Source organism: Vidua chalybeata, chromosome 3, assembly GCF_026979565.1.
Source record: "Vidua chalybeata isolate OUT-0048 chromosome 3, bVidCha1 merged haplotype, whole genome shotgun sequence".
Classification (NCBI taxonomy): domain Eukaryota; kingdom Metazoa; phylum Chordata; class Aves; order Passeriformes; family Viduidae; genus Vidua; species Vidua chalybeata.
Window position 1 is genome coordinate 63525830 of NC_071532.1, and position 72089 is coordinate 63597918.

At 37.7% G+C, this 72089-nt stretch overlaps 1 long non-coding RNA gene across 2 annotated transcripts; it reads right to left on the minus strand.

Annotated features, from left to right (window-relative positions):
- Positions 1-47964: 47964 nt before the first annotated feature.
- LOC128785709 (uncharacterized) lies at positions 47965-53568 on the minus strand. Of its 2 annotated transcripts, XR_008429998.1 has the most exons (5): positions 53446-53568; positions 53224-53297; positions 52861-53081; positions 51442-51678; positions 47965-48181 (listed from the first exon to the last, which is right to left on the minus strand). It is a non-coding gene; the product is annotated as an uncharacterized LOC128785709 (long non-coding RNA). The 2 variants fall into 2 exon arrangements; XR_008429997.1 differs by having other exon boundaries at positions 53224-53568.
- Positions 53569-72089: the final 18521 nt, after the last annotated feature.

Below are 72089 nucleotides of genomic sequence, written 5' to 3' on the forward strand. Positions count from 1 at the left end.
CAACAGCTCAGAAGAAAACAGAGCCTTATTTGGACTTTGTGGCATTACTGAATGCTCTTAGAAAATCCCCCAAGGTGAATAATATAACTAGCCCATAAATTCAGAATTACTGGAATATCCAAAATTCCTTCATGCCAAGATTCTCTGAAGCATGCAAATACCACCACAGATACTACTCTGTGCCTAAGAGGATTTTAAAAATTCAGCCTATACAGCTGATTTTTTTGCATTAGCTTTTACTTGTGAATTCTACATTAAATATACATTAAATATTCTATTAAATGTAAGCAAGAATTACAGATTTGGCTGTTATAAATAACCTCTTTAAAATTTGCAAAAAACCAATCACTCTGCACTACACATATTTATCCATTCTCTGCTTTCTCTAGCAAACCAGACCTTTTATTTTTTTTAAAGAAGATGGCTTTCAGTTTTAAAAACCTCAAATAAGCATCTGGCAATCAGCAACCAGTAAGCTAGAAAGTCATTGTAGCAAAGTTAATTCAGAAATATCTGTTAGGAAAAATATACCTTTCATCACTTTTATCACCTGCAATTGATTCTAATTCTCAGTTTGGTCAAAAATGTATTAGTAGGAGGGTCAAAGATTGCAAACTGCTTCCAAGATAATGGGACACAGAGTAGAGCCAGAGGTGAAAAGAGAAACAAACCAACCCTAGATTTAGTATTTACAGAATAAAGAAAAGAAGAATTTATTTTTAGATCAGCTCAAATTTCACAGTAATTTTTTTTTGTGAAAATATTTACTGTAAACCTTATTTTCACAGTTCAGCAGATTATGGTGAAATAACTGCACATTTTTATACTCCTAGCTGATAGTATATATCTAATAGTTGATAACTGTAAATTAAAAATGAAAGCAATATGCTGATCACTGAGTATATGAAAGGAGTTTGTTTCAAGGCAGAGCAAACATTCCTGTATGGGCCTAGTGACAGTAAAAGTTCTGGGCTTCTTCTATTAACTGGTAGAGATGATGATGTGCAGCCTGGGCCCTTCTCAAACTCACTCTATTCAGACATACAGGCAGCACTGACTCTCTTATCTGCCTGACAGTTCAATTTCTTCTAAGGAGCCTGGACCAGGAGGGCTGGGATGTGAGGGCTGAACCTATAGAGTACCTGAATATAGGTTTTTTTTCTCCTCTTTGGTAGGATAAGCTGAACATAGAGGGTTTCTCAATCCAAACTCAATGTTATCCATCTCTTTCAGTGTCATATTTGTTTTACAAAAAATGCAATTAAGGACTCACAGAGATGAACAGAGATAGCTTTGTGGTGGGCTGGCTAGGGTTTATTCCTTTTCCAATGCACACAAAGTCAGCTAGAAAGACATCTGAACTCCTGGCACATCACATCCTGAACCATCACCGTTTCCAGAGGGCATTTTAAGTGAATTGGTGACTGCTCAGTTTAAATATCTCTGCAAATGCTTGAGGAGCAATAGCCAGCTGTTTCTGCCAATAAAACTGGTTTCGTCCATCATACCACAGGGACTGGAAGGGAAGGGAAGGGAAGGGAAGGGAAGGGAAGGGAAGGGAAGGGAAGGGAAGGGAAGGGAAGGGAAGGGAAGGGAAGGGAAGGGAAGGGAAGGGAAGGGAAGGGAAGGGAAGGGAAGGGAAGGGAAGGGAAGGGAAGGGAAGGGAAGGGAAGGGAAGGGAAGGGAAGGGAAGGGAAGGGAAGGGAAGGGAAGGGAAGGGAAGGGAAGAAATTTTTCTATACACTTAATTTTTTTATCATGTCTGAAACCTAGAAATTAGAACAGTTTATATGTTTATATATTAAATGAGAAATGTAGATTAAATTGGCAGAAGAATTGCTAAACCCTATCTTATGACTGCTGGTATATTGACAGCTAATGCTATATTTTACTAAAACGTGGCTTGTTATTAAAAATAAAGAGACAAGAGACAATTAACATAATTTAACATAGAATCAAAATGTTTAAATGAGGCATGACATTTTTCAGCTCAGTCTATGATAGTGGATCCTTAGATTACAGTTGATTTTTCTTTCATGTGGTAAATCAAAATGGTAAGCTGTTACATGTTCTTTTATTTCAAGAATCTGCACATTATCTTTGCACATTAATAAGCTATCCAGTATAGATAAGGGGCAGGGAAAAAGAGCAGCCTTTTCCACACAGAAAATATACTTTACAAAAATAACATAATTTTTGCACAAAATATGATTTTTATATATATATATATATATTTATCTTCTTTTATGGTAGATTACTTAGCTTATATAAAGAAACAGCCAAATTCATTGCTCCTGTAAATCAGAAGTGTAACTAATAAATAGGTCCTGAAATGATCCTTTAAGGAAATTATGCTGTGGATGAGAAGGAAAATAAAAAGATACAAAAAACTAATACAAATAAACAGACTGCAGAATCAGCTCTTGCTCCTCAGCAGCCTCTGAAAGTTAGATGGACAAAAGCACCAATCAGCAGGAAACATGGTTACATAGAATTTCTTTTTTTTTCCTATCCATTGCTTGTAGAAAAGAACACTTTAGCAATTTAGAGCTTTATGTAATATGTGGTAGAAGTATCTCCAAGAATGACAGTGGTTTAGGCCTATGATCTGATAGATGCTAAAGAACAGAGGACAAAAAAGGAATATTTGGAAGGGGTTCAAGAAGTCTGGCTCTGTGCAGAAGGTGTGAGAGAGAACACATTCATGAAACATGAGAAAACCCAATCATCTCAAATTTTTGCTGACATCCTACATATTTCACTTTTAAATGTGTCACTGTAAATGGCATATTAGATAATAGGTTATTTTGTTTTCAAGGTATCTATGTGTTAAAAGACTAAGAAGCAAATATTTGTTTTACTCAGTTATAAATTTCCAATAAGATATTGGATTAATATCCAAGTATTATTAATTTTATAAATTAGAGGTTAAATTTTCCCTCCTTTGCAAAGGATAACACCTCTGTTCCATGAATAACCCTAAATGCAGAGCAATGGATTATTGGAGGATGAAGGCAGAAATTGACACAAATAACAAAGATAATTTCTAGACCAAAGATTCAAGATGTTTCCCAGCACAAAGCAAACAATTCCTGACATTCTTGTCCTCTCAATTACATAAAACTTGCTCTTGTATTCCAGGAACAAATGCAGAAGACAAAAACCACCTTGGAAGTACAAGAACAGTTCCCATCTGTGTTCTCTCATGGAACAGTGAAATTTATCAGTATACGACTATCTGAGAAACTTGTTTTGAGGAAGAGGGGAATGACACAGGATGTTTAAATTAGAGTTTATTAGTTTGTCTAAGAGATATTTTGACAAATGAAAACAAATCTGATGGACAGTCATGATCTCTGCTCATACCAAAGCAGCCCTAAATTTTTTTGGGTCAAAAGCATATAAAAAATCATGACTGTAATTCCTGTAAATCATAATGGTTGGCTTTGCAGACAATAAAGCTTCACCCTAGCAGTCCTAAGTGCAGTCAACAGCATACTGTCTCTATTTTCAAACTGTCTAAACAACAAATTATAGGGCAAAGAAGGAGAAAATAAAGTTGAGTTTGTAATGAGAAAAACCTTCATCAGCCCCAAATGGAGATGTTACATTTCTACTTGATGAAAGCTGTTTTCATGCTAACTGCACTACAGTTGTGAGTGGAAGTGTTATAGGAAGCACTGAAATGACAAAAAGTAGAGACAGCTGTAAAACCTTAGCCTGTACATTTCTGTTGAATTGAGATTCAGAAATTGTTTTGGAATATTGGAGAAAGGCAGGGCTTTGGTTTGATATAGCATGGTACAGATGAGCAGCTGGGAAAGAGGGAGCAGCTTTTGTTTCTAATATCTCTTGTGGTTTTTTTTCAGCAAATTATCTTGTTTTACACTCCAGTCTGCAGGGTTTGTTTTGGCCACAAAGTGCAGTGTAAGTGGTTGGGAATTGAAAATTCTCACTAGACCATGCTGAGCACTCATTAGAAAAATCCACATTTTCTTGCAGGAGTGAAGCTGGTACAGCATAACCTTTATTTAACCCTCTAGTCACACACACCCTTTTCCCTCCACAAAGATACATAGGATTCAATTACGTTTTTGCCTCCAGTTATGTCAAGTATAAGAAGGAAACTAATATCTTAACAAGACAAGCTATTTAACTTTAAAATAGCCACAGGTTATAACTTTTAAATGCTGGAAATTACTGTGCAATGTTCCAGACATTTTAAGTGAATAGTCCAAATGACTCAATACTAGGAATACTTCCAAAATAAACCTTCATTGTATGCTAGGTGAGATGATTTGCAATTAAACCCCAAAGGATTCTCTTCAAATTTTAAAGGAATTCCCTATTTCCTTCTGGAATAAGACTGATATAATTGTTTAATGGTTTTCAAGGCTTCAGTGATTGAATTGCCTCCTCTGCATTTTTAAAGTCTCAATCCATTATTCTAACATCTTAATTTTAAAAATCCTTTGTATTTTCTTGTTTAGAAGATTTGGCAAAAGAGTAGTCTTGAGAGTCTATTGTGCCTTACTTCACTGTAAATCCCTACCAGTTTTTGGTTGCTTGGTTAGATTTTGTTTGTTTGTTTGTTTGTTGGTTGGTTGGTTGTGTTTTTTCTGTCGTTTTGTTTCGGTTTTTAGATTTGGTTTGGTTTTCTTTCCCCATTTGTTTAGAAGTAGATGGTTACATCCTGAAAATACAAGATAAATTCAAGGCTAAGAATCATAAAATGACTCCTTTTCACCATAACTCATACCGAACACACAGCATGTTTTGTAGGCTCTCTATTGTCAGAAAGAATGTTTCTTCTACACTGAATCTTAATTTCCTTTTTTCCCCTGATTTTAAGTGAAACATCCCATGGATAAAAGAATTAAATTTTTTAAGAAAAGCTCCCATATCTTAAAAAAACACTCTGTCCTGGTTCAACACTTCCAACATTTATTTGTTAACACCTAATTTATATGCTATTACTTACTTGTCACAATTATGGAACCTTGGGTACTTATACTGTCCACCTACAGGAGTTCATAATACATGAGCAAGGGAAGAAAAGGACATAGAGATTTCTCAAAGGCAGTTTTTCGTCCTGAAGCAGAAGACAAGGGTACCCTTAGACTCTTGAAAATGGGAAATGTAAGGATTGCTGTACTCTTACAACTTTACTTTGATTTGATCTCCGACACGTAGCAGTAGCACTCTGTGATGAGGAAAGATGCAGTGAGCCACACATATCCCCCAGTACCATGTACTCAAGCATGAGCTTACAAGCTCACTGAGGTTCCCCTGCTTGGCTTAGCTGGGAGGAACTGGCTAATAAGAGGAACGGGAACAATGGAACTAGCCAGAAAATAAAAAGCTTTAATAACGAAAATAATGAACGTTGTGCACATACAGAGACCAAGTTCCAAAGGCTCTGGGGGCGGGGCAAGCAAGGCCAGGTGTAAGGATTCAGGCCCAATCAGAAAGGTGAACTTAGAACATGACCTTATAAGAAAAAGGTCTTGACCAATGGTGAAGGAAAACTGGGAACATGACCAAATATAGGAAGGTTCTGTTAGCATACTGGCTCCCAAGAGCCCATGGTTCCCACTGTGGCTTGGTCAGGTGTCCCCTCCCCTCAATGCCCTAGCAGCCATGGTTTATGGCCCAATCCCTCTGTAAAAGCATTTGAGGTAAAAATCTTAGCAGGCTGAGATCCCACACTCAAGGGACCTTGTACAACTACTGACTCAATCTGATACACTCATAGTCCCTGGTAAAATGCTGTAGAGAGCAACAGCAAAACTCTTTTCTCTGTCTGATAAGTCTCACTTTATATGTTTAGGACTCCATAATATTAAGGTATGTTTCTGGTTTTAGGATCAGACCCATAACTTAATGACATAAATATATCAATTTTAATTATTGCTACCTTCAACATTACTGAAAAACATAGTCTTCTGTAAAATAATCTTTCTAATTTGATAAGGTGCTGTACAGACCTTTATATCTGAAATGCAGCACTGTTGCTTAATTGCAGCTCACGCTTCAGCAGTTTTGTGGACTCTACTTTGGATTATGCAGACAGGTTTGAAAATTCCAAAGCAAAACGTAGAACAAGTTCAGTCCATTTCTATTGCTAGAACACCGTTTAAATGAGGGTTGATTGTGTCCATCACACCTAAATAGGAAAAGAGGGGAACTGATTTCCAAGGAGATTCTATCAAACACAACAGCTAGTCATTGACAAGGAAAAATTAGTTACAGTCATTATCTTTAAGTCTAAACTGACAATTTTTTTATACTGATACAACAGAATACAACTAGAAATGTAGTCCTTTTTTCTGAGTTCTGCAATCAAAGATGAAAACAGGATAAAATCTCATTATCCCTGTTCTCTTCCCTATCATATACACAGCAAAGTCATAACAAAGCTAAAGCTAAATCCAGCCTTATGATCCAATTCCCATTCATTAGATTTACTGTCAAGCATGGCTGTCAAGACTGGCTTTTTTGTACATTGTGCATGAACATTTTTCTGAAGTCCACTGAAAAAAATCACATTTCATCACTGTAGACTTGCTATGTTTTCTAATTACTGTAAAATTCTACTTGTTCTGCTCTGTTGATGCCTTGCCTAAAATATAGCCCTTGTGCAAATTAATATTTACTTTGCTATCACTGAGTAATGTAATCCTTCATGCACTTAGCAGTGGCTCAAAGCATAAACTAGGCTCCTGATCTAGAAATGTGCATTTTATTTTAAAGACGCAAGGCGAAGTAAACCTTAGACAACATCCAGGTCCCTGTTTGAAATTCTTTCTTTCAGCTTCCACTTGCCTTTCCCCAAAATGAAAGTACATTTCTCACGGTTAATTCTGCTCAGTATATCCTTGGGTTCTTTGCATGATCTTTCTTCTTGTTTCCTCACTAGCCTGATAAATTTTGCTGTCATTTTTATAGAGATTACTGGAATACTGTGCAGAAGCTCCTCCATGAGGCTCACAAGTAGGAAACATTATCAGAGAATGAGTGCTTGAAAGCTTGAAAATTAGCTTTGTAGCATTAATGTCTAAGTTATGCAAAATCATTAAGAAATAATGCTTTATATTATGAATAATCATTGTGTAATATACATCAAAGAACTCCTCTGATAAAGACAACAGTTTAAGGATTAACCACACATCACTGGTTTTCAAAGAAGTGTGATCACTGTGATCTCTCAGAAGATGATACATTCTACTAAAATAATCCATATACTAACATAAAACTGCTTAAAAAATTACACCGAATACACATAACTGGATTAAATTCAAGAAATGATTTATTACTACCATAATTAGAGTGGAAAATGGAACTGGACAAAAAACCATCCTTAACCTGACAGGTAATAAATACAGCGGTGCAGTCTGTCAAACCACCAATGAAACCCCACGATTAGCAAGCATGGAGGAAGCTCAGGGGGTAAGGAAGAAATTCATTGTTGTTAACAAAAAGTGTTATCACTTTGTTATTGCTTCTGGAAAGAACAGAAGTCATTTGTCTTTGCAAACACAATCTCTATAAATAATGAAGGATGTTCTGTAACAGGGATAATAAAACGACAGTTGCATTTTTACAGCAGCAAGACATACCAAGATTTGCCTTGTGGAAATATAACTATGTAGAACAGCAATAAATATTGTTCCACAAGTTTTTGTGATATATTGCTGTTAGTTTTAATTGTTACAAACAACTACAACACAGAACAGAAGGAGAATTTTGACATTCAAAGTGCTTCAAAGAACTCTGTATTTTCCAAGCAATAGGTTGCAGGATTTTTGCAACCTTCTTCAAAAGCACTTTAGTTCTTTCTCAGGGACTGGTCCCTTCATTTTCCTGATTTTTTGTCCCCCTGTCTATACAAGTACTACCCTGTAGCCTTTGTCAGGCACTACTGCATTTCTTACTGTAGCGCCACATGAAGGCACTCATTCCCTGATATATAGTTTTGCAATGAAAGATTTTGCTTTCTCCACACAGGGATAAAACTTTCAAAAACCTTTCAAGTATTCAAAACTTTCAAGTTCAAAAAACTTTCTAAGTAGACTCTGAGACATGATGTAGACTTTCTGAGCAGTTGGTCCTTTATCTTGGTCATAATTAAAATCTCCACAATCCAAAAAGAGCAATTGTCAATTCCATTGCACTTTCAATGTGGATACGTATTTATATATATATATATGGTATAAATATAATTTTTCCCTCTCTGTCTTCCAAGTACACCTTCTGTAGGCTCATCAGGCAAACACAGACTATAGACTGGAAGTAGGCATTTAAATGACACCCAAAGCTCTGTAAGGTGAACAAGAGAACCATTTATCAGATATGTTAATCTGATGGGAAGAAGCACTAGTAAACAGCTGAAAATATCCCTTATATTAATATATCCCTTATGTCTACACTCTTGTAGTTTAAAAATGTGGCTCCTTGCCAATCACAACAGGTCCTGATAAGATGCTTGTTCCCATCATTTTACTAAGCCACCTTAACTACTGAAAGATTCCATAGAATCTCCCCAGAGCTTTCTCTTCTCCAGGCTGAAAACCCCAACTCTTTCAGCCTGTCATCATAGGAGAGGTGTTCCTGCCCTCTGATCACTCCAGCAGATCCATGTTTTTCTTGCATGGTAGATGCCAGAGCTGGATGCAGAACTTCTTATGGGCTCTCACCATCAGAAGATGAGATGAGAGAGCTTCTCTCTCACCATCAGAGAGAAGCAGGGGAGCTAAATACAGACCTCCATAAAACTGAAAATTAAATAGTTTTATATTAATGGAAGATTCTACCCATTATCTGTGTGGGATAATTTAAACCAGACTCTTCTGAACATGTATTTTGAGAAATAATCAGCAAAAGTGCCATTTTTAAATATTTTATATTAGCATGAGTATATAATACACAGGGCAAATGTATCTCATCTAACAACTGTAGCAAACAATTCCTAAGGAATCAGTGAATTATTTTCTTCTGTATCTATTTCCTATCTCTCAAATAAGACCTCTCTATTCCCTAAGTCAATTGCTGATGCTGTAACTTAACTCTAATAAATTTACTTCTCTCAGCCCAAAAAACCTCCATTATACCCTATACAATCAAGTTTTGCACATAGACATTGGGAAGAACATATATTCAGGCCACATCCCTGGGATGAAGTTATGTTAAGCAGAGTGAAAAGGACACAGCAGTAGGGAAACATAGTTTTTTCTGATCTATCAGTTATATTTAAACCTTACTGTGGTGCCAGGACATGATCCTGAGCTTGTGATTCAGGTTCTGCTGTACAAGTGTCTTGAATCAGAACTGCAGGGGTCCCCATTAAGAAATTGAAATTTTTCCGCTGTGTGTTTTTTTTTTCTTCTGTTTTGCATCAACAGACTTGCCTTGTTAGAGTCTGTAATTAAAATGAAGGACAGCCTGCTTATAGAAGAGAAACACACTCTTATTTTAATGTGAGTTAAGATATATTGTTCTCAAAGACTGGGAGAGAAGGGTGTCTCTTAACAGAGCAGACATCTTCAATGACGTCCAGCCCATCTCTCCACCCATCCAGCTTTTCCTACCAGGTAGAAAATACTCTAATTTCAAATGCTTCTCTGTGCTGCATTCAGACCTTTCACATTAAGAGGAATGCATGCTGTTTGCCTGTGGATGTTCCACCAAGGCTGTATCAATTGCTGGGTTTCAGTGACATATCATTATATTGATTGACTGGCAGGGGGATCATGCTGCACTCAAGGGGCTATTGCAGTTTGGTAACTGAAATTTCCACCTCTGTGAAGAAAAAAACCCAGGTTTTTGAGAGCTATGAAGAAATAAATTTTTGCAAAAACAAGATCATGTGAAAACAGACTCTGGAGAAGGCTCCTTTTTTTTAGAGAGTTCCATCAAGTCAGTGCTGCCACAAAGAATAGTGATGCAGGAGAAGTAGCTGGACTCTGCTGAAATACCAAATTAAATCTCATTTCTTACTTCCCTACTGCTAAATCTGAGAAGGCAATATGGGGAAAGGCTGGGAAAGACACTGTATGTTCATCAGGACATTTATTAATGTGCCTCTGGAGACACATCTTATCTGATGAACAGTGTGTATATTATTTGTTAAAACCTGACCTGCTTTGTTTAATGACTTTTCTAGGCCATCTTTTACTTCTGATGCTAATCAGTTTTTATTTCTAATAATGTTATAAACTTCATCACAAATTTTCATTAATTTTGAATCGTGGCACAAAGTCTATATGGTAAAGGTCCTTTTTCCATGCACATTTAGTGAAAAAAAAAAAAAAAAAGGTAGAGGAGTGGAACAAATTTTAAGGTTGCAAAACCAAGTGCTCAGATATTAAGAAATGACAGAATTAAAGCTGCCTGAGCAGGATTACCTACAGTCCCTTGTATTTCTGCATCATTAAACAATCTGTAATTGCTTCATCATTTAACACATGTGATGCAACACTCACTTTGTTAACAGAGATTAATTATTGCTGTTTATCAACATTTTTCAATGAGAGGCTTTTTACATCTTTGTACATATCATTTAAATCATGAGTCAGGGGCACATGATTAATTTCTTTAGGGTTTTTCCTCAGGTAATGTCTTTAAAACATTTGTATACTTTCTGCATATTAAAAAAATGAAGCTTCAGAACACTTACAGAGGGTGAGGTAAGACGTGTTTCTCTTAATAGATACTTGTTGGCCTAGCCAGAACTATCCCTGAAACTTATTTGTCCTATGCAAATATGGCTTTTTTCCAGTATAGAAAAAAAAAAAAATCCCATGATTCTATAATTAATGTCAGGAGAATTAATTAGATGTACATTGGCTATAGTCAGAATGCTCACATATCCTAAGTTTTTAGATTGTGATTTAATGAGACTAACACTTTTGGAAGTAATTTCTTCCTTTCTTTTAATTAAAAAATCTCAGAACTAATATCTTGTAGAGTTTTATTTACTCATATATGAGTCATCTTCAGGAATGGGATCTTTAGATCTATAGAACAACCCTCTAGTCATTTGAAAGTTAAATGATTAAAAAATGGAAAAGGATTCAATTGCTGACAGCATTTTTCTTTTGAACTATTTTTAAATTATGAGGACTTGTCGCTAAAGACGGTAGAGATACTTGCTTTTTCAGAACTTTAGCAATTTGTAAATAAAAATGTTGAGACTCTAGATTCACAGTTTTCTCTGTAAAAGGTTACAGAGACATAGTTAAACAATTCTGTCCACATCTGCTAGATGATTTTGCTTTTACCCCTCTCCTAATGGTTCTCTGTGTATCTGTGTGTGTGTACAAATAAATTTGTGATTTTCCACAGAAAAGATCTTATAAACAAAATAGTTTTGAAAATGGGAGAAGTCAAAGGCCTGAGATCCTGAGTTCTATGACAATGGAGGAAGAGCTCTAACAAGGTGAGCTGAGACAAAAGGACTGACAGCATCTTGAGTGAGTGGAAAAAATTAGTAAGTAGAATGACTTTTAACTATTTTTTACTTTTGTTTTCTTTGCCCCTACCTTGTCTTCCTAAACTTTTCCTTTTGCTGTTCTTCTGATCCTGTCACTGCCTGTTCTTTTAGAACTACAACATGATTTCTGTCTTTGACAACTGCTGTCTATTGCCTCAAAAAAAGTTAAAGAATTTTACCTAGATTATGAGGAAACCACCAACCATATCAACAAAAGAGTCAAAAGGAGATGCTCAGCTTCTGTCACGGACATACACACCAGGCAACTGTTGGAATCAGTGAGCTAGGAGGTCTTTAGTTTTACTTGATACAGCACCTTTATGTTCTAATGAAATTTCAGCTTGCCTGTTTTAAGAACAGCTAAACAGATCCTCGCCCTCTGATCTCAGAACTCGTTTTGAACCCTTGACCCTTGATAATGCTTTAAAATACTGTGCCTTTGTAATAGAGTCAAATAATCCCTTCATTACAGCTTTTCTGTGTCTGGTAGAGTCTACCACCTCTGACATTAGTTTGCCATTATAAATTAAAATCTTTCCACTCCTAAAAACTTCTATTATTATTTCAAAGCTATCACTACCAGAGTAGCAGATGGCAAGCCTCAAGACTTCCCAACCATGTCAACACTGAAATCTCTCTCCCTGTCTGAACTCAACAGCATATTTCATTACAGAAAGCCAAGGAGCAAACATCAATAGGAAATGTCTGTGTGGAATGCTTAGAAGAGTGTGCAAATCCCACGGGTGCTCTGCAGGGTGGAGAGCAATCAAGCTAGAACATTACAAGATGTCAGGAGTCCTCTCAGGAGCTGGATCCTGAAAAGAATTGTCTATGTCTTTTACTTGATGCACTCTGAGTAGTTCCATCTGCTTAAAACAAAACATGCACAAGCCCTCAGTAGCATACAGAGCTCAGGCCTCAAGCTGCAAACAGTGCAAAAAGCTAAAGGATGTTATATAGCTTATGCCCCTTATTAGAAAAACTCTTTAAACTCGAGACTCAAACAGTTTTATGCTATTCAACAGGAAGATGACAGTTCTTCTGCCACATCTCCACTGGGAGAACAACCACTCGTGGAATGGCAGTTTGTACAGAAGAAATATTATATAACACATTAATGGAAAGACCAAATTTCCTAGCTGTAGGAGGTATGAGGATGTGCAAACAATCTAATCTACTGGACATTAAGTTGTTTCAAAGCTTCAAGGCTGCAGGAGTGTGAGGAAGAGGCTTTCTAGTAAGCAAAAGAACAGTTTTCTGGACAAAAAAAATAGGAAAAGGATGGTTGCTTTTCACACTTATTTCTTTATTAAATAGGCAAATAATGCAAATGAGCAATTATAGGCCCAGGCTCAAAACTGATTTCAATGCAGTGTGTGACCACACAATAATCTCAGTTAACCTTGTATAAGTTTATGAAACAAATAGGTAGACCTGCTAGAGGCAAATACTGAAGGAAACCCAGCCTGTGTGCTGAGAACTCCAGAAATATCCCTCTGGGTTAAAAGCCTGTTAATGCTCATTTTTAGTGACATGTGTGTTTCAGGCAGGCCTAAAATTCAGGTTAGGCATGTTGCTGATTAAGAGATGTAGCTGCACAAGTGCAGGCTGGGTAGAAAAAAAATTGAGAGCAGCCCTGAGGAGAAGGACTTGGGGCTGTTGGTGGATGAGAAGCTCAACGTGACAATGTGTGCACTCACAGCCCAGAAAGACAATTGTACCCTGGGCTGCATCAAAAGCAGCGTGGTCAGCAGGGCAAGGGAGGGGATTCTGCCCCCCTACTCTGCTCTTGCTGAGTCCAGCTCTGGGTCCCTAACACAAGGACATGGACCTATTGGAAAGAGTCCAGAGGAGGCCCCAAAGAAGATCAGAGGGCTGGATCACCTCTCCTATACAGACAGGCTGAGAGAATTGGATTTATTCAGCGTGGAGAAGAGAAGGCTACAGGGAGAACCTTAAAGAACCTTCTAGTACCTAAAGGGGGCCTACAAGAGAGCTGGAGAGGGACTTTTGTTGAGGGCATGGAGTGATGGAATAAGTGGGAATATTTTTAAACTGAAAAGTTTAGATAAGATATTTAGAAGATATTTCTTTCCTGTGAGAGTGGTCAGGCACTGGAATAGGTTGCCCAGAGAAGTTGTGGGTGTCCAACACCCAGAAGTGCTCAAGGGGAAGTTGGATGGGGCTCTAAGCAATTAGATCTACTAAAAGGTGTCCCTGTCCATAGCAGGGGGTTCGAACTAGGTGATCTTCAAGATCCTTCTCAACTCAAATCATTCTATGATTCTATGGTTTTATAAATTTATTTCTGAAGGTGCAGAAGATGGTACTGTTTTCTGCCACAGAATAAGCTGGATAAGTCTCAAATTGGTGTAATGAAACCATTCAAACCAAAAAGCACTCTTAGGCCCCAGTGGGAATAAACAAATACAGCCAAATTATATCTCATATTCCATTTCACATTGCTAGACTTTGTATTAGTCATTTACTCAAACAACTCGAGTTATAATGGAAGTATTTTACTTCACATCTAAAATTTTGACCTTTCCATATCATCACTAAGAAAATAATATCTAATCTTATTCTGTGACTACAGGAATATGATCACAGTCATCCATTGACATCGGAGTTTTTCTACACCAAATAGTTCAGCTCAGGAAAAATAAACTGAAGGGAAAATGAAGAATTCCACCTATATGGGAGAGAGAATATCAAGAACACAGATGGCTTAGAGATATTGTTAGAGAAGCAGCAGTGTTTAAAAAAAAATAATTCTTTCAATATAAATATTTGATTAACAAAGAGATACTGTACCTGAGTCGTGATAAAAGTAAGTGATTTATCATGTTGCCAAAGCACTATTCAGGATTTAATTTTACCCATAGAAGAATTATAGGTTCAGATGTGAAACAGTGCAAATTTAGAATGTCTCCAAATATGAGATTTCAGTCAATATCGAAAAATGCATTGCTGTCACATAGTATGCATTTCATACAGTCTTAAATAGCAACTAAAATAAAAGAATTTCCATCACTTACTGTATTTTTATGATCTGAGTCCAAATGAATTCTTCTGAACAAAAAGAGTCAAAATGTTTTCCATTGCAAATGTCCATAGCTCAGACTAGATTTCTGTGAAACTTGACATTACAAAAAAATCTACTGAAGACATTTCCTTATATATTAAGTCACAAAATGTGACTGCCATTTCAGTTTCAGTCTCTGTTGATTGTGATTCCAGTATAAATGCAAAGATGCCACACACATTAGTCTTGTGGAATTCTCATTTGTAATTATTCTCTGAAAAAGTAAAAACCTTTCTTCCCAATAATGACTTTATAGATTTCTTTTGCAATTGTTTCTGGAGGTCAATGGAAATTTTAATTACATGATAAGCATATTTGGTCTAAAACCATGCTTGTCTAGTATCAGAAAATAAATCAGTCTGATTGATGTGAGAATATAACAAGTGTGAGCTGATCAAGTCCTTTGAAATTTGAAGGATAAAAAAAAGGTGAGCTCAAAAAATATTGGCAAGGATTCTCTCTAAGCTAAGTTAGAGCCACTTTGGTACTGAACACACCAAGGCCATCAATCCCCCAAGGAAATGTGAGCCCATGTATTTATGGAAAAAAATGATGACATAAAAGGGTTGGTGCAATTGGAAATGCAAAAGCTGGTAAAGGTACTTACAACATGAGTTTTAAGTGCTACAGCACAATATGGTTTTGGTTTTGTTTGTTTTATTGAGACTTTTTTATTTTTATTTCTTTATTTTTCATTATTATTGCTACTGAAAGGATATTATAATTATGGGGAAATTATATTTCAGCTTCTTAAAAATAAGAAGATTTTGTATGGTTAGTTTTTAGATTATTATTCCTGTACACAAATGTTGATATTTTCTGTTCTGTGGAAATTTGGAGCCCTGTGATGAAAAACATAACTAGGAGGCCTTTCTATTATTTATAAGAATGCTTGAGGAGCACTACTTTGGTGATTGATCAGTAGAACATTGAAAGGTATCTCAGTTGTAGAGACATGGGGGGATATTAGCAGGCAGAAAATGGCAGCTGAAATAATAGATTTATACTGTTCAGTGCTCACTCTGACTATAAAATAATGACAATATTATAAATAAAATATTATTAAATAAAATAATTTATTCTTAATCTCTGGATGTCATAAATTATTTTCACTAAGTCACCCTTCTTTAGCTCACTTATTTTTTTTTTTCTTTTACCATTGATCTAGCCCCTCTAGCTGTTAAAAATGGGTGGTTTTTCAACCAGTTTCATCGCTTCTATTTTTTTTCTCCCCTAGACTAAAGAACCCTTTCCTGATGAGAAAATAGCTAGAGAGGAGAATCTAGCAGAGCTGAACACTGTAAAGCACTTCCTCTATTATATTCAGAGCATAGAAAAAACACATTTCAGAAAGAAAATTGTGTGAGCTTGCACAGTCAGGCAGCAAGAACACGCACAAAAATGATAAATGAAGGGTAATTTTATTTTTGTTACGTTGTCATGAGGGATCCCCAGAGTAGCACCTGGACAGTGGCACACAAGGGAATGCTGACACTGTGGACCTCAGTCCATGCTGAGGATCACTGAACTTGCTGGTTTTGCCTGTATATCAGGCAAACCTCAAGCACAGGGTTACTGCTGTGCTTTGATCTTCCCCACAGCAGCACAGGAACCTTAAGCATATTCTGCAGAATGTCTCTAAGTCTATCATGGGCCTATATTATTTAATCACAGATGTTCTACTTTTCCAACACACAAGGCTAAAGAACAGTTAAAATTATATATGGGGGTTTCTATACCTCAGCTTCATGTCACTTGACTATGTTTGCAAACAGCATTGTCCATCTTCTATTATCTTTCCACAGCAATAACATTTTTACATCAGCAGGGCAATTTCTGGGTGGACACAGTGCTCAAAACCAGCGCCTTTTTTATTGTATTCATATCTGTCTTTGGTACTTAACAACAGTAATGAAAAGATGAGAAGTATCTCAAGGAAGTATTTAAGCTTAAATTTTAAGTTTTAAGTTTATTTAAGTATTTACTTCTTTCATGTTCTCCATTTCTTTAATAAATTCCACATCTGTAGTATTTACTTTCCCTTTGAACACTCTGGACCCCTACATTTTATAAAAAAATTCTAATAATTTCATAATGTCTCATACTGAATGGAATCAACTTGGACTCCCAGCTCCATTTTGATATAGTAATTTGTATCTTACTTGTGTTTCCCTAATAATATATTCAAGGTTCATGCTGCTTCTTTACCTATTTTTAAGCTATTCTTCTTTTCAAAGTCACTGATACTGAGACAAAATACCTTTTTTTTTTTTTTTTTTTTTTTTTTTGTGGAATTAATATATTTTTTCTAGGTATATATATTTTCTTTAAACTGCAGCAAGAGTTTTAATATTAAAAAGGACCTAAACTAGCAAGTGATCAGGAGGACTATATGACCCTTCCACTACATTTGCCATTGTAGCAATGTCAGCATCATCTTGAAAATTCATTTTGGTTTCATGATTCTTCTAGACCATTGATGAAAATGTTGATTAGCATCAGATCTGATACTACACACAGTAATCAAACATCTCCATTGCATGAAAATGCTGTGTGAATTTTTGTGACATATCAACTTTCTCTATTAACTCCCACTTAATAATAATTATTATTCTGAATGGTAGTGCTAATTTCACAAACTCAGCGTTGTGTAGAACTCTGTCAGGTGCTTAAGAAAAAAGTCTACGAATGACTGTATGGATATAGTTGGGGTTTTTTCAAGGTAATAAATGACACAAAGCTTGTTGTGATCACAGAAATGCTTCCTGCTGCTTCATTTTGAATTTGGCACCCATTATCCATCCAGGTCCTTTGACAAGAGTGGTCTTCAACTAGTTCCTGAGCAGCACTGGTAAATGGCAACGTTCCTCTCACTTTGCATTTCTCCCTGCTGAAATTCATGACATTTCTCTTAGACCAGATTTTTTCCTCTGGATGAGGTCTCTAGCACTCAGTATGCCAACTGCTCCAACTAAGTTTGTTTAAATCTGTCAGACTCCCACTTCTCTGAAGCTGAATTTATTCAGTAGTCTTTTTATCCTTTACAAGAAATACATTGTTAAAAAGTCAAGGTTTGGGAATTAATTTTTTTATCCTATTTTCTAAGCTTAACTCTAATCCTGAGATAAAGCCTTAAGGAAAAACAAGAAATTTTGGGAGGACCACAATAGCTGAAGAGAGAGTTTTTTGGGAAAAAAAAAAAAAAATTAAAATATAATGTGATGAAATGTGTTTAAAGTTTAACTTTTTAGGTAACAATGCTTGAATACATTTTGAGAAGATATTATCAGTGGGTCCAAAGTGAATAATATAGGTTTTTTATTAGATAATACAAAGATTATACATATTATACATTTATAATACATATTATGTATATTATATAATATACAATACAAACAATACCTTTTTGTGTATCTGTGCCCAGGTCTGAAAGAGTCAGTTTGGATTAGATGTTAGGAAGAAGTTCTTTACTTTGAGCGTGGTGTAGCACAGGAACAGGTTGCCCAGTGAAGATGTGGATGCTCCATCTCTGGAAGTGTTAAATGCCAAGTTGGATGGGACTCTGAGGATCTTGTTCTGGTGAAAGGTCTCCCTGCTCACACCAGGCAGGTTGGAACTAGGAGATCTTTAGGATCCCTTCCAAACCAAACCAAACCAAACCAAACCAAACCAAACCCTACCCAAACAATTATTTGGTTCTATGATTCTATGTTATGAAAATTTATACGGAAATTACTGATTCAGGTATTATTGAACTTTTCCAGTGAAAACGGGACTGAAGTTTCTTTATTTCATACTTTCTTGATGAAAACCATAGTCTTTCTTTACTGCTTAAGGTACAAGTGAATTTCTTGTGTTATCACTTTATATCATATTATTCAGACTTTGCTGACTGTCCAAGATAAAGATTCTATTCTTTCATCTACAGAGACTGTGGTTTACCACACCCTCCAAAATTCACCCCAGCAATGGAATTTCCTGCCTTTAAATATTTCTTAACTTGAGAAAGTTGATAGGTTGGAGCAATCCTATTAAACTCGGTCTGAACTAAGCTATCCCATTCTAACACACATCAGCATATTTGAAGGAACACTAGTACAATGAAATAAAATAGCTTTAGTCCTTTCCAATTTTAGAGTTCCCATCCAGCAAAGCATAGTAGCATGCACTGAACGTTAAGCACATGTTTCAATCCCTCCACAGCCATACAAGCATTTAAGAATGTGCTTGGTTTAAGTGCTACTTAAATCAGACTGGCAGCAATTTGACTTAAGCATATGCTTAACTGCTCTGCTGGATTGGGAAAGGATGGAACAACTAATGTGTTTAAGACTGGAAATGGGCTGCATGTGGAGTGAAGGCAATGTGATATTATCGCAGAAGGTTTTGTATCTGCCTAGGACTCCACCACGTGCGTCCATTTCTTCACTGGCACTGTCAGCCCACCACAGCATCTCAGAAAAATGCATTGCTATAAAACAGATGGTCCTTGAGGGAACAGGCTATATGCCTGCCTTATTGCTTCAAAAGCAGAGTAATGGTGAACCCAGGTCTTAACTCAGTCTCAAAATCTGGGTCTTGAAAGGAGATCTCCATAAAGAAGTGTTCTTTGGGAATGTAGAGGAAACAGCTACCATGGTGCAACTGGTAAAAAACTTGGCATCACAGAGGTTATTAAATCAGCTTTTTGGTGGAAATGCTTATTCCTGCAGTAACATAACTGAGAAAATTTATTATCATTTTGATCAATTACAACTTCATTTATTTTCTTTAATTTTTAATAAAACTTAAAGGAATTACTTGGCTGCCCCATCTTTTGAAGATTTGAGTCCTTTGTAGAAAAACAGGGGGCAGAAGAAGACTTTGAAGCTCTATACCCCATAAATAGAAAATGGCTTCAAGAACAGCTCTTCTGATGTTTCCTTAGATCAGCTGGGAACCCAGAAGGAAACTCTCAGGTACAAAAAAGAATATTGCTGCAGAACATATTGCTTTCTGACAAACCAACATGTTTCATAGAAAAAGAAATTGTTGTAAGGCTTCCAGTAAGCTCTAATCCTCAGAAGAAAACCTTTGTTACTCTTAACATAGGCAGCTGTCCAAGAGAAGAATAAGATCACACGTTAGCACTGGGTTAAGATACAGTCATGTAAGTATAGCAATAATTCAGGGAACAAAACACTGGCAATAGGAAGCTCTAAATGATATCATCTTTAACCTAAACCAAAAGTGTTTGCACTGAGTGAAGGAGAAGTGCTGCCATTTCTTATTCCTGAAGGAAGAGTCACCATGGCCCTATTTGTCACCCCAAACACTTGAACTCCTCTGCCTTCTCTAGAGAGAATTATGGTTACAGCCCAGCTGCCTGTGCCAGCACCATAAATTCTGACAAGGTCATGCACATCAGTAAATACTGTTTCTCATGGGGTAGGGAGACAGAGAGTGACTGAACTCATTTACTTCAAAAGGCACTCTGCACAATAAAGAACACAAGATAAAACACTTTCATGAAAAACAATGAAATAGTAGAAACTCTTTTTAACAAGGCAAGTTTGATGGGTAATGGGGATTTGATAATTTAATTTTAGCCTTCTGGTTTTTGCTACCTTGTACAGAAGGTATTTTCTGCTGCATTCACCCCACCATTTGCTCAGCAGCAGTGGCACTTCTTCTGCCCTGGAAATATACTTTGAAATATACTGTTGTTTTAAAGCCAACTTTCACCATATCTCCTGCAGGGATTAATATGAGAATGTCATAGAAAGATCATCAACAACCTTTGCTCCCGTGCTGGAAGCAAACACCTATATCGACTGTTGCTGCTAAGTGGACAAATACATCGCAAGGTCTACATGGCTTCAGGGTTAATAAAAGTTTATAGAGCCACGAGTTGCAAGCAAATGTTTTACTACCATCATATGGTAGTAAATCAGATGGAAACATTTACTTTTTGTTAGCTCCTGCAGAATTAGTCTAGAGCCTTGACTGCGCTTACACAAAGTTATCTTATGCTCCTACCCCAGATACTCCATTGTCCCTTTCAGCAATAAAAACAGCTAGGCATCTGCCCAGGGCTGAGGTAGCCCTGCCAAAGGACCCAGCCATATAGCTGGGCAGTGAGGTAGGAGAGCCATCAGTGCACCACAATCCCTGCAGAAGTGCACACATGGGGACTGACACAGGGAGATGTACCAGCTCTGCAGGCAGAGCATTGCAGCACAGGACTCAGGAGCTCACTGGGACCACGTTCAGTCAAATACAAAGGATGCAATAAACCTCCTGTGCCCACTGTGGTTTCAAGTCAGGTCAGATAGAAACTGCAGCGGCTACCTGCCACAACCTCAAGCAGTCGAGAAGCGCCGGCGAGCACTGCCCGTGTGAGGCCGGGTGGCCGCCACGTGTGCGGGCACTCCAGGGAAACGGCGTCTGCCTCCCTGGTAGTGCTGAGCGCTGCGGCGTGGGTTACACAGCTTTGGTAGCTTCGCACGCTGAGAGGAGACGAAGAGACAAGAGAAGGACACTTTGTTTGCGAGCCCAAAGAGTCTTTATTCCCCCAGGCGTGGCAGGAACAAAGGTGCTCTCAGGGTGGGTGCAGTGACAAAATGCCAAAGAAACAAAAGATGGCAGCAGGTTAAATAGGGGGTGGGCGGACAGGGGTGGAAACCTGCTTCGCCCAATGGGGACAAACGATAGAGGGATGACATAATTATAACAACCAATGGTAACATAACAGAGGTGGGTACAGAGTCCGGGAACAAATAGAAAGGCTGAGGTGGGGTGATTGATACAGGGCTTTCTTGCAGAAGCTGGGGGTGATTACAGGATTGACACCTGACAGGGAGTGAACAAACCTTGACTGATGGGACCAAATAAGGAGAAAACAGGGAGAGGTGAGGAGATTGACAGGTAACTGTGGATCCAGGTGGTGGGAATTCCCGGGGTAAACAACTTGGAACAAACCACTGTGAGGGGAAAAATGGGGGAGTACAAGGAACAAACCTAACATTATTAAAACACGTAACTAAATAAAACCAACCCACAACAGAAACTGCCTCTTAGTGGCTGCTGCAGCTGCCTCTGCCATCCCCATGCTCTGGGCTGTCCCTCCACGACCCTGGCAGATTTGCAGCTTCTTGAAGGCAAAGACAGCTCCTGCTTGGGCAGCCTCAGCAATTCCACCAGCAGTCAGCATGAGCAGCACCCCAAAACCACTGCACTCTTCAGCAGCTCACGGTTTTGTATCACTCAAAGTGGAGTGCCTTTTTCCTCTGCTTGCCACTATTAGCACTGAAAAGTGCTCACCATTTCCTATTCAGCTCATACACCCTGCATCACCTTTCTCTGTTGATTGCCACTGGCAGGAGTGTGAAGATTAGGCAGCCTTTTAATCTTTTACTAGCCATGATTGCCATCAGTGGAGTAAAAGAGCAATTGCCTGGTAGTGCAAGAACTTACTGCAAGAAACTGCAGAACTTACTGATAGTTTCCTGGAGGATTTTGCATGACCCTTTATGACAAAGGCTCATATTTCTCATTAATATCTGTCCTTAAAAAAAAGAGAGGAAAGGGGAGATTTTCACACCTGAACACAATTCTTTTTGCCTTAAATATTTTAGCATTTTTACTTCTCTGTAAGACTTTAATTTGTATTTGAACAGATTATGATACAATCTGAACAAAGAACAACTAATTTCCAGAAAACTGGAACATCTCGCTGGAATTCAGCAGCTACCTCAAACACTTTCAGCACTGGGAAAGCTCCCGTGGAGACAATTGTACAGCCGTGCCAGTATATAAGCTGAGACTATTTTGATTTAAGAATAAGAAAGTAATTAATTTCTCTATTACATAGGCATGGGGAATACTGAGAATACAAATAGCACTGATGTTACAGCTCTGTTCAGACTGAAATCAGGCATATAATTCCAGAACATGGAATTTTTGATTAGTACCAATTCCTACACCTATTGCAAGGGTAAGGTTTCTGTGTAGGTAAGTCCTTGCAGCTGTCCCCCACAGCTCTGTAAAGTCTTCATCAAAAAATTATCTGTCATGTAGTCTTCAGTGCTCTTGATATACACAATTACTGAACTAAAACATCCTGACTGTGTTTCCACATTCCCTCCAATCTATCTGACACAGCATGGGCATCACTCTCAGGATTGAAACAGAAAACTGTTTTGAACAGATGTTTATAGATATTAAAATTGATTTATAAAGCTAGCTTAACCCATTAACAAAAGGTAACCACTAAGTAACAATGACATAACTTTTAGTGGTAATATTCAAGTAGATGAAGTCTAGATTAAAATTCTAGTTATCTCATTGATGTGCTCTGAGTCACCCACTTCATTCTCATCCTCATGGGAGACATTATGTGAGTTAAAGTCAAAATGCCTTTTGAAGCAAACAGACCTGAAGTGATGTGGTTTTGCAGTTTGAGGGATTTTTTTTGAAAAATTGATTTTGTTTAAGTGTTCATTAGAAGTATCTTGTTCATTTAGATAGGCACTTGTCATATTATAAAACTAATTAAAGACCACAATCTCTAGTATAGAAAGAAAAATGGAGGTATTAATCTCAAAAGTAAATGTGACTACAGCATTTTCACTCCAGCAGTCAAGAAATATGGGTAATAAATAAATATTTGAGCCACAGACTTCGTCAGAGATTAAGGAACAAATTGACCTTAGATGTGGAAATGTGACAGATCATACTGTAGGAAAGTCTTAAAATTAAATTCACTTACAAATTCTCTCCTATTAATTTGGAATGATCCTTCACACAGATCTAAGTGGGGGGAGATCACATCAGATCACATTGGTTACATAATTTCTCTGGTGTCTGAAATTTGAAATAAAGGAACCTGAAAAGAAAAAGCAAATATACAAAAATAGCTAAATCATACACAATACAGAAAAGGAACAGGAAGGGAACAGGAACGATGAGGCAAGATAACTTACAAGAGCATATAGTGACAGGACAAAAGAGAATGGGTTCAAAATTGAAAGACAGTAGGTTTAGATCAGATCTTAGGATAAATTGCTGACAAATCAAAATATTCTTATCAAATAAAAACACAATAGAAGTGAAAGAACTTATTTCTTTTTGAAATCTGGTTTTGGCACTAGGTTATTTAATTCACACCTTTCTAAAGTTGTCAAAAAATTCTAGGAGACATAAATGTATGAGTAAGTGTAGAGTGCACTTTTCAGTATGCAGATATTGCATACTGATTTGATACTTCTTCCCAGCTCCTACAAACAGCTACAAAGCTGAACCTTCGTTGGCAATAACTATGCTCATGTTTCACAACAAGAAAGAAAAAACTTCATGCTTTTCCTGCTTATGTGAGCACCAGTTTCTTTCTCTTTCACCTACAAATTACTTTTGAAGAGCATCTTGAAGTGTTCATCAAAGAAAGAGATTAGCTGTTGTTTTTTACAGAGTTCATCTGGATAAACTTTATGATTAGTGTATTTGAAAACCACAGCTTCATTTGCATAATATAAGCTGCATGCACCATAAAAATGGAACTTGCAGCACTTTGTGAATTCTCCAATGTTATGAAAGATTAAGCACAGTGACAGCACATTCTTTGTATAAGCACCAGTCAGTTTTTCTTCTGTTTGTACACAGGACTGAAGGACAACAGCAACCACATCAGATACCATATTAAAAAATCACTAACTAAAAAAGATGCCTTTTTGACTTTCAGGATATATAATGATGCACACACCCAAAAGCAGTGTAACCACATATAAAGACTCTTTGAACACATGCATATGCTTCCTTATGATCTCATCACCTTGGAACTAGGAGAAGCACAAAAGCTTTTGCTGTTGCTGGAATGTTTCCTTCTTCTATGCTACTTCACATCTCCAAAATTGTTATAACAGTACACACTTAGGAAGGACATCTACTCAATCTAATGGCATTGTCAATCAGACTGGATGAATTAGGCAGCTGAGGACAGGCTGCCACATGCTTTCCCCAGTCAATTTTACAGTCCAACAGACAGGTTACATCTTTTTCAGAGTTTTCTCATGGTGTGATTTTCAGTGTATCCCTCTGGCTTCTAATTTCCATCTGCTCACATCAGCTGCTGCTATAAAAGCAGGTCCACAGGGGAAGTCTCCAATGCAAATGCCTATATAATTGCCATTCCTGGCAGTTACATAAAGCCTATCTATCCATCTGATAAATCCACAGCCATAAAGATAACAGTCAAAATACAGGAAAAAACAATCCAATCAGGAAAAACAAAAACAAAAACAAAACAAAACAAAACAAAACAAAAAAAAAAAAAACACCAAAGAAAACCAAACAAACAAAAAGCAAAAAGCAAAAAAAAAAAAAACAAATCAAATTTATAATAATTTCTGCTTTATTCATTTTTATTTTGTATGGCATGCCTGCCATGAAACTCACTTAACAGAGTCACAATCCATCTCTTTTCTGGGTGAAATTTTACAGACCTAAAGATATCTAGTTTAGACCCATAGTAACAAATCAAATCTGAGGCAAAAACTTCTTTTTTCAGCAATGGTGGTGTAAGAAAGCACCCTGTCAATGATTTCAAGCTTAAAGGATTATTAGTTGAGTGACAACCAAACAATATTTCAGGTAAACTATTTCTTATGTCAAGATAGCAATGCAGAACATATTGTACCAAAATATTTTAGGAAACCTAGCTAGAAGCAAATCTTTAAGCCGTGTATCTGACTATTTTTCCTGTACCACTAAATTTTTTGTGCAGACATATATTAATATAAATATGAGATACTGCAAGCATGAAATAAAATATGCAAAGCACCACTGAACAAAGCATTTGCAACTAGAACAGGAGAGGGAAGACTAAGAAAACCAGCAATTAGATATTGTGGACATTTTCCTGAAATAGATAGTCAGGTCAAACACTTTCAATAATGTGGGCATTTGTGAATCCAAATGCACAGATTTCACTGCTGGAATTTCAGCATTCAAATCAACCTGACTGCATGAGGTGTTTAGACATGTAAGAGGTGTAGGTCAAAAAAGAAATTAATATCCTTGAGATCTCTGGACAATAATCAAAAAGACTCCTTTGCTCAGGAAGCTTATTCATGCATATCCAGGAACAGTCAATGTGATCTATAGCTGAAAGGGTGAATTCAATGTTATTTTATATCAAACCATTATCTGAAGGCTCTGTAGGTTTCCTGAAATGGATATTTCAGGAGAAATACTGACCATGTTCTGCCTCTATCAGTAGGGTATGTATATTTAATTGTATTTTGCAGCAATTGCTGGAAGATACAATGGCCATAGAGTGTCTCTACACTTACTTGCCAGGTTTTTTTTTCCCAGGACCCACTCCAGTGCCTTTTGAAACTACTCAGAAAGATCCTTGTGCAACCCATAGGATGGTGAATCAGACCCTTGAATTGAAGCTAACTATATTGCCATTAGGCTTTCACCATAAAAGAAAATAAATTTTCCAGGCAGTTCTGCTTCTGAACTCTAGCAGAGTATTCAACATCAACAGCTTGGAATTGTCACCATCCATCAGGTGGAAAGATAGTCCTTGAAGTGACTTTCCAGCTACCTGTCTTACATGTATATTTGAGAAAAATACATAGTGAAGTAATGCTCTTCTGTCCTGGAATCTCATTTCAAATTTCAAGGAAACTCAACACAGCATTTAATAAAGCAAACAGTTGCTAGTATGGACTAGTATGTGCAATGAATATAAAAATGTGGGCAAAATCACTTTCATTAAAGCCTCTCCATTTACTACATCAAAAATTTACACCAGGAATACTTGAATCTTACTAATCTCCATGTTCTTGTTGTGAATAGAAACTTTGGACCTTGCATGCAGATTGTACATTTGGTACTGAGAGTAATCAATGGCAGGTGTAGTGTCCCTTTGAGAGTAATATCTTGCCTTTCACTGGGAGTTCTGAAAATAAGAAAAGAATATTTGCAGCATGAACTGTATTTAAAGGGCTCTGTGCAAAGATCCCTCTGTGAAATCTAAGGCCCATGTTACAGAGAAAGTAAAGTTGCCTCTTTCTGACCTTAAAATGTACAAAACTCCAGAAAGTTACACTGGAGTGTAACAGTCATTGGGTTTTAACCTGATTAAAACTCCAGTTCTCCAGGAAAAAAATTTCTGGACTTTCTGTTGAAAAGTTCATCTTTGTGATAACTGACATTTAAATATTCTGACTGATGGTGTCAGTTGTCAGACCATCTTTCCTGATATGTCTGCATTGAAAAGGAAAGATAAGTTCAAAAGCAGCTTTTAGTAGAGCAAGACCATGATCCACGCACTTAATATCTCTATTGTGTGCATGTACACTAGCAGTTTAATTTGAATCAGAAGTGTGCTTTTAAAGTGACACTCTGAACCAATCCCATTTTACTCACTTGGCTCACATCTCAGAGCAGTCTTTGACTGCATGCAGTAGATATCTGCTGGGTGAAATTAAACTGAAATACACGCCAGGAGTGCCACAAATAACCAAGGACTTGACTAGACTAAATGTAAAACCTGATGAATGACCATGTATGTCAACTGGACTCCACAGATCCACCCCAAGGAGATGAAATTTTTATTGTGTAGATAGGATAATTCTGGGTACAAATTCTGTGATGTGCAATCTGTAGGCCAGGATCTTAGGAAGGCTGCCTCTCTGACACAAGGTGATTCCTCTTCTCCCTTGGAGTTCTCCATAGCTGATACAGGATCAAATTTCCAGGACCTGTCCTACCTACTACCTACCATTCCTGCATCAAATATATTCTTGCTTTCATCTTCAATTACTTCCAAAGCTCAGATCATGGCCTTCCAAACCTCAGATCTGAAGTCTCTTGGGCAGACTGTGTAGATGGTATAGTTAGCTGATTTAGTGCATAGTGCAGAGTTCTACTTTGACATATTTTGGTACAACCCTCAGACCATGCACTGAATAGCAGCTTTCTAGAGCCTGCTCATCTAAGCTAGCTGTACTTTTAAAGGGTCAAAGACAATGGAGAAAAGGCAGGTGTATACCCTATACAGTAAAGAGCAAAGCAGAGGCTGGCTGAAGAAAACTGTGATTTTTTTTTTTTTTTAATGAATGTTTGTTTTCAACTGCAATTAAACATTTATCATAACTTTACTTAGTTATCTGGATTGGACTCACACATCTCTAAGTGGGCAGTAGTAGCCAAGCAGAATCACTTAGAAGTTTAGTCTTTCAATAAAATGACTCCTTTTAGATTAATTTGTAATTGTACAGAGATATCCCAAAACCTTACAATTTTTATTTTACTACTGGACAGGGGACAATCAATTTTTTTTTCTTTCTGTCTTTCCAAGTAGGTAAGAGACAAATAGATGTCTTAACATGTATGAAACACAGCTGTGGTCTTACTCCCCATGCTCAATCATGTGAAATAGCTACTGATCTAATGCTAATCTCTCCATCAGATATTTAATAACAAAACTACAGAGCACTTCCAGTGCTTCTCTGGAAGATTAAGTTATTCTTTGCTTTGCCTGTGATTTCACCTCCTTTTATACATACAGTTCAGGCATGAGGAAATAACAATTTTCTCCTTGAATGTCTAAAAGTGCACTCAGCTTACCAGATAAATAAATCCTTTCCCCGTTTACCCTTCACTTCCCAAATTACTGTGCATACATACAGCTCCATGACTAGGAAGTGGAAACCTTGGACCTACCAATGCCTCATAGCAAGAGAAGAAAGGAGAGGAGAATGCTTCAAACAGAAAATACTGTGGTCTGATAGAAGTCTAATATTTTCTAAACTCCAGTCCCAAGGGCTCACAGTTAATGCATATCGTGTAGCATTATTTAGCTCTTATTTTACATATGACCTGCTGATACCCTTGTTCCCTGGTGACACCAGACACATACTGGCTCTGACCTTCCTCCTCCCCATAAAAATTTTCAAATATCTTCTCTACTGCTGAAGTCTTTATAAAAAATATTATTTTTGTTTGTTTGTTTTACATCAGGACACAATCTTGGGGAAGGTCATGCGCTTCCCTCACATGCAAGCAGCTTCTTAAACATCTTTATACCCTTGAAATGGACACATCATTTTTTTAAATTTTCGTATTAGAGAAGCCTCTGCACATTTATTTTTTCATGCTAGGTGAAAAATGTCCCTAGGCATCTGAAGGTGAAGTAAAAGAATTAATTCTTACCCACTCTGATTAACTTGTTTTGAAAAGCAGTTTTAGCAGATATCCCCTCTGGAAAAAAATGCTTAATTGCTTCCTGAAGGCAGAATGCCTGTGACTAGTTCTTGACATTATTAGGGAAATATTTTACTGTGATTTTTGGTGTTGTGCACCTACTCTATTGCTTAGAGAGAAACTAATCTCCATGCTCTTATTAATAATTTCCTGAAGTTTAATAATTAATATGGAAAGAAGCAGTTAATTGTCAATTAGCTGTATTTTCATGAGGTTCTTAAGTAATAAAAACTGCGTTCTGGCACGTATGTCTAAAAATCCCCCAATTATGCAGGCCTTCTATCTCCAGAAGATAAGAGATACTATACTCATGAAGAATGTCACATAGTGTGTAATTCAAATTTAGGGGAAAAAAGCCCCATCAACTGATAGGAACTGAACAATGTCGAGAGATTTCTAGGCACAGAGAGCAAGCAAAAAGGGGACCATCAATAACAAGATTTCACTTTCTAAAGTCCCGAACTCTCACACACTCACTGTTCCTAATAAATGGTAAAGTCAGCTCAAGAAAACAGGCATCACCAGATTTCTGTGTCCTACTAAGTATATTGCTTTTGCAAATAGGAGTTAAAGAGCAAGACTCAACACTTCACTGAACACCTTCAGATGTACAATGAATTGCACTGGATTTCACAGTCATTTTCTTCTCTTTCTGATTTAGAAACAGTCTATATATTTTTTTTCATCCATACAAGAACAAAACAGTGTAAAGAACAACAACAACAACAAAAACATCTTGTGACTTTTAAGGTCAACAGTAGCTCCAGCTATCATTTTAGACCGTGCCTAGGTAGACAGACATGCTATGATCTAGTGGTTCATTAAACTGGATTAACTAAACCCCCTGGGTATCACCAGTGGGATCTACTCTGCAGCTATATATGTCATGTGCAATAAAAGACTGCACTAATAATGGAACCATAGAATCATAAGAATGGATGGGTTGGAAGGGACCTTAAAGATTATTTAGTTCCAATCTCCCCTGCTATGGACAGGGAAACCTTTCACTAGACCAGGTTGTTCAGAGAACTATTACCTTGTATTGGACCTATATTGTTTTCAGCAAGCATTTAAAGCAATGAGTATGTGACAGAGGTGCGCAGTGTGCTCAGGTGGCCAAGAAGGTAAATGACATCCTGGCCTGTATCAGCAATAGTGTGGCCAGTAAGAATAAGGAAGGGACTTTCCCCCTGTGCTCAGCGCTGGTGAGGCCACGCCTCAGGCTCTATGTACAGTTCTGGGCCCCTCTATTCAGTGATGACATTGAGGTGCTGGAGCATGCCCAGAGAAGGGCAATGGAGCTGGTGAAGGGTCTGGAGCACAAGTCTTATGAGGAGCAGCTGAGGAAGCTGAGGTTGTCTAGACTGAAGAAAAGGAAGCTTAGGGGGGAACCTTATTGCTCTCTGCAACTGAATGAAAGTAGGTTATAGCTAAGAAGGGGTCAGCCTCTTCTCCCAGGTAACCAGGGGCAGGACAATAGGACACAGTCTCAAGCTGCACGAGGGAAGGTTTAGGTTGGATATTAAGAGGAATTTCTTCACAGAAAGCAGATTGGACATTGAAATGGGCTAATCAGGGAGATGGTGGTGTCACCATCCCTGAAGGTATTTAAGGAAACATTGAATGGGTACCATGGTCTAGATGACATGGTTTTGTTCAGTCATAAGTTGGACCTGATGATCTCAAAGGTCTTTTCCAACTTAAATGATTCTGTGATTCTGTATTCTGTCCTCCCTCACATTCATAATGACAGATTATGAATATGAGGGAGGACAGAATATTATATTTATCACCTATCAGATATCAATATCTGATCAGATATCAAATATCACCTATCAGATTACAAGATGTTGCTTCTCTTAAGGAAAATAACCGCAGACCTATGTCTGTGAAGATATATCATTAAATCTGGTTTGAAGCGGTAACTGTTATATCAGGGGAAGATAAATCATCATTTTTTGATTTATCAAAATATGGAGGATACATGTACTCACTGCTCTTCTTCTGCTCTGATCCTTTCCACTTGATAAAGCATTTTGATCCTCACCCTGCCTACTTTCATATTCCACCACCTACTGATAGATGGAAACTACAGCAGACAAGTGGATGAGCTGTGTTAGGCACAAAGCAGAAAGAGTCACCACGCAAGAGGAAAAATCATATGTCTTTATAAGAACTGGTGATAATGACAAAGATAGATTGGAGAGAAAGCTTTATTCAGTTGGGCTTAAGTGCCTTGTTCAGTGAAAAAAGAGGCTTTCAACTCCCTGGATTTAGCTTGCTACAGAACGTTTGTAGAAAGATTGTACAGACTTTCTTTTTCTTTGGGCAACCAGACTGTACCCATTAGCTTCATAGTCAAAAATGCTGATCTAAAGCCAGGGTGTGGAGTAAGCATCCCACTTTTTCTCTGTTTCAGCCTTTTAAGGGTTCAGCAGAAACAGCCATTTATAAAGGAGTTGAATCTGGATTCTATGCCTTATATAAGATCATCCTTAGAAAAAGCATCCAAGCTAGATAATGTTTCAGAAAGATGCTAAGATCACATTTTGTATGTGGTGTACATGTCAAGGTGTTGACTGGGAGGGTGTTGCTGCAGGACTGATCTCTGTGAGAAGATGCCAGGAGCTGCCACCACCATAGACAGAGACAGTTCCAGCTGGCTTCAAACTGGACCCACCACTGGCCAAATATGGGACCATCAGGGATGCTGGTGGCACCTTTGTGATACTGTGTTTAAGAAAAGGCAAAAGAACACTGCACTGAGACTGTGTGAAACAGCTGAGAATATGTGAGAGAAAAAGCTCCATGGACATCAAGGTCAGTGAATAAGAAGAGAGAGATTCCCCTGCAGTTCTTGCAGAAGACCACAATGGCTTGCCTTGTTCTCCTTCACCCCCTAGAGAACCAGGCTGAAGGAGACATCATGCAGTGCAGTGCAGTGGAGGACCCTGCATAGGGCATAGGTGGATGTCCCCTGAAAGAAGTTGCAGACCATGGAGAGCCCATGCGGGACTCCTGGCAGGAACTGTGGCCCCTAAGGCACTCATGCTGGAGCAGTTTTTTCCCTGAGGAATAGTACCCCATGGGAAAAACTCACATTGGAGCAGCTCTTGAAGAACTTCAGCCAGTGGAAGGGTCCCAATGCAGGATGAGTTTGTGAAGGGCTGTACCCCATGGGAGGGACCCTGCATTGGACTAGCATAACAATGTAAGGATAAGGAAGGAACAGCAAAGTGTTATGGACTGACCACATAATTCCCAATCCCCCTGACCTGCTGGTGGGGGGAGGTGGAAAAAAGAATCAGGAGAGATGTGCCTGTGAAGAAGGGGAAAAAGAGGGGTAGGTGCTTTTAATTTTGTTTTTGTTTCTCACTATCCTACTCTTAATAATCCCAAGGCAAGTCTCTTTTGCCTGTCATGGTCTTCTGTGGCGAGCAATCTTTCTGTATTTGTCTTTACCCACGAGCCTTTCATCTTGTTTTCGATACCTGTTCTGCTGAGGAGGGGGAATGAGAGAGCAGCTGGGTGAGCACCTGGCAGACAGTCAAGGTTAAAACACTGCACATTGTTATGTGGTTTCTGAGGGATTGCAATACCGAGTAACATTATTGGAGAGAGTGACCACACTGCTTATGTCTCTTGCAGATAGGGCTCAGTACAATAATAACTCTTCTTTTATTAGCCAGGCCAATATGACTAATGCACTATAATTGCAAAGCAGTGATTGTGGATGTACTTTTGTCCAGGGGCAAAGAGATACCTCCTTTCAAACATTTTTCTAATAAATAAAAGTGGGAGGTGGTGTCAATTGCCACAAATCAATGAAACTTAATATTCTATAAATTAGCACTTGTCAGTGCTCCCTCTGCTTGCTTTTTATTTTATTCCAGGGAGGTTTCTGTAGCAACTAGATCATGTGCCCTGTTAATTTTCCAAAGCTGTAACTTCACAGTGGATTCTTTTTGTAAGTGAAAAAACAAAGCATACTTTTTTATTTGCAGCCCCTCAGACATAATGATAATGGAACTCTGCAAAAGGATCTCTTGGAGCAAGGCATGTGAAAGTTCACCATTTTTCTCTGGTGGTGAACAACTAGTTATGGGCAAGAACATGAAAGCCTGGCAGCAACTCTTTCCTAGAACTTTTCCAACATGAAAACCAATACCACCACTCTTGACACTTTCTGGAGGTGAACAGCAGACCCAACACTAGTCCTCTATAACCCTTTTCAGTTTGGCAGTGCTGTCTTGTCACTGCTTATTTTTTCAAAAAGAGGGATGATATGCTTGGAGAGACAACCTCAGCATCTTGAGCAAAACATGTATTATTTGTTTTTCAGCAGTATACTTGATCTAAAACATCTACAGATGTAGAAGGTAAACAAGGTGAAAGGAGCCAAGCATTTTTCACTTTTAAGTACAAGCTTAGACTACAAGAGACAGCTGGATTTCTGGGATTTCTGGTCATAAAAGTTAATGTCTGAATACAAAATTGTCATGGTTTAACTCCAGATAGCAACTAAGTTTCATACAGCCACTTGCTCACACAGTCCTCCCAGTCCCAGACAGTGACACAGGGAATGGAATTGGAAAAATGCCAAACCTGTTGGTTGAGGTAAGAAAAAAAAAATAAATAAACCAGTGGTGGTGGTAGTAGTAGTAGTAGTGTAGCCATGAAAATGAAAAAGCAAGAAGACTAAAACCTAAGAGAAACAAGTGATGCACATTAAAGTTGCTCTACCACCCAATGATGCCCAGCCCATCTCTGAGCAGCAATAGGCCCCTGCTGACTTAAATCCCACATTTTACATATTGAGCATGAAGTTCTGTGGTATGGAATATCCTTCTGCTCAGTTCAGGTCAGATGTCCTGGCCGTGTTCCCTCACAGCTTCTTGTACACATGCTCACTGGCAGAGCTTGGGAAGCTGAAAAGTCCTTGTCGTAAGGTAAGTGCCACTTAGCAACAACTGAAATAGTGTATTATCAGCATTATTCTCATTCTAAATCAAAAACAGCACACTATGTCAGCTGTTAGGAAGAAAATTATCTCTTCCCCAGTTGCAACCATAAGGTTTCTAACATGAATTTTATATGGAAAACAAACAATGAGCAAATTGACTCAAATGAGCACACTCCCTTCTATGCAGTCCTGTGCAAAATAATAACAACGTGAAAAAATTCAGAAAATCGCCACCTTATTCTCTTAAGCAGTCCAGCCTATATCATATGAGTGCCCTGATATCCTAAAGCACATCCTTCTGGCACTAGCAAGGCAAGAGACAAATCAAGAACTCTTGTTTTGTCCAGATAGCACTCTCACATTCCTCATCCTATGAAGAACTGCTTTGTTTGCCTGCTTTTTCACCAGTTACCACCCACCTGAAAATAGCAACTTATATTTTTTTTAGATAAAGAATATAAAGAAGTAAAAAATAGGCCTCAGATCCTCTATTTGATTCCAAGGAATGAGTATCATGAAAGCAATAGAGCAGCCTAAAATATTTATAGTTAAAGGGATGTTTGAGCTGGATGGAGGTTTTGCCTTTTTTACAAAGAACTTTTATTCTTCTTAGTAGGACAATATGCAGTAACCAAAGCTCATGGTCAAATCTCCCATTTCTGAAAATATGTGTGTGTTTGTATCCCAATTTCAACAAAAAAATTTCAAACATATCATAGAATATTAGTAAGTGTATAGAACACTGTGTGTGAAATCACATCTCTGTGGGAGGCTGAACTAATTAAACATGACATCATTCCAGTGCCTAATTAAAGTGAAATATTAAATTTCTCTTTCACTTAAGAAAATGAGAAAGTGAACTGAGTATAATGAAGAAGAAACATTCTAAGAAATTATGACACCTACAAAATTGGTATATCCTCTATTAAGATCATTAAGTGAAAGAGGCCACTTCTAGTATATGCTCTCATTTAGGTGGTTACCTAATACCTCACTGCATGATGGCCTTTGGGAAAGGTTCCAGCTTTCTGTACATCATATTCAGCACCACCTAAGAAAATCATATAAAAGTAGGAAATTTTATTTAACCCCATTAGCACTAATCATAAGTTGTCCATAATATCTTTTAGTTATCCAATCAATTAACAATCCAAATCATGGTCACCATTCGTTTTAAGAAATACTTTTCAGCCATTCTGTTTGAAATTGGTTCTTACATGACTGGCAAACTAAATGGCAGATTTGACTTTCAAATTAAGCTTTTCTCACCTTTTCACAGGATCTCACTAAATCTTTAATGAAGTATAACAAAAAAAAAAAAAAATCAAAACTCTGATATAATCTCACTCCACCCCTTTCCCTTGCCTTTCATTCCCCACTTTTTAGTTCATTATCCTTTGCCACCCATGCAGATTTGAACAACTCCTGCCTTTCAGCTCCTCTAATCTAGCTGAATTATCCCCTCATTTTATACCTCTCACACTCCCTTTCTTTTCCATCTCCACTTACCCTTTCTTTTACAGCATAACCATTAACATATTCCATTCATCAATAAAAAATTGATTCCTTAGAGTCCTTACTAGATTCAGTTGTCATTGTGATAAACATGCCACGATCAAGTTGATCTCTTTAGCTCCTCAACACATTTGCAGTGATTACATGTGTTCCCTTCCACATGATTTGTCTTGAACAGTGTCACAGAGGGAGAACCTGGCCTGCTAAAATAATTTATTCATCCCACAGCCTCCTTCCTTGATATCCCACTCTGTGATTGATGTGTGCCTGTCCAGTAAGACTAATTGTGACAGATGGGAGGACAGGCATAGTCAAGACACTTCTTCCCAACTGGATTCCAAGGATAAACCCTATATTGGGTCATGTGGGAGAGACATATCTAGACTGAATGCAGAAAAAACATGCATTTATATAATTTCTCATGAAGAGGCCAGTAAAGTACACAGGGAATTAAAGTACTGACACCAGGAGAAGTGGAAGGAAACTAGAAGAAATGACAAATTAAAGATGTGTGAGAGACTGTACCATTCCTTTAAAATTGGGTGGAGACTTCAGGAAAATGTTTTGACAGCATAAAGGAAGGAAGATGCCAGAGGTGGTATCTTTCTTGAACTGCTAAAGGTTGAACCTCTTTAGCATTGTCACTTAAAAGGAAATGGAGGTGGCTAGAGAAGGTGAAAAAGGCTGAAGAGAGAGATGTGGAAAAGGGATCTACAATAATAGAAATTATGTAAAGGAAGCATGAAAAGATGAGGGAAAAATTTGCTTAATTTTAAAAAGTATAAGAGTTCTATTAAAATTTCATTTTAAATTATATGTTTTTCTTGTTCATCATGTAACAATAAGCAGATGGTAATGGAAAAACATCAGGGATTTCAATTCATTTGTTTCTGTTCTCACCTGTCCTTGACAAGGAGGTATTTTTGTTGTGACAGGTAGAAGCTCAAGAGTAAAACAACATATGCAAAGACATCACTGCTTAAGGACATTTCTTTTTAGTGTAGTGCTTTTGTGTTTATTGACCTTGCTCAGGAATTCTTTGTCAATGTAAAGCAAAAAATGTGTCCATGCCACAAAAAATGCCTACATGAGCTGTAAAGTTGGAAACAGAGGACAACCTTGAATTTGATTATTTTTTTCTGAGAAAATACAGAAAGAGTCAAGACTTAACTGACATGCACAATGGAGAGGGGCATCTGCCAGTGACTCAGATGTACACTATTTTGAACCAAAAAGTGACCATCATATCTTTTGCTGGGAGGCTGACAGCGTGTAACTGGCAACAATGTAAAAAGTTCAGCTTGGTCATTTGAAAGGAGATTTATTTGACAGTTCCTCACCCAAAATACTTAACTAACTTTATATTCCCTTTTTGGAAACAAAACTGATAAATTTTATCTCTGTATGCTTTTATAAATAATTTGGCTTTTTTCATCAGAGTGCACACAAATACTTTTCTTTAAAGGTGTGATTGACAGAGAGATTTTCCCTTTTTCCAACCTTCTAATAAGCATATAACACAAGTTAAATGTCTAAAAATATGTTAAAAATAGATGGTTTTTGAATGTCTGTGTATTCAACTAGAAATACCAGAATCTTTAGCTTGTGGGGTAAATTGTTGAAAATGCTTGCAGAGGCAATTGATAAGCAAAAGGTTAAGAATTTAAAGATGTCAAATAACATTTTTACCATCTGTTATTGAGAAATGGTGACCAATTTAACAGATCAGCTGTGAGACTATATATAGAGGTGACTCAATGTCCCTCTTCTGTGCTGCATAGCAGTTAAAACTTTTTAAATACTTTTGTTAGAAAATTTCAAACAATTGTATAAGCAAGTTTGCACTTCTTCTGTTCCTTAAGAAAGACGTGATTGCTAACAGTTTTTCTTCATGTGGTGTACTGTATTGCTAATATGGAAAGTCACGTAATGTTTAGGTTCATTTACATAGCAATGAACAAAAAGATGATTTTAACACTCAAGAATCTTTGCTGTATATGGTATGTGAATGAATGATTCATCTTTGCTGATGGCAGTGAATGAATTGTGGGATGCAAAGGAACGTAAACTAACTTGAAGACCCTTCTTACTCCCCTCCAAGCCAGTCTGGATACTGGAAACATTACATTAAATGGAAGAAGCAGTCCTGGAATAAGTTAAAGGTTGCTGTTGTGGCTAAGATGCCAGGGCGCACTTGCTGTTTCTTAACACAGGTTTCTTCCAGAAGCTGCTGAACTTCAACTTATCTCATCTACTATCCCTTTTTTTGTTTAGCAAAATAACCATGATTCATACTTTGGTCAATAAGAACATGGTTCTGCCACACAGCAATCCTTCTGTATTCATGAGAAAAAAGGCAAGATTTATCCCTCAAAAGTAATTCTGTTCTGTACCAGATGAATTTTGTGATTGCCTTCCATGGATAACAATTCCTTCACAAACCCTGTAACAGCCAGAGTTAGGGCAGTTACCTTGGACACCATGGTTTACAGGAGACGGGCTCTCTAGCACTCCATTCTCTAGGGTTTTCCCAGTATATAATGCATATATGTTCACATAAATGAATCAGCCTGACATCTGTAATAACAATCTTTTTGGGGCTAGATGAAATTTGGAAAGAGTGCATAAATTGGATTTTATTAAGCTATTTAGCCATGGGCAGATTTGAGAAATTATTTAAGTAAGTGCAGTGGGATTTGCACAAGGGCTGTAAAGTGGGTAGTAAACTGAGGGATGGGAGGAAGTTTTTCTTAGTCATTAAGGCCTTAGAAATGAAAGAGAGAGATAAGTCAAAAAGTTCCTTGGGTATCACTGATGGAATTGATTTAATTTTCTGTGTTCGTGGGTTGGGACAAAAAGTAGGAAGGTGTTGCTGATGACTGAAAGTTAATTGGTCCAATTGATGGAAAAGATTTGCTAGTTGGATGGGAAGAAATGATGAGTCCAGGCTGTAGCACTGCAAATACCAAAATGTAGTAGTCAAAATAAAAGTTTATCTTTCAGGATTTAAGGCAAGAACTTCTACTAGAAAAAGTGAGTTTATCAGCTGGGAATGACCATAAAAAGGAAAGACTGCACTGGTTAATTGTAGAATAAATAGCAGGAAAACTATATGACACTTTTGATAAGATATAATTTTTCATGGAACAGATTTCTGTTTTCTGGAAGCTCTAATAATGGTGTGAAATTTACGAGAGGGATCAGGACTTTTGCATGAAATGTCATGCTCTCAAAAGATGGGCTATGTAGAAATACTGTTTTGATGAATCCCATTATGACAAAGTTCCAATGTGAGCCTTGATAGGATTTGGGTATATTTGCTTTTTCCCTTTTGCAAAGCTTCCTGACTTACAATTTCCCAGTCAGGCTATCATTTCAGCAGAATAGATGACAAGGTACAAGACAATTGGAAAAAAAACATCTCTAGTGCTAGATGTAAAGTCCCATGAAGTAAATGGAAAGATTCACATTAACTTCAGTGTGCTTAGTAACAAAATATAAAAGGAAAAGGTTATTTTAATACATATTTCCTGCATATAACTAGGTTGTTTGGATGGAAATTTAAGAGAGAAAGCTGGGAGGAATAAATAATTTAGGTATCTGTAATGTAGGCATTTTGATAATCTAACCATTCCACAAGTTTTTGAGCTAAGTATACTAGGCAGTGCTAGTCCAATAGATTACTCAGTCTCTGGGTAAAATTCATTAGCCTTTAAGTACTACTCAGCTAAATTCTTCTTTACAAGAGTCTACTTCACTCTGACAGCTTTAAGCTTTTCACAGTCCTCAGAGGGGGGAGGAAAGAGAGACATGAAAGCCTAATATGCCTCTCTTCACTGACAAAATGCCTGCTGTATGTTTATTAACTTGCAAATTCTGACAATAAGATAAACAAGAAAGTGGAGGTCATTATAAGGTTTTGTTGTACTTTTGCTATAATTTACTATCCTACAACAGTGTTTTTGCCAGCAAAAGATGAGTTGCCACAACTATCTGTATGCCACCATTTTACAAAGAAAATGCTTATTTTATTTCTTACAGTTGATTCTTTTGTTTGGAAAAATTATATACGAGGAATCTGAAAATTGCTTAGACAGAAAAGCTTATGTTGGAAGTAGAAAGTAATTCCTTTTGTAGAAGAAAACCTAGGTTAGGGCAAATGGTCCTTTGACTCTGAATGTAATAAATAATGAAGATTCATAAAGGAAAGTGGTTAAAGCTGAATTACAGAACAGAGCAGACACAAAGTTTAAGGCAACGTCCACCATATTCCTAGGATGTCCTTCTGGAGAGACCTGCAGTAGGCCCAACCTGGAATGGCAAAATATACTGAAGAGCTGGAGCCCTAAATCTTACACAGATGATTTCCCAGGAAATAAGGGAAATTGGGAATGCCATATTTCTTAGTAATTTGCTAAAGGATTGCTACACAATTAAAACATTGAACTAGAAGGACGCTTCTGTGTCATTGAGACAACCTACAAAAAGTATGGTACTATTTTAGGAAGTTGAGACAAGCATCATGCAAATTATTTGTAGGAGATTGCTGACACCTTTGTAATTTGCCAAGTAAATATCAAACAGATTAGAATAAATAAGGATTTTATTAAAAAGACGACCAAAAAAAAAAAAATTGCATAAATCAAGCCACTACATAAGTTCAAGAAGCTTTTTTTTCTCCATAGTAGAAAGCAAGGTCATGAGTTAGAGACATGATGAATATGTCCAAGTCATCAAACAATGGATATTCAAAGCAGGTAACCAAACTAATCAAATTGAACTGCAGATGAGAAAATTACTCTGTCATCTTAAATCAAGAAAATTTACAGAGTAGTCAGTTTTTCCTGAGATACTTAGCTAATGTTCGAAAAAATATATTGCTTTTTCTTTCTACCAAAGGACAAAATGATCTGTAGGATATGACTGTAGGAGAGAATCTACTTTGATTTCTTGCAAGGACAAATTGGCTAAACATACAGTCATTGTAGCTTGGCTCTCCTTCAGAAAGTATAGCAATACTTATAAAAACATCTGATTTATCATGTTCACCTCCAGTTTCGTGTTACTTTAATTTGTTTTATCTCATGTTGTGGCGGTCCATCCGAGAGAATACAGGCTGTGAACCAACCACAAAGAAAATAAAACACGAGGCGCTGGAAGGCAAGAAGCTGAGACGGGAAACATCTAGTTAAATTAGGGTGAGATGAAAGGAATGATGGGAATAGTTATGTAGATTTATTCCACATAAGGTTATATGGAACCCTGCCCTCTGATTGGTTCAGCTTGTGTTCCATATAAGGTATTGTTTCAGATTCTCTGTTCATTGGTTCCCTGCCCTCAGATAATGTCTATATAAGGTTGTGTTTGCCTCATTTCAAGGTCTTCTGGAGCAGCTCTATACAGTGTTCAGCTTATGCTTTGTTGCACATGGATTGTTTTTTTATTTTCCTTTATTTTTATCTTTTTTATCTTTTATTTTCCTTTATTAAACTTCGATTTTTGGGCACTCCAGCCATTCTCATCCCTTTTTATTTTGCCACACAATTCCCGGCTCACCGGGTCCTGGGGTTGTACTCGCCAGCAGCAACAAGGGCTCATCTGATGCATTGCAACGTTGTCCCTTCTAATAATAATGCGCAAACTTTTCAAAGACTGTTTAAAGGTGGAACAGCTTCTGAACAGCACTAATTTTAACTCCAAACAATTTACAGGCTAACAAGATGGCAATTGGAATTTACTTCTAGGAAATTTGTAAAAATTAGCAGTTCCCATGCCAGCAGCCACAGCTTATACACATAAGCAAAATTAGAAGTAAAATTTATACTGCTTCACCTCTGTGGGAAGGGCTGACAGTTCAGATATTTTGAGAACAAGTGATGTGAAAAAATATCTATCAAAGCTCTCATTAGTCTGGTGTAACGCAAAATTCTTGCTTATTTATTGTCTTTAGCAATTAACACAGTAAATCCAATAAATTTTTTAATCTTTTTTTTTACTAGCTCCTGTAGGGTGAACACACTGCAGCTGGAGAATAAGGCAGAAGATCTCAGTAGCACTGGGACAGGGAAAACAAGGGAGCAAGCAGGGATGAGTTCCACAGTCTCAGCTGATCTCTTCAATGTGCTATGGCAATTTAAAGAACAGGGTGAGTAGAGTGGTTGTGGAGATTTTCCTAGCAGCTATGAGGAATTGGTCTTCTTATCCCTCAGCGATACAAGGCTCTTTAGGAACAGCAGACCCACTGAACGGACATCTTTATGCCTTGCCAGGGAGAAAGAGAGCGTCATGGAGTGGCCATGTCGTGGAAGCACAATTAACTGTTCAACCAGATCTTGGACCTTGCCCTGATTCTGGTAGAAAAGTTTTTAAAAGGCCATTTTTTATCAGCTCTGAATTTTGCGTGGATCACAGAAACTGAACTCTCACCGTGAGGGATTTTTACACATTACTTCACACATTACCTTTTGTGCTGAGGCAATTGCCATCTGATTTGCCATGCTGGATCTTAAACTGTATTGTCGCAGGATATAGCAAGGCAAAGTCTGTGACAATTAAATGAGATGGCTTTTGGCTTCACAGAGGCAGAAAACAAGCCAAATGCACACCAGCCCCAAGATGTAAACTCCTATCTAAACTAGTGCCTCAAGGACATTAAGCATACAAAGTAGGCCTTGATTCTTAAAAAATCAAGTTTAAAGAAACCCTTCCTCACAAAACAAGAATTTCAATCCCTACCCAGTGTCTTCTATGCAATTCTCATTTGGAGTCCAAGACAACTTGTAAGGCTGTGCAATGCTGGGTTCCCAGATTTGCATTAGGGACCCCATACTGTCACCTTTGTATGCCTAGAATTTCCACAGACTGTAAATCTCCTGAGGATTGTGAAGCACAACATCAACTCTTCCAAAGACTACCTTACATATATAGTATTTGCAAGGTAGGAAAGAGATTACATGTGCATGCAGACTTACACCTTCCCAATGTCCAGACAGACCTGAACTCCACAGGAGTAAATCTCCCATGAACAAATGCTACATGATAGGTGTGTCATAACTAGCAGCTGTTCTGACAGGAACAGGAGAAAAAAGCAGCAAATATTTGGCCACATTCCCTTCTGCCAGCAGTTTCTCAAGCAGATGGAAAGCCAATAAAACCCCAGCTCAGTGTTAACAGGAAGGAGGAAAGGAATAACAAAGGAATAACTTAGCCTAATTACAGTAAATCAATGACGGCCTTAGAGAGGAAATGGAAATTGCTTGGTATTGCTGGAAAGAAAATTGCCAGGACAACAGAGTCAGAGAGGTAAAAATCATCCACAAAGTAGGTTTCTCATTTTTCCACAGCAATAGACTACATAATATTGAGAGTTAAGTTTGCAGTTACCTATGCCTGACTGCCTGACACACACACACACACACACAAAAAAAAAAAAAAAAAAAATTATTTTTGGTATAACCACCTTACAATAAAAAAGGGTTGCAGAGATAGGTCTCAGGTTCCTGCATTTCAGTGACTTGTGAGAGCATGTCCCCCCCCCAGGACCATGATCCACAGCAGGAAATATGCTGTAAAGTTGTACTTCCTTTTCAAATGTATCAAAATTTGTTTTATCTGAATTACTGTGGCTTTTAGTGAGCCAAAGCTCAACCAGGTAAGAGACTAATAGATGCATATGCTTCACCTAAATGACTATAGCTCTTAGCAAGCAAAGACTCTGCCAGGTGAAAGGAGTAGATAGAGGCAATACCAATAAAACTTTCTGAAAGTCTTTTATTTTTACTCTATAAAATAGCTTTTCTAAAATGTGCAAAATAAACAAAAATCCTGGGTTGTTTGCTGCAGTAGATGAGTTTATTTCATATGTTTAGGACAAGCAGAATAATTCATTCATGGCTTTACTTTTTGTGGATCATCCAGCTGTTCTCTGCTTGAGCCAATAAATTGTTGTATACGTGTCCAAGAAAAGCAGCAAATGCGATATGAAAAACCATTCAAAACAAGTACCTAATAAAAAGTAGGTTTCTTACTCTCTTGGAAATTGTATTAAACAGTAATTTGAATGTCAGTTTAATAAAGATATACAAATTCAAATCTGCATTTTAACTGAAAACCTCAGTAATTTTCAACACTTAAAGAACAATGGATTTTGCTTGTATGTATTCTGGTAAATTTAGATGTAGCCATGAGGAAAATTTCTGGAACAGAGAATACAAAAAAAAGCCCTTACTGATTAGTTTATGACTAAAATATACATATTTCACATTTTATAATCACAAAGTCTACCTCAGCATTTTGAAATCATCTGACAACATAAAACTTAATGACAAAATAAATTTAATCCCTTTTACTGCTAATTTTTCTTCCAGCTGCTCCAACTCCAAATAGTCATCAAGGGAAGATCTCCATTAGCTCCCAAGTCAGTGTTGCTTTAGAAAATAATGCCCTAAATCTTCTGTGCTTGCTTTCCAGCCACTTCACTTCAGAAGAGCTTAATGAAAGATATATCACGCTAGCTCATCATTAGCCCTGGTTCCAACTCCTGCAGTTATAGAATTAGCACATCAAAAAACTTCTGGAGGGGAGTTCAGTATCCTGAGGAGCCATAGAACAGCTACCTGTTAAAGGAACAGATTCTACATTAAGGGCACATTCCAGGTCTCCCCTCCTTTTGACCAATATTAACAGCAGTAAAGGCTTCCCCACTGACATCTGTTATTTTTACTTTAAGATACTGCATACGACTGCTTCAGCTACCACATTGAAGGCCAGCTCTTTCCCCTCTGCCAGTTGTTTTAGTCTGCGCTCGGTCCTTTGCATTTCTAGTCTCAGGGGAGCACCTCAATAATCTTCTTTAATTTCCTGTGTCTTTTTTTTTTTTTTTTAATTTTTTTATCCCCTTGCCCTTCTTCACCAAAGATAGCTATCAGTAGTAAAATGACAGATTGTTGGGAACCAGCCTTGGATCTTTCTTCTTCAATTATAGTGGATCTCCAGTTCTTTCCTTTAACTTCTTTCCTTTACATGCACAACATGAACTATGTGGACACAAATTGCTTACAGCCCTTTCAGAGGCATGCCTACATCTCCAAGTCCCCTCTGTAAATCCTCAGACCATGAGACAGGGAGCTGCTACCTCCATTTCTTACAGTGAAAGGGACTGGGCTCATTTCAGAATTAACCTGGAGATTTTCACTGGTGCAAATTATGAGTTAGGTACTTGTTCAAGACATTAACAAATAAATCCACTCTCAAACTAAAAGTTTAATGCTGGCACATTGTATCAGTAGAGTGAAATGTATCAGCCACCCAAAGATGATGCAAAGTGTATCTAAACCCAAATTCAGGTAAATCCAAACATCAAAAAGTCCTCTTGGAATCTTCAAAAGTCCCTTGAAATACAAAATTTCATTTCATCCTTCTTTAATAGACTATTTCTTTTAACTGATAGTTTCAGAGGTATTTTGAAATACTGCTTCAGCTGTTGGCCAGAACACCAACTCTCTCCCTGTTTTCTGGATTAAAACATCTGAAATATAGGCATGATATTATAGGAACACTGAGCATCTCAGCTTGCTTCCGTGAGAAAGTGGACTCCTCTTTACCAAAAACAAACTAACCAAACAAAAAAAAAAAAAAAACAAACCTACAATTTTATTGACTTACTTTAAAAATTCATGTAATTGTTTCATAATTGTTTAATTTATGCCTACCAAAGAACAAAACATACAGCTAATACTCAGTTTTAGTTAACCATACTACTATGAAAGTCACCAGACTCTTCTAAAATACTTCTAATCTTTTAATTTTTCCACTGTTTATTTCTTTTTCCATCTTGACTTTTCCTATTTTATTTCAACCTTCTGGGAAAAAAATGATGCAGTCCTGACTTCACTTCTGAAGGAGGAGATCCCATACATCTTGTGTCTAAATGTCTCTTACTGAAGGATATCAGGCAAAAAAGCTGTTGCAGAAAATGAAATACTGGATATTGATTATGACAGTCATGAAAAATGTTGATATATCATATGCAAAAAAAGGAGTATAAATTAACATCTGCCTGTCATGAAGATGAGAGATATCTGTTATAAAATACCTGCATGGTCTTTTCTTTTGGGCTCATCAACCTGCTCAAATGTCATTCAATTAAAAAGAAAAAAAAGTTAACAGACAAATGATAGGCTTTTCCATCTACCCAGTCATATGCTATAAAATTTGTCAGCAAAGAGCATTCAGCCTCAAAGATAAGTGGAGACAGATGATTAAAGAAGTCACATGGCTTGCCTGCACAAAGTGCTAAACTACATACCAGATTTGGAGTCAAGAAGAATTTTTGTTGAGTGCAGTCAGTCAGAGAAGAGCCCCAGCTCAGCCCATCCTCAACACCATGGATTTGGAGGTGACCAAGTGGTCATGGGTGGTGGATGCTGTGACAGCTGTTAGCCCACTGCTGCTGTTGTGACTGTTTACCAAATCATCATCACTAAGCTATGGATAACTCTTCAATTTAGGCAAAGTAGGTACAGGCAAAGAAGAGCATAGGGGCAAAGAAAAGCAGAGGGACACAGAGAGAAAGCATTTGGTGAAATTGAAGAAAACCACATCAGCTGTTTTTGCTGTTACCTGAGAAGAGAGTTAAAAAAAGTACCATTAATCTCCTCGTCCTGTTCCACCTCCTGATGGAGCAAGTTCACTCCTTCCTCTGTCCAGTTAGACAAATTTAACGGTACAGCTTGTGGAGAAGCAAAGAGGATTGTCAAATTACACCTCCAGCAATCACAGGGAAACAGAAAGGTCTGCAGAATATTTTCATCTCACAGCCCAAATGAACTGAGGGTCACACGTGCTTTCCACCAGCCTGTACCTGTAGGAGAAATATACAAGCAGAATCCTCAATTTTATTGTGCTGGAAGAGATGAGTATAAATATTGAGATCAGTGGCACTGAGTCTGAATAGTGGTGATTTGCCAAGTGAAATTCCCACACAGTTTTAGGAAGTGGTTCACACTCCGCGTGCCAGAGGAAAGCACCCCCAAGGATCTTTAATTAAAACTGAGGGCTTGAAATAATTTTTGTTGTATTGCAAACAAAATTTGTAACGCAAATTACATAGATTTACATTATTGTAAATGTCATGTACTGAAATACAATCACAAAACTGGGAAGACAGATTATTTTCTCTGATAAGTATTGAATGGATAATGCCTAGCATAGTTTTCCATTTTAATTCTTATTAGATGTATAAAGGGTTGTTCAGTTCCCAGGCTGCATGGGCTCATGAGGATCCATTGAAAGCTTGAGTCAGTCAGACTTGGTACTCTCTGAGTCTTCAGGCATCATACTCTTGACATTGCTGTTCTCAAAGCTTCTTCTAGAACACATCCAATGGGAAAAGCCTCAAAACTCTACGGAGCTCACACTGACAGATGCAGAGGGGCTAGTTGTTGTTTCTGGACATATGTTTGATTATTGCTTTGTCCATGAAACTTATAAACCTCAATTAACACTCAGGAGAGATGTCTCTTCTAATCAAATAATCTCTTAAACATCCTGGACCCATTCCAATCACAGTCACTTTTTTTTTTCCTTTGTGGGATGACTAAATTGTTCTTCCAAGTCTTCCAGCTAACCTTTAAATTGAAAACAAGAAATCTAGCCAAAAGCAAGCTTCCACATTTCACTAAGTCATAAAATATGTTCTCAGAGTTAGTCAGAATACAAATGCTAAACATGAAAACTTTGGGGAGAACTCTGAATTTTGATTGAATGATTCTGTTTAAACTCTTCCTTAATGTTTTAAAAAAAAAAAAAAAAAAGCACAAGAAACCTCATGGTAAGGCTTTTCTTGGAAAAGGTTCTTTGTTTCTATATGCAACCACATCCTTTAGATTGCAATTAAGTGTATAAAAATACCTCAAGAGGCTCACTTTTAATCTCAAACAATAAAAAAGTTACTTCCTTTAACAGAAACTGGTTTGTGAAATTAGATGGACATCACTGTCACAAAAGATTTTAGCCAGTTCTCTTTGTAGAAAGAAGGCCTTAGGGAGTTCAGTTAGGACACTGGAGAGAGTGCGATACATGCATAAGAAATATACATCTGAGCTTTTTACTCCAGGCTCCCTTTACTGCCAATTCAGAAAAATAAGTAGATCAGGGCCATAATTTATCTGTCACTGAAGGTGCTGGCTAAAATAGACTGGATGAATAACAGCTCAAAAGTGTCTATAGCCCTTCATTGTATCTAAAGGGAGCCTGGGGTTAACAGCTCTGAGTTAAATTTCTACACTGCAGATAACAAAATCCGATGAGCCGGAGTGCACCCTACATGCAGGAGGGAAGTTAAACTGAAAACCCTTCAGTTCCTTTCTTTTCTAAGCCAAGCTCTGCAGCCAGACACCATTTTTGCAATGAAATAAAGATGTTGTATCTGGAGCATGAATGTGGCTGTATTGTTTGTAGCAGAAGACAGAGTTTGGCAGCTGTGAGATTCCCTTCAAAATGTGACCATGTGCTGTGCTTCCCATTGCTCGATCCAGCTGTTGTGACACTCATGAAGGAGCTTCCCAGGCAGCAGCCAGCAGAACCATGTCCCTGTGCTCTGCACATCCTGACCATCACTGCTCTGTTGGCACTGGGAGTAAGCAAATATTTGTCCACTTGGAACACTTCTGGCTTTTATTTTTCCTAATGAGAACAGTATCTGGCATCAGTTTGCTTAGGATCATATGTTTGATGAGAATTTCTGGGTGTTTTTCCATCTAAGGCTAGTCATTTCAGTGGGCTGCCAGAAGGTTTAAAGTTTAATCCTCACTTAATGTCATGCTTGTAAATGGGAGATGGGCACATAGCCTCATTTTCTTCAAAAAATCCCAGGCTGAGAAGAGAAATGAAGAGAAGCAGTGTAAAAATAAGGAAATTATAAAGGTTCCCTCTAAATTTGCTTTACTTTCCCTTTAATTACCATTCCCTTGCAGATGAAACTGAAGGTTTAAATTTTAATTTAATAACATATTAACAAAGGTGTTAGTTTTTTATTCTAAAGCAATTAGTAAGAGGAAGGAGTGTATTGGCAAGTATTGTTCTTAAAAGAATTTTCTTTGAAATATTATTACACAAAACATAATGTTTTTCTGGAGTTGGCTCAACAGTTTAGTTCCGAAGTTTAGTGAGATGTCACACATTGACTACATTTTGAATAAGACCTTTAATATACAATGTAGCAGCAGTAATTAGAGCAGATGCATAACAGCAAAAAAAATAGAAAATTTTTATCTTCATACTCAAGAAAATCACTCCAACTTTACATAGAAAGATTTTCCTGAAGCAGCCCAAAATGTTCCAAAGGCACTTCTCAACACATTTTTCATATATTTGAAAACAGAGGAGACATTTCAGTCTTTAACTATTCTGCTCACAAATAGGCTGGTTCTGCTTTATGCTAAAATCGTGTTACATTTCTAGGTTCCTCTTTTCAGTCTCATTTACATTGTGAGGGAACTAAAACCCTTGAATAAACAATTAGGGAATTATGAGCATGTTGATTCACAGATTTTTTTCTTTGAACATTAATGCTCTATATAGCATCAGCAAATTCTTTAGTTATCAATTGATACGTGATATTTGCAATTCCATGTTGTCTTAGTGGAATGTGGCTGATCACCAGCTTTGTGTTTTCCTACTCTTAAACAAAAAGGAGCAAGGAATAGGATAGGAAGAAGCATTTGAATTTTAGATTTCTGAAGTAGAGGTAAAGGAGCAGATATGTAGCATGTAGCAACTGACACTTCTTTCCCCATCTGAACTCTCTAGGATAATACGGCTTTAGATACTCAATAAAATTTCTTGATTAGATGTGGCGCCTAAATTTAGTCTTCTTTCTTGTAGCCAGGAAAAATGCATTCACAATGTAGCATGCCCTTTAAGGAGCACAGGTTGGTTTTTATTTCAGTCTTTCTGCATTTGGATATGTTCAATCTGCAAGGAGCATTAACCTCCAATGAGTGAATTTTTTTCCCACTCATTAAAAATAGAGAATGGGCATAGCAATCTTCATTCATATGAAAGTTCTTTCCAACCTCAATTATTCAGTGACTGAATCTGAATTACAGAAAAGTTCTTTAAAAAAATTAAAAATTTAAAAAAAAATGCAAGCGCATTTAATTATTCATTTACATTAAAGTAAATACTTTTAAAATTTGTCTTTGGATGTGGCATGTTTTCTGTTTTAGAGTTAAAAAAAAAAAGAAGAGTAACTGCTGAACTCAAAATTAGGGCTAAATGTTGTATCTGGTAGGAAAAGCAAAACCAGATGTTAAGAGAGCACATGTTACTCATTGGCTACATCAACCTTTCTCCACTGCCAATTTCAAAATAAAAATATCAGCTCTGATAAATTCAGTAGTTTATCTCTTCATACAAGGCTGCTTACAACTCCTGATGAAGATCCAAATGCTTCAGGTTTCAGGACAAAATTTTGATGGATAGCCAAGGATGTACCATTAGATACATACCCAATGGTATTTAAAATTTAAAAAACGGGATCACAATCGGATTTATACAGTAACAAACAGATTTTATCCTTACATGTGCTCAGAAGACACCTAATGTTTTGAAAAGACAGGTGGGTTTGAAAGTATGATGGTGTTCTACCTGCTTTTGAGCAGCAACTCACTGTTTACAAAACTGGCTTTTCACCAGCCCTCAGTTGCCTCTTGTAGGTTAAAAATTTAAAAGGCAAGCACGGTCTTAAAAGGATCTGCATTTTTGGCAATTCAGCAAGTTAGGAAATATATTAATATACTTCAAAGGAGTAAAGCAGACTTATGGAGAAGGCAGATTTCAGACGCTGTCATGATATTTAACAACACTGATGAAATTCCTTTTGAAACAGTATAGATAAAATCACATTCTATGCGATTAAAGACAATCTATGTGGTTAAAGACAAAGGAACCTGAATGAGGAATAAACAGACCTAACTACCTGAATATGATGGTAGGCTTGAAATCACCTGTCATTACTAAGGAAGAGATTTTGAAGCCGCTGAAGATAGTTCTCTGAAAATATCCTTTTTGTATCTGTGATGGCAAAAAATCACTGGGACTATTGAACTTACTAGACAGAAAGAGATGGCAAAGAAAATACTAAATGTTACTGTGTTTATTAAGGACAACTCTGTGTCTTGATTCCTATATGGAGTTCTGATCTCCTGTTTCAAAAGAGATGCAACATAAATAGAGAAAAAAATGTGGAAAATTTGATCAAAGGTATGGCATTATGAGGATTTTTGAGGTGGTAAAAGAAAGAATCACAGGTGGGAGTATGGTAGACATGCTATAAAATAATGAGTAGATGAAGAAGAAATATTAGTCAGATCCTCATAATGTCAGAACAAAGGGATATAAAAAATAATTATCAAAATGCCCATGGCAGAGGGTTGGAATGAGGTGATCTCTAAGGTCCCTTTCAACTCAAACCATTCTGTGATTCTATAACTACAGGTGTAAAACTGAGCTTACTTAAGTTATAGAACCATGTGTTGCAGGAGGCTGTGAAGACCGGAATTCTAAATAGAGTCAAAATGTAATTAGTTGTAGAGAAGAAAAGTTAAGGACTATTAAATGGAAATTATTACCCTTGGATTGGGGACTCCCTGCACCAGGAGCTGCAGCGTGTGAGTGAGCAGAATCAGAGACCTTTTGCTCTGAGCCTGCTGTCTGGCCCAGGCACTTAATGCTACTTGTGGTTTTAGAAACCTCCCTGAAGCTAGATGACATTACAGATGTTCTACAAATTAAGCTTAACTCTGGAGACTTTCTCAGCATAGTATTTTTTTTCCATGGAAAGCACAGAAACCCCAGTTTCCTACTGCTCCTGTGAGTGCATTGAACTTGGGCTATATAGGAGACTCTAAGGGTAAGAAGTTGTTTTATTTACTTATTCTTCCATTTTTGTAAGCTACATAGGAGGCAAAAGTGGCAAACATGCTCCTCCTCTTAATATTTCAGTGAAGGTATCACTGAATTCAGCATGCTGGAGTGCCTAATACTGTGATTTACTTGTTCCATAAGAGCATATGTCCTATTTCATTCCCAAATCAAACTCATGAGTTCTGCCCCCCCAGAACCAGCACCTACCTTTTAGCACTGCTGGACCTTACAACAGCCAGAAGTGCTTGGTAAATACAGAACAGACATTATTCATTGTGACTCCCAAACATTCAGTTTCCATGGGTTAAAAACGGTACAGGCAGGGTGAAGGGCATTTGACAGAGCAGAGGACACAATGTCAAATCCCAGGCTGTGCAGCTCTTCTTTTTGCAATATTTGTCCCATGATCCACTTAGCAATTCTGATCCTATCTTGTCAAAGCACCTGAAAGTAGAGAGGGGAAAAATACAGGAGAACTTCTGAGAGCAAAACAGAGTAATCAGGATGGCACAAAAGGGTCTGAAGAAACATGAAAAAAAGTGCAGTCACCAATGAACAAAAAAGGAAGAGCTCTGTTTTCAGCACACCTTGCTGTGAAATGAGCCTTGAAATAGGCCATATTTAGAAAAACAAGAACTGGGTTAAGAATTCTGTTCCAAGTCTGAGAGGTTTCCTGCTGTGAGAAGGACCTGGCTGTCTCTGACGTTTTCACAAGCTTTTGAAAGAGATAAAGGTAAGAAGATGGAAAAGGAAGTCAGAGCAGGACAGTGTGAGAGATGCCTACTGCTGCTATCTTTGCCTCATTTAAAGTTCAGTATATACCCAAGTATATGAATACTATTAAAGAAGCTGAATAACCTGATCTGTTTGGGAGTTCAAGAATCAGAATATTACCAAGAAGAGTGCTGAACGCAGAAAAACAAATCTTGCGTGTAGCTACACAGAGAAACAGCTGCTTCAACACCTCTGTAGAGCAGAAACAGCAGCTCTACTGCATCCCTTTCTGTTTCAGACTCCTGGAGACCAGAAGTCTGACTTTTCTAATCTGGTACACTCTTTAGATACTTGCTTGTCCTGAGCACCCAATGTTGTCATCCAGTGAATGGTTAAGCAGATGGAGAAGGCTGACTAATTAATCATTGGGTCTGGTATTCACCACTTGCCATATTAATACATTTTTAAAATCATACATTCCCTATACATCCTTGGGGACATGAACAAGGCAAGGATATTTGGACACAAGATCAGTAGGTTTATATCAGTCCATTCTCTGCTAGCCTTGCACTGTACTCCAAGCAGTGACAATGGAAGCAGCAAGCCACAATACTCTTTCACAGGCATTCATAATCTTAGAGAAAAACTTAAATTTCTGTTCCAAGAGCACCAGAGCAATCAGTTTATCTGTATTTTCAGTACATTAAACCAAATTTTTGTGATATCTGCCCATATTCTGGAAGATATTACTGAGTTTATGTTACAAGCACAGATCTAGCCCTCTCAAACTGTTGCTTGCTAACAGAGCAGAAACAGAATAGAAACTCTGCTTGCATTTATAAGGGTGTTGGGGCAATAAAATTGACTGAATAGAATCATTGACTGCCAGAGCTGTATGCAAACATTTCCTACCTCAGTCCACTCCTTTTCTAATTCTGCTACTCAAAAGGCAGAGCTCCACATTTGACTGTACAGCAGGGCATGGAGAGGCTGTGCTGGCAGTGCACTCCTACAGGCAGCGATGCTGGCAACACTGTCAGCAGGGCAGCTACAAACCATTTGGTCTGGCAGCCAGGCTCCACCAAGTGTCATTGGCATGAAACAGGAACCCACAGAGCCAGAAAAAAGCACTGCTGAAGGAGTTTGGGCCAATTTATGGATGTATCAGAACCATGTGGGAAGAGAGGAGAGAGAAAGAAAAAAAAATAACAAATCAACAAATAAAACTGGTACAAAAATAAAGCAAAATACTTCATTTGGGCTCAGTTTGACTACCTTGTCGGATCCACCTCACATGTTTCCTCTAGCCAGGAAGCAGAGAAAAGATGGGGAGATACATTTGCAGAGAACTAGAAGGCAAGTCCAGAACAAAAACATACAACACTAAGTGCCTCTGGGAAAAAGAAACAGAAAACAACCTTTCCTTTTTTTCCCTTCAGAAAGACTGTCTGACACCATATCCTTGATGCCTTAAGCAGAAAATTCAAAAAATCCCACATTATAAAACTCTTGGGGAGTATGAGATTAGAGCTCAAGCACCACTCCTCTGAATACAAATTAGGCTTTGCTTCCCAGTCTAGGTAGATCCTATCTCTGGAGCCAATCTCTAAACTACATGCAGGAAAGGTAATACCACTCTGACCATGGAAGTCTTTTCACAACCACTCCCAATTACACACAATAATAATAATGTCACAATTACGCTGGCCACTCTGCACGGGGTGGAACACCTCACAGTGGTGTGCCAGGCATGTAGGACATTTCATCCTGTTGCCAAGAAACAGTCAGTCCCACAGAATGTTTTGATCTTCCTGACTGGAGTATTCAAGTCTTTTGTACATATGGCAAATACCAGCCTGTAAAAAAAGGAAAGCTAAGAATGTTTTTCAAAAACAGGCATGCACTCACCTTGCAAATTTGGCATATAATTTCCTGTGTGGTTGTAGAGGTTTCATTTGCTAAAAGGCTGGAAGCACCCACCTCTTGTTGTACATGTGCCATTAGCATAATATGTATTAAAATCTTCTGTGACCACACTCTGAATTTTTAGCTGTGTTTCCACACAGAGATTAGGTTGGGTCAGAAAGACAAGGAAGAATTAAAAGTTTCTCAGGCATCAAACAAGATCTGAAACACACACAACAGATAAGTTAAACACTACATACACATTACTCAACCAACAGAAATTAATTCCAGCTGAAGGACCAAACATAACATTTTTGTTTTCTATTGTAAATGAAGTTATTTCATTTGGACTGTCTCTTAGAGAAAGGGTAACTGAAGCATGTATTACAAAGCAAAATTTACTACGCTCTCCACTGAAGCAACATCTGTGAGTGAAAATAATCTTTGGTATTCACTGTGAGTCTTTCTGAAGCATTTCTCAGCTTGTGTAAAGATTTTGCTGAAATGCTAAACAATGTGAGCCTGAAAGTAGCTATTTACTATGAAATATCCATCAGCTTCAATAATCTCAAATGTAAAAGGAGAATAGTGAAATATTCAGAGCCCAGTCCAAGGGTGAGTAAGAGAGATAAAGTTCTTAAGCAGAGGATGATGAGATGCTGCATGGATATAACATGCGTGTACAAACAAGATGGATCTCATCTACAAATTGCAGTGTGATTTCTGTGTCTTGTTTTGATCAACAACTGAAATAAATTTGGAACCTGCACAGCTATTTATTGGATCTCAGGGTGTCATTTGTTGTTCATAACCTGTCACATTGCCAGGATGAGCTTCTTGCTGACAGCAAATACCTCAGTCTTTCTTGGCTAATTGAGGCTGTGGTCTTTATCTGCACCCAGGTCCACTCAGACATCTCAGTACAAATGGCTTATCTGCACAAGGAACACTGAGCCCACAAGGATGTTAAGGAAATTTTCAGCATTGATTATATGAAGTGCTGCTGTGCTTTCCACCGTCCCATGCATTCCTGCAGCTTTCATACCCTTCCTTTGGGAGGAGGGAGTTGGAAAGGCAGCCTTAGTAGCTGCCCTACCCAATGCCAGTTCCCAAAGAGCTGTGTCCTAACTCTTAAGATGGTACAGTGTTTGTAGTCAAAAGAAAGGCAGGAGGGGAACAACAAAAGTTTTAATTCAGCTTCATTTCCCACCTCCTCAAAGATCTATGAGAGATTTTGCTCACAAACCATGCCTTCAAGCAGACAGCTTACATCTCCCAAGAGATGAATGAGCAGGTCCTGTCATCAGTAAACAAGGACAGGTCTAAACACACATGATATTTGGTGGTCACTTCTACCATGATACCGTTGCAGTCACATATGACAAAGAGCTGTAGGTCTGGAGCTGTGGAGCTGGCTGGAAGGTGCAATAAAAGACAAAGCACAGTGGGAAAAGGGGATGCTAGAGTGATGAGCTGTGAGCACCAATACACTGCAGTACATACTTGCCCATCACCTATCCAAAACAAAGCACAACATGACAAATACTCTTTAACTTGAAAGCTGAATGGCATTTAGGGGAAAAGTGGAAAGCAATGCTCCTCCACAGTTCTTCCCCTTAGTTGCACATGCAATATGCTGGATGCCAACTCTTCTACCTGAGGGTTCAAAGAGCATACAGCTTATTTCTCCTTTAGTCTTAATTTGCTGATTTTTCCTTTTATCATTATTTGCCTTTGCCCTCTGAGGTTCTGTTACTCTGTCTAAAGCATTTCTCTTGGTCTGCTGTAGATTGTTTCCAAACCTAAGTGAATTTTTTATACAATCCCTAGTTTACTTCTTTCAAAGTATCTTTTTAGTGTTTGGGATATCTTTTGGATCCATTAGGGATTTGATACAATGTGGCTTTTATTTGCATATTATTTTGGTGTTTTTGAACACCCATATAATATTAAAGAAGAAGATACATAACTTTTAATGTCAAGTAAGGCTTAGAGGTGGGATTTTTAAATATCTGAAAGCAGCTGTTACAGGTGCAAGAGAATTTCTGGAGCAAAAACTGAATTATGACTTTAGGCACAGAATATTCTGTATCCATTAAAAGCAGCATTGCAATTAAAAAATGAGTACTTGCTTTCAGTAGCTAGTTTTACTAGCATCAGACATTTAAAATTATTTATCTTAAAATAAAGGAGGCAACCACCACTACCAACAAAGGAATCATTAAATGATTAAAATTCCTGCCCTCATCCCTGTTAACCTCAGAGATCTCTTCAACACTACACATATATTCAATTCCTATTCATGTATAAACAATGCTGTGGGTTATATGAAACACTTTCATTCCATCTAGGAAAAGAAGCACTTGCAAGTCAATGCATTTGTTCTTTACATTAACTATTCTACAGCTCTGGCTGCACTGATGGCTGCTCTAAGCAGAGATGTTGACACCTTGATACCCATTTTGTGCTTCCAGATAATTAGGAGCCAGAGCAGTCCATTTCTAGATGTACATGTGTGTCCCACTTTGATTAGTGAAAGTAATTTACAGGCCTTCGGATGTTGCAAGTGTTAGTACAGCCATGACAAAAGGATCTTCTTTGTAATAAGAAGTAACATGCATATCATATAGGCTGGCTAAGTTCTCTTAGAAATTGCTTCTGTAATGGTTATTTACAACTTAATCCTCACTGCGTGAAGATAAGCAGTTTAAACTGTATGCATTGGAGAAACATACAAGATATGGTATGATGAAAAATAAACATGGCTAAGGATATTCTATTGCTCCTTGTCCCATTTCTGTTTCCATATTATGTGAATCTCAGTTCAGATACAGGGCTTCAAATGGAAAAAAATTGACGTGTTATTGAGCCAGGGTTGTTTTCTTATTTTTAGTAAATGAAACAAACAATCCTCAACTTGAATTGACCTGGCTGCAGTACTTATCACTGGTCTGAGAATCTGACACAATCAACAACACAGAAAAGATATTTGAAATATCATTTAAGCCTTGTTCATATCTGCAGAGTTCAAAACATTTAACTAAACCAGGTTTCATCTCATTTCCCTCACTCCCTTATCACAACTAAATGTACTGCTTCTCCCTTACAAATATCTGAGTTACTTAAAAGCTGCCCATTAGTCCATGTTCAATAATAGCAGTTTAAAATCCACCGGAGTCTCTGTGTCTAGCATTTCAAACTATCTGGCTCTTTATAGCTTTCTGCTGCAAGCACCATACTTAGCCACAATTCCTGAGTCACCCTTCAGAGTCTGTTAGATGCTCCTAAGAGCTCTTGGTTAGAACTGGGGCAGAGGGAAAATAAAGACTTTCTGCTCTTCCAGCCCTGCTTCTCACAAGTTTTCTCTGCATTAAAATTGTGTCAGATGTAAGTCCTCTGTCTTGAGCAGTCAGTCAAACACAGCTCCAGCCAGCCTCAGGGACTTAGCACCCCCAGCCCAGGTACAGCCTCTTTAGAAAGTAAGAAAAGACTTTTCCTGACTTATTTGTCATAAACATACCATTTATTTTCATTTATATTTCAAATTTATAAGATGCTGTGTTTCTCAATGCCTGAGTCCACGCACCAAAATCCAGACTGCAGTACCACAGGTTTTTCAGCCAGAATGAGTCATTGTTAACAGGCTCTCTATATCAAGTATCTCTCATTCAGAAAAATAAAATAAAATATGATGGAGTTTTTCTTATGCAGAATCATCACCCTTGCCTAAGTTCTACACCTCTCCTCTAATGACACCCTTTTTGGCATTCTTAGAAAATTCTGACACAAATTATTTCCCTTTCATTAACATAGGATTGCAAGAAGAATTCTTCAGTGAGTTGAAGCTGAATTCCAGCTTCCCAGTCACTGACTTGTACACAAGACAGGTATGTCTTGAAATCCATCTTCCTGTTAGCACTGATGCTGCAGTTACAGGAAGGAAAGTGGTCTGACCACTGTAAACTCTCAATCACCCCACCATCAATATTGTTTTGCTGCTGAAACCACTCTGTGCTGGTTTTGGCTGACGGAGAGTTAATTTTCTTTCCAGTGTCTGGTGTGGGTGTTTAGATTTGTGCTGAACACAGAATTGATAATATAAAGATGTTTTTATTGTTGAGCAGGGCTTGCACAGAGCCATGGACTTTTCTACTTTTTGTACTGACACACTGTCAAGGGAAGCTGGAAGTGCAAAAGAGGCTGGGAGCAAACACAGCCAGGAGAGATGACCCAAACTGACCACAGGGATATTCCAGACCATATGACATCATGCTCAGTATATAAAGTGGGGAGAAGAAGTGGGGAGAAGAAGTATATAAAGTGGGGAGAAAGGCAGCAACATTTGGAGCGATGGTGTTCTCCAAAGTTACCTTTAGATTTGATGGGGCCCTGCTCTCCTGGGAATGGCTGAACTTACTATTGAACTTACAACTTAACTTGCAAGTTTCTTTGCCATCTCTTTCTGTCTAGTAAGTTCAATAGTAACTTGCCCATAGGAAGCAGTGAATTAATTCCTTGTTTTTCTTTACTTATGTGCATGGCTTTTGCTTTCACTAGTAAACTGTTTTATCTCAACCCATGAGTTCTCCAGTGGGTGAGAAGCTGTGTGGGGTTTGGTTGCTGGTTGGGGTAAAACCACAACACACTCTCAAGCTAGAATTGAGCTTCAATACAGAAATCCCCAGTTTTGGCAGACGTTGGTTAACCAGGTTTGTATTTCAATTTTTGGGTGCGTTTATTGTTTCATCTGCCAATTTCATCATTGCCTCCACCTGGGTTGTAACAAATGCTCTATTATATCCAAGACAAGCCTTTCTGTAACACACAGACCAGCTTTTAAAACTTAGATGTCTGATGTTTGTCCCAGATCTGTACCAAGGGTCTCATAAAGCTCCTACGAGCTTCACATCATATAGGTTCACTCTTAAACAGTAAAATTAGCTGGAGTCACCTTTTAGCTCCTCTTTTGGCCTTTAATCAGAAGTATTAAATTTATCTTTATCAAAACTATCAAAACTAATTAACAGTAAACCAGTCAGTTTTAGTGATTGGTTCAATCTCCCTCCTGTTTCAGCTGTCTTGGTTTGCACACTGTGAGCCTTCTGCCCTCTCTACTTGCTCCTAGCCTGTCTGTGTTTGTTACTGTAGCTGCTGTTCCTCACTTTAGGTAACCAGTGTAAGAGTGCCTCATGCTGCTGCAGATCTTCACTAAATCTTGCAAAGATCTTCTTACAAATTGCTTGAGAGCATTTTGCAAATAAATCCTCCCAGACTGTGTTTGTTGCAGCCCAGAAATTGAAAATCATACTGAATATTATATCTGCCTTTTAAATGTCAGTGTGTTTGAAGTAGTTTGTCATCTCTAGCACTACTCAATGAAATTATGCATAGCTTTGATGCTGAAAGTTGTTTTCTTAGAAGAGACTTTACTGTTATGTATTTAATTTAGCTTGTATCAAACCATTCTCTCTATAGATGATCAAAACTTTAGAGGTAACTAAATCACCTCAAATATTTGCCAGGAGTGGTTAAAATCTGTGATGACTCACTAAGGCATGATAGCAAAAAATTCCAATTTTTATGGGGGAAATGACTTTGGGTTGGATAGGCTGCAATATTTTATTCTTCAGCCTAAAGGTGTATTTACTTTTCTGTTTGAAAAAACAAGACAGCTTAGGTCAGAGGAAGAACATACCAGGGACTACCTTCCACTCCAGAGGAAAATGTTCTCTAGCCCACAGAGACAGGCCAGTTCTTCCCACTTACAAAAATGTCATCTACTTATTATTTCTCCATAAAATTCAGCTCCAAAAGAATGAAAAAGATTTGCAAATACCATTTATAAGTCAAAACCACTGAAGCATCAAATTATACCAGACTCGTAAAATAGAAGCCTTTTGTAAGATCAAAAGCTATGCAAATTCTGCTTTACAGCTCAGATATATCATGTCAGGAGGATCACAAGAATACAGTCTTCAAATTATGAGAAAAAATTTTAAGTATATGTACCATTTTCTGTTCTTATTACAATCGTGCATATTCATTAAAAGAGTCTTCTTTTTCCAGCTGTCTGCAGCAGCAGTACAAGAAATCAAAATTATTTTGCCTATCAACGTTTATTAAAGATAGTTAGGAAGACACAGGACTGATTTAACCTTTTCAACATCCATCCTATAATTTTTGCTAGTTGGCACTCTGCCCCTACCTCACAGCCCAGAAGCTGAAACCACAAGTGTTAAGAAGTCAGTTGAGATGTAGAAGAGTTTTGAAAAGGTCACTTACAGGATATGCAGCTCCTGCCTTTCACAGCTTGCATGTGGGCTAAAAACCAGCTTCCCATGCGAAAGACTTTATGTGCAAATTCAGAAGAATGGGTATGCCTACACTGTGGTCTGGAATCAGACAAAAACTTATTCTGCCCACACTCTGAGATGGTAGGATAGGAGCCAGCTCTCATCTGGAAATTGCATGGACAGATTTGCATAGCAGGATGGCCCTGTGTTTGAGCTAACATGTTCCTCTGAGGCACATATGCAACACACAGAAGTGAAACATTTCGCTGCATTCTCCGTCTAGCTGAAATATTATTCTCAGGCAGTGCAACCTTACGAAATGTCATCCCCAGGAAATGCCTGGAAAAAGAGAGGGTGGAAGCATATTCAGAGTCTCTCCTGTCACCCTCTTCCCCTTCACAGAAAGGTTTCTAGCTACTTCATTAATAATACAGACTCCTCAGTAAGGCATCAGATAATTCCAGCCATAACTGGACCAGTTCATAGAATATCAAAACTTATTCTGTTTGCCTTTGCATCTCAGCACAGAAGAGTGTTTCAAAGCAGGGAATACACACTTGAACTTTGACTCCACACAATAGGCAAGTATGGGGAACAGAGAGAAAACCTGTGAGGAAAAAGTTTGCAGAGTTTCCAGAAAAGAGCAACTCCAGGCAGAATATTTGCAAGGATAATGTTGTCTTTTCCCAAATATTAATTTGAGAAAGCACATTCAAGTGTTCTCTCTGTTTCAAGTATGCAATATTTCAGTGCTTTTTCACAGGTTTTATAAAAGTAAAGAATGATCACTCACTTCTGAGTTTTATATTTACACCAGGGTAAAGATGAACTCACTAGTCTTATCCATAGGCTGATTAGAAGACAGAACATACAAGGCAGAGAATCAAAACCCCATAGATGGAATTTTAAACAGAACACTGCCTCTTACTATATTTTGTCTTTAACATCAAGCCTTCTACATCTCAAAGAACTTGGCATTTCTTAAGCCAGCTGCAGCATTAAAGCAGCCTCACACCAAGCAGCAACTTTTGAGATTGGCTTTTTTATCCTCCTCTGTCAGATTCTCTTTGCCTCTGACTCTTTCCATCTTCCTGCAGGGAGAAATGCAGAGCACATGAATGTGCACATGAAGTGCACATCTGGAGAAGAGGCTGTAAGACCTTTTCTCCATCCCAGATAGCAGAATCAGTGGGTATTTCAAAGGCTTTATTTTCACCTATTGGAGCTGTTTCCTTTGAACTTCTCACTCTGGATAGGTTTAAACTAAAAAAAGCAAACTCTGCTTTAGGTGTGAAGACTTCAAATTGTTATCTGTGCTTTTTATTAAAAAATGATGATATTCTGGCAGAAAAGCAGAAATATTAACTAAATACTTTATCCTGAAAGAAAAAAAAAGTCCGCCTTATTCCAAATTTTAGTGATAATATATGATTTTAAAATGTCATCAGAAATCCTTGTAAATACAGTTCAAACATCCTTTGGGAACAGAAAGATTAAAAAGCATGCAGAGATTTCTTACTGCATGGACTGATTTCATCCACTCACAACCAATTCACCCTCTTTCCTGCCTCAGACCTTAGCCAAAGGCAGCAGATAGAGCTAGTGAACTCTTTTGTTTATTACCATCACTGGAAGCAGCATTAGTATTAGTTTCTGCCAGATATGCTGGGCAAATAGGGAGAGGAGAAAATATCCAAAGCAGCACAGCCTGCATCTCCACTTAGTATCCCCTGGGTTAACTGACCTCAAATAATCTTAACAAACTTGCTATGGTTTGTTGAGACAAGGGCTATGTTGTCCCACACATTGTTACAACAGCAGCAGCTTGTGCAGGCACAAGAGTCCAGCAAATCCCATGCCAGTGCATTTGGCAGTGTGACAAAATCCTGAATGAAATCCTTCAATTTGTATTGAATTAGCAAGCTTCCTAAAAGCATGGGAGAGAAATTATATTGTATCACACATAACTTTAGTGGTGGTGATTAAGTTCAGTTCTGTAACACATTCACATTTAAACTAAATTAGTAAAGAGGGACAAGTGGACTGGTCTCAAATACACCAAAATCTCTAGGTCTGAGACACAGACAGGTTTTCAGCTTCCACTGGCCAAACCATGAGATTAGAAACTGAGGAAGAAAATAAATACTTTAATCTCTTCAGCAAAGATAGCAATGTTACATAATAGAAAATAGCTCAAACCAGTCAGGCAGCAAAATAGCTTCCACTCAGCCAATATGTTTTCTGGTTTGAAACTGGGAAAGTTCAGGTCCAGAAGCCCCAACTAAAATGTTCTCTCATGCTGATAAATATCAAGGGCATTTTGACATTAACTTACTATGGTTTGCCTTATAACACAAAGTGAAATAAAAATCTTAAGCTAACGGGTATGGAGTATTGGTGTATTCACCACAAGACCTTGACCGCAGCAGAGCTGAGTTGATTTTTTTGTTTTTAGGTGTCTCATGCACATTATTACCTTAATTTCAAAGATCCTCTGTGCCCAATTTGTTCTTCTATTTCTGCAGCCCTCCTTAATGGCAACATATACTTTGAACTTTCAGATTCTGTACACTCTAAGACATAATTTTAAGAGCAAAGTAACAGATATCTCTGCTACTTCTGCCACCTTCTTTGCTTTTCATCCTCTGCTGTTTCCAACAATGTGACACAGATTGAAAATACTTGCAGAATATGAGCATGACATGAAACTTCTCCTGTGTTCTGTACTGCACATTAACTGTGGATTTCAGCAAGAAAGTTAGTCAAGATGCTTATTAGGATAGGGGAAATCCTACATTAAAAAAGAGACCATAATTTCAATCTTGCTGTCTACTTTCATTGTTCAAATTCACGTAGCTCATCTAATTTTTGGAAGTGGGAAATGAGACAGCCTCTTTTTACATATGTGATGTGGAGGATAAGTATTTTTTTCTCTTCTTTTCTTACAGCTTTCCACTGAGCCAAGAACTCATGTACATTCATAATTAAATATTATTTTACTTTTAAATCAGATATTAATGATATCTATGATTTATTCTCAGCAAATTGAATATTCCAGAGGGAGGGACTTCTGTTAAAAGCCACAATCAAGTAAGTATTGGGAGAGAAGATCTGTCTATTGCATGGAACAAGAAATAGATAGACAGCCTGAGGAGCTATTCAGGTAGAGATGAAAGTCACAAGTATGTGTGTGAATTAAAAAGAACAGATCCATTCATCTCTGTCTCTTTACACCTGGGCTGAATGCTAAGAGCCATCTGTCAAAACTGCATATGAGGCAATAAGAGCATTTTGTTTATCTTTGAATAAATTAACAGCCTCAGACAGGATTTCAGCAGCAGCATGGTAAGTTAAGCTGATTCCCTCACAATTCACCCTGGCAGTTGTCCTTTCTGAGAAACCCCAAGAGAGTTTTTGATGGGTATTCTCAGAGGTGTAAAGAGAAAATATAAACAGTATTTGAAAATTGGCTCTTCCCTTTCAGTATTGTCTTTCTTACTGTCACAGTTCTCCTTTCAGAGCAGACAGCTGTTTTTTTTTTTTTTTTAAGCAAGAACCAGGCTAACTGGATGTGATGGGTTGACCCTGGCTGATTGCCAGGCACCCACTAAAGCTGCTCTATCACTTCTCTCCACAAGTGGATAGGGAAAAGAAAATATAATTAAAGGTTCAGGGGTTGAGATAAGGACCAGGAGAGATCACTCACAACGTGCTGTCACAGGTAAAACAGACTTGAATTACAGATATTAATTGATTTTATAAAAAAAAAAAAAAAAAAAAAAAAAACAGAGCAGGATAATGAGAAGTAAAATAAGACCTTGAAAACACTTTCCCCCCCAACACCCGTCCCTCCTTCCCAGCTCTATTTCCTCCCCCTCAGTGGTGCAGGGAGACAGGGAATGGGGCTTATAGTCAATTCATGACACGTTGTTCCTGCCACTGCTCAGGGAGAAGAGTCCTTCCCTTACTCCAGCATGGTCCCTCCTAGAGAGATAGTTCTCCATGAACTTCTCAACCGTGAGTCCATCACACAAGCAATGGTTCTCCACCAACTGCTCCAACATGGAGCACTTTTCCATGGTCCTTCAAGGACAGGCTGCTCCAGTGTGGGTCCCCCATGGGATCACAAGTCCTACCAGGAAACCTGCTCCAGCATGGGCACCTCTCTCCATGTGTCTGCAGTTCTCTGTCAGGAGAGCCTGCTCCAGCACAGGCCTCTCTTGGGGTCACAGCCTCCTCTCAGCATCCACCTGCTCCAGCGTGGATCTCCTCCATGGGCTGCAGGTGGATTTCTGCACTGCTGTGGAACTCCATGGGCTGCAGGTGGATCCCTGCATCCCTGTGGTCCTCCATGGGCAGCAAGGACACAGCCTGACTCACCGTGGTTTGCATCCCATGCTGCAGGGGAAACTCAGCTTGAGCACCTGGAGCACTTCCTGCCCCTCCTTCTGCCATGACCTTGGTGTCTGCAGGGCTGTTCCTCCCACATATTCTCACCCTGCTCTTCTCTAGTCCCAATTACAGCTGCGCAGTAACTTTTTTTCCTTCTTAAGTCTGTTACTCCAGAGGCATCACCATCATTACTGATGTGTTCAGCCTTGGCCAGTGGCACATCCATCCTGAAGCCAGCTGGAATTGGCACTACTGGACATGGAAGAAGCTTCTCATAACTTCTCAGAGAAACCACCCCTCTAACATCCCCACAGCAAAAACCTGTCCTCACAAACCCAATACACTGGAGCTACTAGAAATTTTTTAGGACTGTCCCACTAAAGGAATGAGTTGTTCTGGAAAACAAAGGATCTGCCAGATTTGACACATCTGAACATCACTATGGCCAACATCACTGATGGAAAGATTGTTTTTACATATGAAGCCAAGGGATCTATTACTGGAGAGATCCAAATATGCTCACAAGTGTGCAAATCCTTTAACAGACCAGTTAGGCCTCCAAAGAAAATAAATTAAATACCATTACTGGTGGTTGGAAACACAGAAACTGTAAATTAGTTATTATGTATGTTGTAAATTATATATGAATTAGGACAAGTTATTTAGCTTTCATCCTTCTCTTAGACAAAGTAGGAAAATTGTTTCCATATTGCCTAGCAAATATTCTACTACATTTTTATATTTATATGATGTATTCCATAACCTGTATGCTACAAATCTCTTCAGTCAGTGTTACAAAATGGCAATGAACTCTAAGTAATCCTGTAATCTAAACATAAGCAATCCTGTGTATAAAAAAAAACCAAAAACACATTTTTGGTATTAATCCTCTTGGAAGTATGACCTTATAATTACAGTACGGATCTCAAATGAGCCAAGCTGAGTTGCCACCTCTTCCACAGATTTCTGGCACAGCCTTGACTAATTAACCAAATCCCTTTGTACCACAGAATAGGCAAGCATAGTAGTAGCCCTCCCCATTGCCTAGTCATGTCTAGTTAGACTGTTAAAATTAGTTGTTTCTTATAAAGTATGATTTCTTCCCTTTTGAGCTTCTACAAGGGCACTTGACACAGTTGGTGTAAAGACTTTAAGTTTTGCAAGTACAAAACAAAGTGGAGAAGACTTTACTGGGGCTTGTTATTATTCAAGTCTCTTGCTGGAGTGTAGGAGCTTTTCCTCTCAGAAGAAAAGGACAGATTTTGTAGAATGACAAAATTCTAAGAAAGACTGGCTTTGCCGTCTCAGCATTGCAAATGAAAAGCAGAAGATTTGCACATGAAGTGGTAGGAGCAGCAATACTGCTGGACCCTCCATGGAGAAGTGGCACAGACTGAGAGCATCCTGGCACCCTTGACCCATTATCTGCTGATTCTGGTTATTTTTAGCAATCTCCTTGTGGGAGAGCAGAGAATAAATTGTTGTTTGGCAGTTTATGACAGGAATTTCAGTATACAACATTACCATAAACTAAAGAGCATGGATATTGAGCACAGAGGGAGAGAGAGTATAAGGTTTCCTGCCTCATGCTCAGTGACGAAATTTCCCCAGTGTGAGCTGTAAGTAGAAAAATCTGAACCTGCTAACACAACCTCAAATATTTATTTCAGACTGAATCAATTAGGCTGACCTTACCTGGGGTCCTCACACAAATTAAGAATAGCCTCTATTTGTGTGACCCCCACATAAATCTAGAAGGGTAGTTTGAACTGTCATTATGCCTTTCTTGTTTACAAATTGCCTTTTGTAGCCTCTGGGTACAGGTAATCTCTTTTCTTCTCTATTCAACAGAAAAAAAAAAAAAGAGCACAAAATTATTTGTATGTACCTATTAATGCATCTTGACGGTAATAACTCATGCAATTAACCCTCAGTAGTAGAGAAAGTATTTCATGGTGCTCTGTCTTCTACAGTCAATGAATACACTATCATTATATTGGTAGCTTACAACAGACATATTTTATTTTGGTCCTGCATGTGTAACCACAGAAAAATACCTCATTTTTTGTTTATTGCTTTACTGATCATTTTATTTGCCTTCTTACCACAAAACTCAACTCCATAGTGTTTTCTTGAATATTCCAAGTCTGAGGACCTTCATCTGAAGAGCCTTAAAAAGACTGACCTGCCAAATATAAAATTTCAATTTCTGAATTTGAAATGTAAATTTAATCCTATTGAGTTCCCATTTACATTTTGTGCTTCCAGTTACTCAGAATTTTGTCAGTCTGGGGTCTAGGAAAGAGAAATTCTCTTCTGAACTATACACTGATGGTCTTGCCACATATAAAGGCCCAGAATCCATTGTTTTCTCTGTCTGTCAGAGTAGATGGGCAGTTTACATAGCTGAGCACAGGAAATCCCACACTCCTGTCTCTCAGGTGAGTTCTGGAGCTTAAACTGATTAACTATGCACAAGATGAATGTGTGTTATATATATATTTTTTTAAAGGTGGGGTTTTTTTCTGTTTACTTTTTTCCTACTACTGAAATTCTTTTCCATGGCTTCACAGGAGGGGTAGGACCCATGGTCAGAAAACAGCCTACAACATACTTCTGAAGAGGTACTTAAGTAACTGTAGGTCACCTTTATGTCTTCTCAGTCCTGGACTGGCCCAGGACATGAGAGGCCTGTGTTGATGCTTAGAAAACCCCACACAAATTGCAACAGCCAACCTTTGGCTTTAGTTACAAGGTTCCCTCACAATAACATGTACTGTACCATAACTTTTAGTATATTCAGCTTCTTTGTCAACAAGAAACTCATCTGCAATGCTCAAGATGTTTTCATCCTTCAGGTGTGACTCTGGCCACAGCGGTTGTCACAGTGAGGCTGAAGCAGTGCGTGGATGAGATGTGTCACGCTTTCATTAGTGATGTCCTTACATACTCAATACAGGCAAGTGCTTTGCGCCAAAGAGATTTTTAAAGCAATCAGATGGTTTCAAAGGAGACCATGCTCCAATATAAATAAGATTAGGCAGCTGATGGATTTTAGAAGAGATAATATATTGCACAAGCTGTCTCTTTTTGTCTTTCCAGGTATTTCTAAAATGGCTTTTTCAAAATGGGACAAATACATGAGAAGTATATATGGCAGTGTAATGGTATGGCATTGTTTTCTTTAGTCAGCTCTTCCAGCTGCAAGAAGTGTTTTGATAAATATTCATAGCAGATCACTGTCTTTCCCCTGTTCTACATATATTCACACTTGCTTGGGTAAAGAACAGCCCTGATTATCATAAAGCCCAAGCCTTTCTTAGCTGAGTGAAATAATCCCTCTAGAGATCAAACATCATATGAGATTTAATATTCACACAGGTATCAGTAGAGCAGAAGGAACATGTATAAAGACAGAATAACTTTGGATTTTAGGAGAAACATACTTTTTAAAGAGCTATACCAAAGATTAAACTTGTTTACTCTGAAATTACCTTAGAGTTTGGTTGTAGACTTCTGTAAGAAAAAGACTAAAACTGATTTATTCTGATATAGATATGGTGTCCAAACATCAGTTTTATTCTTGAATTGTTTAATCTATTCCTAATTTCATTAAATTCTTAATTTTAAAATCTCATATTCCATCAAATTCTTTTAGGCAATATGCACTAGTTAAAATTTTTTCAAGCAATTTAAATAAATAAAAAGTTTTTTTATAAAGGTACATTGAAAGCTATCTTTTGGTGAGCTTGGAATGTAGTTAATTCAGGCAGTGCTAAATTTGAGTCAACTTTGCTTTCCTTCCTTTACTGTGACCATTAGAGAGTCTCTATTCAGCTGCCTTTTTGCTTTTCTCCCTTATCTGAAGATCTTGTGGACTTAGTAGAGAATTGGACACCCAAAATATTCTTCCTTGATCTGTTCCAAAAAGGTAAAGAATTTTTAATTTCTGAAAAATGGCTTATTTTCTTAATTTCCCTGGAACCTCTTTGGTCCTCTTTCAGTTAGGCTCTACAAGACTTAGTCATAAATATACTCATGTCAGAATGCTCCCTCATTTTTCCCTTTGAGTCAGGCTGATGCATATTCCAGTTGGAGTGATAGATGCATCAGAGACAAAGAATCAGGAGAAATGTAAGAGACTTTAATGGATAGAACTTTAAATTAGATTTCAGAAGCTAAATTTTTTTCCAAGCAGTTTTGTTAATTTTTCCAGTCCCAAGAGCATTTACATATAACTACACCAAAAAAAAAAAAAAAAGGAAAAAAAATTGCATGTAGAGAGCCTATTAGAATGCTAATTTTGGGTCATAAGAAATGAAGTTATAATCCCTTTAAACATTATCCTACTTGTTTTTAATATCACTGAAAATCTAGGGCGGTTGTTGTCTGAGTTGGACATATGGCATTTTCATCTAGTGTTCAGAACCAGCAGTTATTAATGCACATTTTATTTTAGATTTTGCTGGATTTTTAGCAGGGCAATATATTGTTCTCACTGAAATTTCAGCATTCACAGAATGAACACAAACATTATGGCTGACAGAAATCTTGCTATGTCAGCCTTCTTCCTACACTCAGCTCTCCATCCCTGCTTGCACAGCTGTGACTCTATTCAGAAGAAAACATAGATCCAAAACATCTGTGGTTTTCCAAAAGCTGTTAAAAGTAACAAACTTACTCTTAATTATAACATATATTTGGAGGGTGAATAAAAAGGTCAAGGTGGCTTATGTGATAAGCTCAATAAAAAGACTTGCAAGAGCAGCTTAGTGTAATTCTACAAGTTAGCTTATACCAAAGGAGTAATGTAAAAAGTAAATGCCTTGAACCCCTTGTCCATCCAGCCATTGATATTCCAATAAGATGATGCTCCTGCAAAAATCCATGTGAATGTGAAAAGCTTTTTAGTCCAGGATTTATTCTTGTTGTTTGTATTAAAGGAGCTTTGTCTCTATTACTGTGCACCCAGCCTCTTTTCATATGCAGAAACAAGTATATTTGCATATGCAATAGATGATTTGGCATGAATTGATTTTTTTTTCACATTATTGATAAGCTACAGGTTTTTAAAAGATATTTCCATGCAAGAATGGAAAAGAAGTAGTGCTGGTGAGGTGACCAGCCTCTTCACAGTGAATTCAGACAGAAAAAAAAAATAGTAAATAATCCATAACATAAAATGGGTTTGCTGTTTGGCAAATGCTTGCAAGTAATGATTGTTTCTATAAAAATCTGGATCTGCTTATGAACAGGGAAGAAAAGGGCTACATTCATTCAGATAATTCACAGTAGTACTTTGACAGAGATAATAGAAAGTGTCATTACCCTTGAAAGAAACTACAATAGATGTGGTATTTTCCTGAGGATATAAATTGTTATTGCATTGTTCATAAACTCCAGGAGCATTACAATTTTAACAGATCAAAAAGTTAAACAAATCTATCATAAATATCTTCTGTGCCCAGAGGTAGGTCAGAAGTACACAGAAAACAAAGCAAGCCAATCCAATTTTACAAGATTAACAAATCTCCATTAATGACAGAAAAAGCTTGTAGATAAATTGCAAAAATTGATCAAATTGAATTGCTAAGACCTTAAGACCCATTTTTTCTGCAGTTAAAAAAAAAAAAACTAGATAAAGTTTTAAAGTGTTGCTTGACCCAGTGAATTCTCCATTTTTAACACTTATTTTTTCTGGTCTCAGTTAAAAGAAGACAGTTTTTTAGTTTCTGGTATTTATTTAAACCAATTAAAATTGCCTAATCACTTGGAGTTGTCGCTAATCTAGTATTAACACCTTATTCTATTAAGTTATTAATAATTTTCTATTAGGTTATTAATACTTTATTCTATTCACACACTCTTATTCAAAGATACTTATGCAAATAAAAGTATGCTTTGACCACAAACAACAGACAATTTCCAGGGTAAGTATTGGCACCATAACACCAAACAAGTGAAGCCTTGGGTCTCTATCCAGCAGAATAGACAAATTCTGGCACCAAACATTCTATAAAGTGTAAGAGAGAAAGTTCAGACTTAGAAAGAACGTTAACCTACTGGAGGAAGTCCAGAGGAGGGACATGAAGGTGATTAGAGGGATGGAGCAACTCTCCTGTGAGGTAAGGCTGAGAGAATTGGGATTGTTCAGCCTGAAGAGGACTTAGTGTGACCCTGTTGTGGCCTTCCAGTACTTGAAGGGAGCCTACAAGAAAGACAGGAAAAAGCTTTTTACAAGGTCATACAGTGATAGGGCAAGGCGGAAGGGCTTCAAACTGAGAGTAGGTTTAGATAAGATGTGAGGAAGAGGTGGTGTGAGGGTGCTGAGGCACTGGAACAGGTTGCCCAGAGAAGTTGCGCATGCCCCATCCCTGGGAGGTTTTAAAGTCAGGTTGGATGGGGCTGTGAGCAGCCTGTCTAGTGAAAGGCGTCCCATGGCTGGGAGGGTTGGAATGAGATGATCTTTGAGGTCCCTTCTAACTCAAGCCATTCTATAGTTTTATGATTCTATGAAAGTTTATTTTCCTCTCATAAGAGCATATATTATATTGTCTGTTGATTTTATATATAGAGCTTTACCGTTGTTCTGAATAAGATATTCCATCACATAGGCATGGTAGTAGCAATTAATGAGATATATTAAACAAAGAACAAACAAACAGTGATAATTTGTTTTTTAAATAAGATTTGAAATTAAGCAGGGAATGAAAACTAACTAATAATTGATCTTCTTACCTGCAACAGGATTTCATGCAAGAAAAATGTGCAGTTTGGATGGAGCAAACTCCTTGTCTTATGAAAATTTTTATTTTGAAATGCACTCTCCAGTTAAATGGAGCTAACACTCAACAGTTTAAATATAGATAAAATCAATTTATTTATCAATAGCTTAATTTTAATATAATTTTTTTAATCTTCTTGGCTTTTATCTTTCTTTATCTTGGATTCTCAGTGCAATATTACATGTGCTTCTGAGAAGCATAAAGCCATTATTGCAAGCCTTAGTACATTGTAAGTATTCCTTATTAAGCCTCAAACAGTAATAATTTAATTTTTATACACTGATCATAGCAGCAGAAGAATAGGTGAAACCCCTCATTATGCGTGAGCTGAACATAGTGTCTTCTTGTTATACAGAGATAGTACAAATTCTTCAAATTCTTCTTGATTGATTCAAAACTCTAGATAGAATATCAGAGAACTTCAGAGACCTAAATTCTCAACTTTACACACTCTCTGGTTTTGTTTTGTTTTTTTTTTTTTTAAGAGTAGTTAATTTTAAAGAGATGTAAGTGAGATGAACAACCCTAATCCAAAAGCAAAATTAAATTTGGTATTCAAGTGTCAAATGCAATCACTCTAATTTAATGAATGCTTGTTGAAAAAACCCAGCTTACCAAAATATTCATGAATATCATGGGCTTTTCTTTCACCTTGTTGATGAGTGGCTCAGCATACGCAAATTACTTCATTATGTTCTATTGCCTGGGAAAATTTTCAGGAAGTAACCATTTTGTAAGCAACCCTACATGATCATAGTTTCTTAGA